At 41.5% G+C, this 65,362-nt stretch overlaps 4 protein-coding genes and 3 non-coding genes across 7 annotated transcripts; 2 read left to right on the plus strand and 5 right to left on the minus strand.

Moving 5' to 3' along the window:
* Window positions 1-14,615: 14,615 nt before the first annotated feature.
* On the minus strand, window positions 14,616-14,805 carry LOC115229668. Its single transcript, XR_003883352.1, has one exon. It is a non-coding gene; the product is annotated as a U2 spliceosomal RNA (small nuclear RNA).
* Window positions 14,806-17,601: 2,796 nt separating this feature from the next.
* On the minus strand, window positions 17,602-17,763 carry LOC115229666. The gene has a single exon (XR_003883350.1). It is a non-coding gene; the product is annotated as a U1 spliceosomal RNA (small nuclear RNA).
* A 4,681-nt stretch (window positions 17,764-22,444) lies between these two features.
* On the minus strand, window positions 22,445-23,239 carry LOC115229662 (Na(+)/H(+) exchange regulatory cofactor NHE-RF3-like). Its single transcript, XM_029799983.1, has one exon. It carries the CDS (start codon window positions 23,237-23,239, stop codon window positions 22,445-22,447), a length of 795 nt encoding a protein of 264 aa, XP_029655843.1.
* Window positions 23,240-28,629: 5,390 nt separating this feature from the next.
* On the plus strand, window positions 28,630-29,241 carry LOC115229664 (M-phase inducer phosphatase 3-like). The gene has a single exon (XM_029799985.2). It carries the CDS (start codon window positions 28,630-28,632, stop codon window positions 29,239-29,241), a length of 612 nt encoding a protein of 203 aa, XP_029655845.1.
* Window positions 29,242-56,236: 26,995 nt separating this feature from the next.
* On the minus strand, window positions 56,237-56,398 carry LOC115229667. The gene has a single exon (XR_003883351.1). It is a non-coding gene; the product is annotated as a U1 spliceosomal RNA (small nuclear RNA).
* A 4,675-nt stretch (window positions 56,399-61,073) lies between these two features.
* LOC115229663 (Na(+)/H(+) exchange regulatory cofactor NHE-RF3-like) lies at window positions 61,074-61,868 on the minus strand. Its single transcript, XM_029799984.1, has one exon. The coding sequence runs from the start codon at window positions 61,866-61,868 to the stop codon at window positions 61,074-61,076; it is 795 nt and encodes a 264-aa protein (XP_029655844.1).
* Window positions 61,869-62,498: 630 nt separating this feature from the next.
* Window positions 62,499-63,905, plus strand: LOC115229665. The gene is made up of 2 exons (XM_029799986.2): window positions 62,499-63,685; window positions 63,717-63,905. The coding sequence occupies exon 1, from the start codon at window positions 62,585-62,587 to the stop codon at window positions 63,536-63,538; it is 954 nt and encodes a 317-aa protein (XP_029655846.1). The 5' UTR covers window positions 62,499-62,584; the 3' UTR covers window positions 63,539-63,685; window positions 63,717-63,905.
* The last annotated feature ends 1,457 nt before the right edge of the window (window positions 63,906-65,362 follow it).

Consider the following 65,362-nt stretch of genomic DNA (forward strand, 5'->3'; position numbering starts at 1 on the left):
TCTCTATTTTCAATTGATGGTTATTTTGTTAAAAAAACTATCTCTATTCCACTCAACTTTCCCTCCTACCCCTTTTATTCCTTTCTTGCTTCTCTTTCTCTTTCTTTTTATCTCATCAATAATTCATTCATCTTTTCTTTTCTCATGTCATTTTGTTTTTCTTGTCAAACATCCAATTCTCGTAAGTGGGGCCGCACGTGCTCTTCTTGCTCTCTGTACTTTCACTTATCCTGCGCCGGTCTTTCTAGGGCCAGTTCCGCTATGATCCTATGTTGGAAGTGCCCAAAATGTCTCGTGCCTAATCTACCCGAGCAGCCTACCTTTCCACCCTCAATTCCCGCTTCCATTCCCACTCCTTTGGTTTTTCTTAAACTCCCATCAGCTTTCCGAAGTCAATCAATCATTCCTGCCAGAATCCCAAAATCAGCCAGACTTACCGTGGCTAAGTTCCTCTCGGTGTTTTAACCTTCGATCGTAATAGTAGGGTCATCATTGGAGACATTTGCGACATCATTTACGACTCCATTGTCCGACTATAAAGGATTTGATTTGTATAAATAAACCATTTCTGCATTTAGTGTATCTTTAGAGTTCATAAAGTTGTTTTCATCGTTCATTTGGCTATCTATAACTAATTAAGTACCACCAAAATTTAATTTAATTGATGTTGCACGTAGCTGTCGAATATTATTTTACACTTTATTATTGCTTCTCATTTTAATTCCCCCTGAAATTGGGAGGAATGTGGTATGAAGAAAACTGACAGACCTTGTTCACACATATGTTGAACCAAACATGGAAATTATTTTGGCAGCAAAATTTCTAAAATTTTTAAACTTTTCACAAAGATGCGTAAATGAAACAAGTATTCCAGCCTCCTAAATCCCAATTCACCCTTTTCACTACTGCTAGAAGATTCAAGGATGGACTGGAACTATTCATTGGAGACAAACCTATTCCCTCTTCGCATACCCAGAAGATCCTTGGCGTATTTTTCGACTCCTTAATGACGTTCTCAAGTCACGTGGAGGAGACTCTAGCTAAAGGTCTTCAGAAGTGGAACGTCTTGAAAGCGCTGTTAAAGAAGAGTCCCTTCCTCCTGAAAGATTGTGTCAGCAAGGTCTACCAACAAGTGATTTCCCCGACGGTGAGTATGCCTGCTCAGCCTGAAGGTTTGCAATTGCTTGTTCAAAAGCGGAACGTTTGAACTCACTCAGAAGGAAGATTATGCTCCACACTGACATCTCAGTTGGCAGCCTTGCTTCCGAGGAGGCAACGCGGAAGAATGATCAGGGTTTCCTACGTTTCTGCAAGGAACTGGGAAATCCATTCAAGGAAAAGGTGGCCCATGCAGAGGAATTTCGGTCGGTTATAAAGAAATGCACTCCAATTGAGTTCCTCTGCAGAAGGAAGAGAAGGCGTTTCCGGGATACGGTTGGGTCATCAGAAGATCATGTAAAGAGAGTACGGCTGTTGTTGGAGGCAGGGATTACCAAATTAGTTAGTTCTAACCTATCTTTCTCGGTGATCTTGGAGTTAATAAATAAATTAGTAAAGATAATGGAGAAACAGTATCAAACGTGCATTTAAGTAGATTAAAAAAATTTGATTAAAAGTTTGAATTTTTTTAAATGAATTAATTCTTATTTTTTGTTGACTCCCATTAAATAAATCAAATTTCATTTATTTTAAAAATGTAAAGCCTCAAATGAATGATGTGTGATTTTTGTAGCACGTAGAAATATAAAAACTAATAAAAAAGAAAATCGAGTAAATTATATTTTCAGATGATTTTTAGATTATATTTATATTTTTGGTAGTTTTTGCGATGGTGGGTTATCCAACCCGGTGGGCTATAAAACCGGTGAGAAAAAATAATAAAAATAATCCATCAAATAAACGATTAGTATTTCCAAAAAGTGGTTAAAATGAATAAAACAATCAGCTATTTTTTGAAGAATGAAAGCGGAGGCAGAGAACGTTTTCCTGTGAGAAAATCGAATAAACAGTTCAAAGTGGACTCTTTATTAGCAGAGTATGGAAAATATCGATACGAACTAAATATTATGATGGAATAATACTCTTCAAAGAAGTTTAGAAACCTTCCACTCAGATAAACTGACTTTTTATGGGAAAAAGTGTCAAAAGAAGACTTTCCAAAATATTTTCCAATTCCTGAGTTCCCAACCCCACCAAAAGGAAGCTCTTTTGCTAAAAAACTTTCTCGAATTAAATAACCCGAAAGCTGCATGAGGCAATCATTAACAACCAATGATCCAGAAGATGTCTTATCTTGAAAGTTCTTCACAACATCGTCGTCAGAAGTGAAAACATACAAAGTTAGCGGATCGTCTCTTAAATAAAGATTCAATAAAAAACCGAGATTTAATAAAATCGATAGCAGTCTGAGCATTCTCTACTTCCAGAATCGGGAGAAGTGGGCCAAAAATCTATTTTTCATTTAAATACGCAACCTCCTCTCTCATCACAGCCGAATCATTCGGTGGATTAACTATAAGAGTAAAGGCAACCTTGAGTGACTCAAAGTCTGATCCCCCTCCTTCAACAATATAAGAACTACAATCTTTGAGGAGGGCGAGAATACGACTTTTTAATTAATATAAAAATACTTGAAATGCCTTTCATTCGCAATCCTACCTGAAGACCTAATTTTGTCTTGTGGAATATTCGGAAAGAACGTATCCATTGTATGTTTAAACTGTTCCACAACTTGTTTCTGAGGATAAGACATAAGACAGACAATAATGGACTGATGACACAACACGTAGTCAGGAGCGACACACGTTTGTCCACAATTCATCAACTTTCCCCATAAAACGCGTTTCACGGTCAAAGGAAGATCGCACTTGTCATCAATGTAGACTGGGCTGCTCATATTAAAACAATGACCGAGCCTCTTCCCACCCAATTCGAGGGTAACAGGTGTAAGATTAGATGCAGCTGCCATGTAGACTAGTCTTCCAATAAAAGTCCCTCCCGTGAAGAAAATGTAATCAAATTTACACTTTAAGAGTTGTTCGCTCATTTGGGAATCCCCCATAACTGTCCGAATACACTTCTTGAAGTAATTTATAACAGAGAACCGAGTCGAGGTTATCGTTTAAAAGACGGCTTAACAATTGTCCCGAATTATCTGAAATTTCCGAAGGTTTGATAAGACAGCAGTTTCCTTAAAGTCACATTTAAAATATGCCAGCAGCAATAGCCCCGATGAGAGGTTTCATGGTAAGGTAGAAAGGGTAGTTAAACGGTCCGATTATAAGGACGACCCCGTAAGGTTGGGGAATAGTGTAGAGAGAATTAAAATAGTTAAGCAGGCTCGGAGAAATCTCAAAAATATTTTTTTAGTTACTTTAGTAGGCTTAGTCCATGAGTCGAGATGTGCTAAGGCATATTTAATTTCTTCAATGACCGGGGCAGTTTCGCAGATTGCCTCGTATTTGGGCTTAACAAGTGAGAAAATAATTTAACCTTTAATAAATCTTGGTATAATGCGTCGGAAATTGAATCCAGGTTATCTTCTATCATCGAAAGTAGCTTCCCAAGTTGATTTTTGCGCCACACCAAAGATTTGCTGACCCCCTCATTGAAAGATTTCCGTAAAGTTTCCAAATCCTTTGAATATTTTAAATAATAAACCTCACACATCTAAATAAACTTATTTATTCAAGTAATGTAAATTATATTAAAAAATCAAATATTTGAATAAAGTATTATTAATAGGGCAATTTTTTTTTAACCTAAAAACTTCGATTTTTTAACCTAAAAATTTTAACTTTTTAACCTAAAAATAACCAAATTTTAACCTATAAAACAAAAATTTTAACCTAACAAATTTTAACTTAAGAATCATTTATTATACAAACATATAACATAATTCTCTATATTTTCAATATTAAAATTCCTGTTATCCCTCATAAAGTTTTTAATTTGAGAGAAGCATCGTTCTATGGAAGAGGATGAAGGCTGACACTTTAAAAGCATACAATATTCTTCAGGAGAAATTGATGAATTTGTCATTCTTATAATTTGACATAAATCATTTTTTTGTAATCGTTCATTCAAATATTTTTCAATTATATCTGATTCGTCGTCAAATTTTAAATTCTTTAGCTCATTGTAAGCTAACTCTATTGAGGAGTGAGAACTTTCAAATTTGCACAATAATTCTGCTATTATTAAACTAGTTTTACCTGGAATTGTCGAATAATTTCTAACAATAGAACTTAAGCTTTTTACTAGAGATTCATCTCTTAGGCTATTTTTTGCAGCCTGAACAATGATTCCATCATCAGGAATTGTTTTGAAAATGTATTAAATCACATGTATTAAATTTTTGCATAATAAAATGCAGCAGTTAGCCAAGTACCCCATCTAGTTAAAACTACATGAGTGGAATTCCAATTTCATTGAATAGTCGTTTTCTCTTGTTATTTTTTGTTATTGCCGCTTGAATTGATGCAATAAGAGAATCAATTTCAGGATAAATAGTCCTGATTTTCATTGAACAATTATGCATCAGATGAGCAACACAAGTTACGTGAAATAACCTTGGATATAAAAGCTTAAGAACTTTTCCAGCTATAATTATATGTTAAATTAAAACCTGCTAGCATATATTTAGCGGAATCTGTTATTAGGAGAAGGAAATTTTGTCTTTCAATTAAAACGCATTTAATCGTATCGTCAACAATTTGAATAATTGTTTCTTTGGTAGAAGTTTTGTCAATTTTTACGAAAGAAATCAAATAAGTTTTATCGGGATTTTTAAGTATCCCCATTAAAACTGCAACAAATTTTTGACTACGAATAGTGACCTCGTCACTTATGGCGAATACAAGTTGATTTCTAAAAAATTATATATTCATAAACCTAAACTTTTCTTGAAATAATACAATATATTCAGTTTTCAATTGTTTAACGCACATTCTTGCTTTGTATTGGGAAGGAAGAGGCAAAGAAGTATTCTTGAATAAATTCTTTAGAGGAGGCATAGTCAATTTATGCAAGGGTATATCGCATTGAATAAATGCTTTAGTGACTTGCATTGACCAGTCATCATGGGTAACTCGTCCAAACAAGGCTGATAGAAATTATTCTCTAAAAATTATATTAATTTGTAAAAACTTAATAAATTGAGTGCTTCTTCGATTCTCGGTGAGAATTCACAAAATGCTTTTTCTCACACCTGACTGTGCATAAGCAAAGTTGACATTGCAACTCGCCATTCTCTCGTAATAAAAACTCCAGCGGATATTCAATAACAATTTTTTTTGCCTTAAAATACATTGTTTTTGCAGTTCTTGGCATACTAAACACCCACGCGCTATTTTAAATAAAGTTAAAATTTTTAACTTTATAAAAAAATTTTCTTTAACTTTTTAACTTTATTTTTTTCTTTAATAAGTAACTATTTCATTTAAAAAATACTTTATTTTTACTTTTAAGCCAAAATACACATTTTCATATATTTTAACTTTTTTAACTTAAATTGCCCTAATTATTAATATAATAGATATCTTTTCGGAAACCTTCTCTTTATTCTGTCTAAATTTCACTAAACTTAATGTAATTTTTCAAAATACGGCATTCTCCAAACAATTAATTTAAGAAACTGTTTAAATCAGAAAGCAACGGAATTGCAGCATTTACTGACAATCCCAGGAAATTGGAGTTGGAAATAACTCCTGTAGAAATTCAATGAGCATGTGCTAAGCTTAAAAACAATAAAAATCCAGGACCAGAACTGCTTAAGTATGGAAGTAGGAATTTACATGTACTCATAGCGGATCTTTTCAACGGAATGCATATAACAAACGACAATCTGTCCCTGGACAAGGAGTACAGGTCTCTGCGCAAAAACCGCACAAAACTAAAGGAAAAAGAGAGAACCTCAGGCAAGTAATGAATAGCATACGGAGGTGCTGGCAATTATTGCTTTACAAAAAATAAAGCCTCGTACATATAACTATTTATATAGCGGTTCGTGAAAGAAGGTCGACTTCTGAGATTATTTGAGCCATAGATGGCGATATTTCACTATTTAAAGTTTCAAAAATGCGACAGGCACATTCGGAATCAATGTGTCAAGAGCTTTTGACTTGATCAATCGTCAGAAATTGATGAATCCCCTTACAGAATTCTTTGACAAATCTTCTACCTGGATGATCCGGATACTCTTATCAGAAATCTATCTATTGGTCAGGTTCTAAGACAGATGCTTTAATTTATTTGAAACAACAACTAGAACACTTCATGGAGATCCGTTATCTTTTAGGCTGTTTGTCATATATCTAGGAGCTGCATTGAGAGACTTAAAACCATACTATGAAAGAAAGATCAGTGTGGTGACTTACGCAGATGACGGGGATTTTATTTCCTCTGACAGTAATGGTCTAGAAAGTATATTGAAGATAATGCTAAAAAATTTTTTGGTATCTCAATGTGCTTTAAATTTCAAAGTTTTATCGTAATAGAATGAACAAAAATTTAAGTGTAAACATATTTAAGGTAAAAAATGCTTCTTATGTTAGTTTGAAAGTTTCAAAACAAATAAAGTTTAAGTTTCTCGTAATTTAAATAGAGAAATGCTGTAAATAAAAAGCCAATATATATTGAGGATTTAAACCGAAAGCCTCACTTTTCTAGTCTCATAAATAGTTTATGAAATGCTTAGATAAATACAAAATCTTTAACAGTAACAAAATTACGTTACAGAACACTTCATTGTTTGGCCAGATTGTCTCATTGTAGAATTAGGCTTATTCCTCATTACTATACTACTTTCAAAGGGTAATGGGACGTAATCTTCACTTGACAGATGACAATTATTTACCATCAAGCATTGAGAAATAACTTAGTCGCCACCTAAATCAAAAGATTACGGGCTCACTGTCAAAATTGAAGTACAGTAATGAAAATAAATGGATTCTAATTCTTGAATATGCGGTCTATCGCTACAATACAACAATTTACTCACTTTTAAATAAGACGACGTTTAGGCGATATTGGGAAATTTTTGGAATAAACCTGTTACCGATGATCGAATGGGTAAAAGGTAAAATATTTTAAGTAATCTTAAGAATCCTTAGTAAAATTCTTTGATTTTGAATATTCTATTAAATCTCCAAGTTAGTTGCAGACTTTTTGACATTTTTTTCCAGTCCGACAGCTTCGAAGAGATTATTTACCTCATTCATCATATTCATCATTGTATCTTCTTTTTGTGAAAATATTTTTAGGTCATCCATGAACAGTAAGTGATTTGTTGTATATGTAATATAACTATGATCTTGGTTATCAATCATCACTTTTGGGTACTTTGCATTCAGAATTCTAAGAGGATCCATTACCAGGGCAAAGATTTGAGGTGACAAGGAATCACCCTGGAGTATGCCTCTTTCCAATTTTACCTCTCCGATGTCATTATGATTCAGAATTAGCTTTATTTTCCACTTCGTTACAAGGTTCTTCACAAAATTCACAGTGCAGCAAGGGAGTCCGGGAGGGTTGAGTGTTAAGTAAAGTGCGAGAACGACCTGGCTCATTCAGTGAATTTCGGTCTACGTGCTCCGCAGAAACTGGCATTCAATGGGCAGTGCGGCGTATTCAAGCACCTATAACAGAAAGTCGTGATCTACCGAATCAAACGCTTTCTTTACATCAATCCAGGTAGAAAACAAATTATTTCCGTTTTGCTTGTGAATGCACCGGTTAAGAATTGCTTCTTCCTTTGCCCCTTGACACATCCGCCGAGTTCCCAATTGATTATTGGCAATCAGATTATATGCCTCAATATAATTTCCCAACTTCCTGAATATGTGGCGGAAAAAACAGTTGAGTGATCAGACTGTGGAGATTGAGAAGAGGATGACTGGAGTAGAAGGCGTAACAGTCCAAGTCTCGAAATGTTTACTTCAAGAGATCGTTAAATATTCGCCAAATTGGAAGGCCCCAGACTGCGATGATGTGTATAATTTCTTCCTAAAAAGTTCATATCGCAGTCAATCTTCAAACAGATGCTTAATATCATAAATGGAGAAACCACTCCTGGAGATTGGTTTTACAGAGGGGTGACACATTTTAAGTTGAACATCCGGTGACCCCAAAAGGCCCTAATGTCGGCTCTCTATAAACTGATGACTAAATGTGTAAATACCAAGCTTGGCGATTTTGTGGGAGCTTTCTGCTTTTTCTCTAAAAATTAACTGGGAACAAGGCAGCTGTGTCAGGCGGCAAGAGTTAAACAAAGTGAATGGCTACAAACTCCATGCTGCATGGATCAACGTTAAAAAAGCATTTAATTCAGTAGATCACGTTTTTCTGATACAGATTTGGGAAAAGTCTTGTCAAGTTTGTTGAGTCGATGGCTACCAGATTAAGAGTAAAACTAAGGCTAAATGGCAAGTACATTCGAGATGTACGCATCGATAGGGGGATAGTTTGTCCCCCATGCTATTTATCTTTTTATTGGACCCCTTGAGCCATTTATTATCTCATAACTTCCCGAAGGTCTCTATGGGGCAAGGAAATCAGTGCACGTTATTTACAACAAATCACCTTCTCTTTATCAATAACTTGAACTTGTCTCGAAAAGTGAAGATGTAATTGTTCGAATGATGGAAGAGGTCAATCGTTATTTCCGTGCAGCTGGACTGGAGAAAAATTTGGAAAAGTCAGCCACGAATACCCCAATGCTACGGAGGATTTTGTGAATGTCAACAACTCTAGTCACTGGCTGGCCAAAGGCAATAACTCACCACAAGGCTTATTCTGTCTCGTGCAAGATATAAATTTATTCTTTGCAGAACATAACTCAATGTGTTTCCACTGCATGAAATGGAAGAAAATCGTCGATCACTGTGCCACTAGATGTGAGAAGATGTTACATGGGGATTATGTCAGGAGGCACGGTGAATTAGGAGATGCTTTCATTTTTGTCGAGAATTTGGACTCAAGAATGATAAAAAAAACTCAAAACACACTCGATGTGGCGACCAAAAGAAGTTTAATTAATTAATATCTTGATTTGTATTAAATTATTAAACATTAGTCATTATTAAAATTAATTTTATTTGGAAAACCTAATGTATTAAATAATTACCAATAATCCTTAATTCTTTTGTTGTTGGTGATTGTTTTGTTTTTCTAATCATATTTTTTATTGATGATTCAATCTTTATTTTTTGTTTAAAATTGATTAAATATATTGTTGATTTACAGAAGTTCTTATAATCTAGGATATTCTGTGATTGAATTGGTTTTATTTTGACAATAATTTAATCTTTTTTTCACCTTCATCATTTATATCTCTTCATTTTTATCATTTAATCTTTTTCCTTTGGTATTTTATTTTCCATGAATATTTGTTTGGATTGAGGTCTGTTGATTGACTTGACCATTCCAAAAACTTTACTTTATACGCCTGATTGGATTTACGCCAAATCAATTGTTTATTATTATTATTTGCAACATACGTAGAATCATATTAGTTATAATTTTACTCGTGCAGCATTAAAAACAATCCTTTGAACCAGCCTCCTCCAACCTCCTCTGTCGTGAGCGAGTTTCCTCAGCTCGTCCAGATCCTCACCACTCCTTAGCCTTTTCTTCACACATTTCAGGTCTCCGTCAAGTGTTTCCGGCAGCGTAACACGTGGACGTCCACGGAAGCTCGATCCCTCTTTCAGGAAATAGCCCTCCATTGCTATGTTAGCTGGGGCAAGCATGTCCATTCGTAGAATATGGCCAAATAACCTCCACCGCATATTAACGATTTCCACACTCAGAGGGCCAGTTCTGCATCTATTGTATAGCGATTCCTGGTTGATTCTTATAGGCCAGTTCAATCCCAGTAGGGATCTAAGTTGCCTGCGGTGAAAAGAATCGAGTCCACGTTGTTCAGTACTAGACATTCCCCAGGTCGCCGAATTATATGTCAGGATTGGTTTGACAAAGGCTTCATACATCCTCAGACGAAGTGACGTACAGAGTCGTCGTTTGCCGATCCACTCTTTCTTTATCTTGTTCATCGTGGCCCAAGCGAGAGCCTTTCTTCTGACAATATCATGGCCGTCCCCAAGTAGAGAACCGAGTTTGTTCGTTTTGCGCCAGGCTTCACTTGAGCTGCTCTCCATCCTCATGATTTCAACGATGTCGGTTTTTCCAACGTTCATTTTAAGGAACCATCTGTTCAGCTCAGCAGGTGCCACTTCAAGGAGTCGAAGTAAGGCCGATTTGTCGTCTGACACGAAGTCGACGTCATCTGCATATACAATTTCGACGATATTGCCAGCATAGAATTTTCGAAGGTCTCGTAGTGCCGTCTCCAGATAGATCACGAATAGCAACGGCGAGAGGGCGTCTCCCTGAGGGGTACCGACGTTGCACGTGAATTCACGGGAAAACGCCGTGCCGACCCGCACCTTGAGCTTTGTGTTCGATAGTAGTACTCTTATCATATTGACAGAGTCAATCAATTGTTTATGGATTCCTTTTTTATTTTTTAGTCGATTAATGACTTAATATTGCATCTTAATTTTTCCCCATTTCAAAAATAATAAATTAATAGTCCTACAAGGAGAATACTAATAATTTATTGGAAAATAAACTAAAAATTGGTCCTCCAGTTTTATTTGTCAGATGACTTGACGCATTTAATAGCGTCATTTGCCAATTTCATTACTTCTTCTTTTGTGGGGTGTTCGGCCGGGTAACTAAAATTATTTTAGATGAAAATTATTTTTTCATGATTTAATGCCTGGCGAGATCCTGAACCAATTGATGATATTTCTTTATAACATGGAGCAAGCATGTCACGATTGATTATTGAAATATAATCGATCATTTCTTTATAACATGGCTTTGTAGCCGTAGGAGTGTTACCCCGAGGGACTATTGTGGGGCGATTTGTATGTAAATACAGATCTGGTGACTCCATTAGAGCGGCCACATTGACCAGATGAATAGCTCTTATATTTGGTTAAGTTTCTAAAAAGAAATGGACACCACAAGAAATGCACCGCTAGCGTGCTTCAATCGAATACAAATCTGCCATGACGGACGACACACACGTCGTCCTGGATTGCAAAAATCTCATCGCTATAAGAAGATAATATGAGATTAACTCACTCTTTAACTTATGGTGTGACCATACTGTCGGTTTTCTTCGTGCCGAATTCCTCTCAATTTCATGGGGAATGAGGTTAAATAAATTAAAGGCCGGCAGAGTTATTCGGCTGTCAACAGCTACGACAATACCTCCTGCATATCTGATGGCCATTGCAGTTGTATGGTTTGAATAATCTCTTCATCAAACATCCGTAATTGGTAATAATGACGGAACGTTTGCAAATATAGTTAAAGTCGGGAGGTCGCGAGCCGAGCGCGCGACCGAGCACTAGACGCGACCAATCAAATTTACTCAATGTCAATCAATGTCAAAATAACTTATTTTATTGATTAGATCAAGGACAATTATTATTTCTGACTGTTATAACTTCTTAAGTCGTTTGGCATGAACTTTCATTACTGATCCATCACTATTTTCCACATTGACAAAATTGTTAGACAATTTCGCAACAATAGTGAATGGATCCCCGTATGGATGTTCAAACCTGGTTAATCTCAAGGAAGGATTTGTCCCATAATCTTTTTGAATGCGAACCTTTTAAGTAATTATAAAATAAATACAATGTCTCCAATGTTTAATTCATATTTAGACACATGCACTCCCATCTTCCTGTTCATTCTCTTATAATATGGAGAATCCAAGTTAACTTTTGGGAAGTTGAATTCGAATTCATCTTTAGTTGAATTTAAAACATTTACTGTTAATTTCGGGAGTGTATTGAAGTTCAGCTGCCTCAACATCAGTATTTCCTAAAACAGTATTGAATCCAGGAATTCCACGATATCTCTCAAAGGGCTAACGCCTGCAAAAAATTTAAGACAAATAATTCACCTGTAGATGAATGAGGTGTTTGATTGTACAAAAACACAGTCTTTCTTATGTGTTTTACCCACTCTTTGGTGTCATCCAAACTCATAATTTTTGAAAGGCTCCTTGTGACCGTCTGATTAAATCGTTCAACAATTCCCTGACTCTGGGGATTGTTTGGTCTTCCATGTATTTGTCGAACACAAAACTCTTCACATACTTTTGTCACATGAGAATTTTTGAATTCTGTTCCGTTGTCTGATTGGAGAAACTTGCAGGGACCAAAATCCATAAAAATATCATTCAGATTATTCGCCACCTCTACTCCACTTTTATTTTTAAGATTCCTTGTAAACGCATATTTCGAATATACGTCTATTACAGACCAAGAAAAATCATTGTTTTCATTTTTAAATCTACAAAATAAGTTAATTTTATACCGTTTAAGATCAATTAAATCTACTTGAAATCTTTCATTAGGTAAATCAGCAACAATATGAGTTGAATCATCATATTGTTTTAGTGGAACTGAAAATTTGCAAATATTGCATTCTTTAACAACTTGGCGAATGATCTCTCTTCTCAATATAAAAAATCTTCGCCTACATAAGGCTTCCAAAGCATTATGTCCGCAATGATTAGCTTCATGAATCTCACGTGCAATTAATTTCATCTCTTCTAAGCTCGTGGAAGCAATTACGAGCTTGTGTAGGCCGTTTACATCTTTAAGATATAGTTTCCCCTCTTTAATTAGGAAATTTTCTGCTTTCTTTTTGAGTCGATACTTCTTATGTTTGGAAAGATCGACCTCCTCATTATTGAGTATAGATCTTAGGAAATTATATTCATCTTGATCTTTTACATTTTTCATAACTCAATCGTGGAAAATTGTTATAATTTTTAGCCTGTGAGGTTTCATATTCTTGAAAATACGTTTGTATGAGGTCGTCATAATATTTATTGAGAGGAAGCTCATATTCATTCGAGAAGCACTGAGTATGCGTAAATTCCTCCTAAAATTGACAAAGGGGATATTTTGCCCAAACTTCTTCATAAAACGTGTATTTTTCTGCCCCTTTTCTCTTTTTAAGATCCTCGGGTTGTTGTAATACAACCTTAAGACGCGATTGAACTTGTCAACCGTCATCTTAGGGTTGTCTTTCAACTCCTCCCACATTCTTGCAAATTCGGTCGGATTGGTGATTCGAAAAGAATTCGACATCCCAATCCACATGAGATAAAGACACTTGTTGTTTAATTTTTCAATAAAAAATTCATACAAAAGAGTTTTCATTTCAAAATACTATTTATATCCGCATAACGCAAAACACGTATTTATATTGTTCGTGGAGACGTAAATTACGGCAATTTTTGCGAATTTACGTATTTTTATTAAAATGGCGTCACGTCCGGTTTGTTTTAAATGTTAACTCGTAATTATTAAATATAAATGAACTGCGAAGACTCCTTTGTGGTTTATAAAATTTGTTGCAACTGTGATGGACAGATGGAATGTGCATCTACACTCCAACAAATGCTAGAGAGGAGCACATTACATAGCGACAACTATTCCCAATGCTATTTGTTTTGTGTCTAGAACTGCTAGGCAGAGTCCTCACTGCTTAATCCGAACAAATGTCGATCGAGCATAATGAAAAGTATTATAGCACTAACCATCTCATATTCATAGTCGATATTAAACTGTTCCCTCAGTCTTTGGGATTCCAGTCCTTTCCTGACATTTAGTCAGCGAGGAGCGCTGGAAGGCATATTCTAGGAAGTCTACAGAACCAGAGAAGAGGAGAAAGAAGGGACAAAAGTTGCATGGAGTGTCACTTCATGTTCACTTCAAAAGCTCGGGATTTAGTCAAACAATTAATTAGCTAATTAGTTTCTTTTCATTAATTGAGTTTTATGGAAGCCATAATAAAATTGTGATATTTATCAACATTTTAATACAAAAGTTTAACAGATTAAAAACTACTCCGTTTAAAGAAATATTTCAAATGGTTTTAAGCACACACCTCCAAAACTTCATTACAGTTTTCAAAACCTCATTTGTTTCTGGCAAAGGTTATATCATAATGAAGAGTTTTTATTAATAATGTGACCAGGTAGGAGGTCCCCTTTCTGCAACTATGTCGTGCCGAATGGACTCACGGATGGGCAACGTTGACAAGACTTGATTCCAGTTGAAAAATTGTTTCCTTTGTTGTGTTTGATTTGACTATATTTTGATGCCGGAACGTGACGATTTATAATATAAAACTAATCTAGCTTCGTTTTGGTTAATAAAATTAAAAAAAAAAAAAACTATATTTTGATTAAATTCAGGAGCATGGACTGCCCTCCCACATTGAAGACTCTCCCATCGTAGAGAGATATGTTCGAACAGCCACAACCTTCGATCAGTCACATTATTCTCAGTCTTCTCAAATCAAACGCATTCGGACAACGCGGAGGGCTGATGGTTCTCATCGACCAATTGCATCACATCACCGAGTTGATTCACCAAGTGTGTCTCAGTCAGGGAGGGACCTTCAAATTCTCATTTCCTTCAATTCCGATTTCATATTCGACCATGTAGGACTCCCAATGCATTGTAGGTCACCCAGCGCTATCAAGTCCAGACTTTCAAATAATAAAAATTCCCAAAAGGGAATGCGCCCAACCCGGAAGTACTGCAATACTGGGAGGACGCGTGGCATGGAGGAAGCAAGCTTCGCAACACACACCAAGGTACAAAAATAAGCATTATATCTTGCCCCGTGTAAGGGCGTCCCAGATATAAAGCTGGAAAGAACAGATACTACACTTTGATCTTAGCCAAAAGGCCGAGAAGCGACAAAAGGGAAGTAATTTTCTTGAGACAATAATTATTCTAAAAAGCAAATACAGGATTCTTTATATTTATGCATAGTAATCATCATTATAATTTTAAAATAAATACATATTCATTATATCTGTCTTACAAGATTATAAGAAAATTTACATTATTTTTATTTTTTATATTGAGCTAGTTTTTTAATTATTTTTGTTGAATTATAAGATATTCTTACTTCGACTTCGGCCTTACTTCGACTCTTGAAGTGGCACCTGCTGAGCTGAACAGATGGTCCTTAAATGAACGTTGGAAAAACCGACATCGTTGAAATCATGAGGATGGAGGCAGCTCAAGTGAAGCCTGGCGCAAAACGAACAAACTCGGTTCTCTACTTGGGGACGGCCATGATATTGTCAGAAGAAAGGCTCTCGCTTGGGCCACGATGACAAGATAAAGAAAGAGTGGATCGGCAACGACGACTCTGTACGTACTTCGTCTGAGGATGTATGAAGCCTTTGTCAAACCAATCCTGACATATAATTCGGCGACCTGGGGAATGTCTAGTATGAACAAATGGACTCGATTCTTTTCACCGCAGGCAACTTAGATCCCTACTGGGTGAACTGGCCTATAAGAATCAACCAGGAATCGCTATACAATAGATGCAGAACTGGCCTCTGAGTGTGGAAATCGTTATATATGCGGTGGAGGTTATTGGCCATATTCTTACGAATGGACAGCTTGCCCCAGCTATAAGATATTCTCTTGGCTGAGTTGGTAGACATCTTCTATGTTGGTATATCTTTATTGTACTCACGATTTGTCAATTCTATGCTTTTTTTAATTACATCTTTCAATATCAGAGGAATTGCCTCAAAGATCAAATTTTATGTAGAGATTTGGAAAGATGCAAAACCAAGCTAGCATGCCTGCAAGAGACGAAGGTATCTGTGGAATGAAATCCCAATTACCGAACTGGAATTCAATGGCAGGAATTAAGCGCAGAGGTGAACGCTGTATTAATAATCACAGAATGGGATATCGAAATTCTTCTGGAAATCTTATAATCCACATTCAACATTTGTAATACCATTTGTAACATGGCTTTTCAGAAGACAACCTGAATAGATTATAGAACAAACGAACAAGAAAAAAACGAAAAATATATAATTAAATTGATTATATTTTGTGCAAACGGTTGCAGAAATAATTATTAGTCGATTCATATTCGTATGAAGGAGCTTTGCTAAACAACAATCATAAGATCAGGAGATTAAATCTAAGAAGACATAACAGAATTTTACATTCACAGGAAAACGCAAAGTTATTTATTTTTTCTTATATATCGAAAGGGTTGAGGAACTAATAAATAATCTTGCATTCATCAGGAAATATCACCAGCGCTAGACTCATCATCATTAATATTCCCATGGATGACTTACCTCAAATAATGTGGAAAAGAACTTCAGAAGTTATAATAATGGGGTTGAAAAAACTACAATGAAAGGAAGGTTTACAAAGGAGCAGACAACTCGACAGAAAAATGAATTTGGTTTATTTTAAAGAGATTTAAGATGGGCACAGTGAAGTCTGACATCTTGTTCATTAATGAGACTAAGCTGAAGGAAGCAATGAAAGTGGAATTTAAGAGCTAAAGTCTATTAATATACCATAAAAAACAAACTCAGTCGCGGGAACAGGAACCTCAGTCTAATACAGAACGATCCTGAAGGTGAGGAACATAAGAATTGTGAAGAAAACTCTCTGTGAACTCATTGTGCTTGAGTTGCACACGACTACTGGCTGGCTGACCATTGATGGAATGTACTCAAAGTCTCAAGGCGTTATTTAAATGTCATTGGGACGTTCTTTGAAGAAAATTCCTTGGCAATCCTAGCCTAGTAATGACTTTCCTTTTGACGATGAGGGGAATGAAGAGCATGGAGTAATGGCGTAGATTAATCTGTCACTCTGGGAGAGTCGTTGTGTTACTCGATTGATCGTTCAGAATTGTTAAGGAATCCAAATGAGAAAGTTAAAGTTCTCTTCTCGTATCCCAGACTGAAATGACACCCATAAGGAGTGCTTTGCATCCAAGTCCCCGCATAAGGTGACTTCATCGACGGATGACAGTCTAAAGAAATTTGGATTCTTTTCAGATCCTTGAAAACTTTTTATAAAGAACCTTGTAATGAAATAAAGAATTAAGTTAACGGTGAACTATAATCGGAGATGTTGAAACTAAATGCAATCATTCAAAATAAAAGAAGTTGATCAATGGCTACGAAATGTGGGACTACATTTTGTCATATAATTTGGTCTCTCTGCCCTATTGCAATTTCCCCGTAGACACTTTCCTGAACAAACTACATACAAATTCCATTTTATCAGGCAGTTTCCTAACTTCCGACTTGGGCGCAACCAAATTTGATTAATCTAAAAGATGAGATGTATCTTAATCACCATTGGATATGCCCCGGTCAATCGATATGCAATTCATGTTAATAAATGGCTCTAAAAACGACCGGTGGGGACGACCTGGCTCTTTCAGTGAATTTCGGTCTACGTGCTCCGCGGAAACTGGCATTCAATGGGCAGTGCGGCGTAGTTGAGCTGACCGTTTAGCTCTCGAATACTTTTTCAGCCATCTAACCTTGCGATTATTGTTAATAGCTTTGATGCCTACTCGTCTTGCTTAATTTACTTAGATTTACTTATTCTATGCTTTGACATGTCACTGATATGAGTTAATCTTTCCAGTTTCCAAATCAAGTCGAGTCGACACAAACAGAAATAAATAGCAAAAAAAAATAGCAAAATTAAAGACGAGATAAAACGCCCTTTAGGACACGAAAAAAATATGCTGTTGGACAGCTCGACTGAGCACATCCACCCCGCCTAATGTTCCAAAGTGCAATGGTCGACTAGACAGAGGCACAACCGCCTAATTGATCACGGCTGAGCACAACCAAGTAAGTGCTACCCATTCTTCGCACGTCTCAATTTAATTAAAGTTTTTATCAAAAATCATGTTTCAGATTTATATGCTTATAATTCTAAAATGTACTTATTCAGCATATTTTAACTAATTAATTTAACATAAAGCAATATTAGAAACAATCCAAATTATTATATTCTTGGAAAAGAGAATTGAAAACTAGGATAATGTATGTTATTTGATGCCTATTAATATCGAGTAGATTTTTTTTTCCGAAGGAGGACAGTTTTCATCCTGGGGCTAATTCTCGTTATCGTTCCCCTGCCCGTGAGGCAACGAGTACTTCTGGCACGACACAGTTGGAAATGGGGATCTCTTACCTTCCGGGCTTAGCGTGGCGTTACGGGGTCCACCATGTCAGTTGGAAATTCCTTCGGATATGGCAACGCTCAGGAGGCACTTAATGCCTTCCGAAAAAGGACTCTTAGCTTCTCAGACCCTGGTACATCGTCGTCTCAGGCCGATCTTGCGGGAAGGATTGAACCTTTCAGAAGGATCTCCCTCGTTTGGATCGGCGATCACGGGATTAACTATAATTAACTGGCTTGCCCGTATTGGTCTTTAAATAATAATAATAATCTGTCTTACTTAGGATGGTCTACAGCAGCGGTTCTCAAATGCGGCCCCCAGGATTTTTTTTGCGGCCCGTCTAGAGTAACTAACTTTTTTAATTTTTTAATAATGTTAAAATTTAATTATTCATTCTTAAGGTTAAACATATCCATAATTGGTGATTTCATTAATCAATTTGAAGCACGTTTTGGGGTACATTTATATAAATTTAATTTTTAGAATTTTAAAGAATTCCTTCCTTTAATGAAAATATTCGTAACTCCATTCAGCGTGGAAATTAAGGATGCGCCTGCAAAGTTTTAACATACATGCGAATCAATATTTAGTAAAATGGAAAATATAAAAATATATAAAATATTTTTTGTGCGGCCCGCGAAGCTAATCTTATTTATCGATTTGGCCCTTGAGCTAAAAAGGTTGAGAACCCCTGGTCTACAGTAATTGATTTTTGATATAAAACTATAATTTGTACCTATGATGACTAACGATGGTCTACTTATGATAATGATGACCTATAATCGTACTGAAACTATTACGTTCGAGCATTTTTAATTATTGCTCTTTTAATAATTTAAACATTTTACTTTCTAAAAACCAAGTTAATGCTAAGTTACTAATTGTTGTTAATTATCTTTTTAAGGCTTTAAAATGCGCCTTCATAACATCACTATCTTTAACAAAAATTGTTAGAAAATTTGGCAACAGTCCCCGTAGGCATGGTTAAACCTTTCCAGACACAGTTTTTGGACGACGAATTTCTACAAATCCGAGTCTTCCGTGACCTTCTTTTTTTGACCTAACCCAGTACAGACCGACGTGGAATTGGAATTGGACGTTCTGCATTAGTTCATAGTCGTTCTGTAAACGAACCCTTTAACCTTCAATGTTAAATTAATATTTCAATCGATGCACTTTTATCTTTATTCAGTCATTTATAATAAGGAGAATTTAAGTGCATTACAGTATTTTTCTCAATAGTTTTGTAACTCGGAATTCCTCTAACACTTGCAAAAAAATAAAAGCAAAAATCTACCAGTAGATGAGTGAGGCGTTTGATTGTCTAAAAAACAGTCTTTCGAATCTGTTTTATCCACTCTTTCTTGAAATTCGAAGCTCTTCAGCTAATAAAGTATCCAGTGTAATTTACAGGTTTTATAAGAAACTAAAAGTCAATGACTCGAGGTTGGATGACAATTATTCTCGGATTATTTCGCAACTTTGTTCGATAAATTTATTACCCAAAAGACGATTTTTTGATTAAAGTCTATTGTTCATAGTTATGAAAATTATTAGTGTGTTGCTAAATAGACTGATGAATACAAAATTCAGTAATTTACTCATTTTTCAGTTCCGCAATCAACGACTATAACTAGTTTCTTGTCTTCTCCAATATTTGAGAGAGGGCTGATGAAGGATAATGTCTTCGAATTCTCCCATCGATAGTCACATTGGACTCTTCCAACTAAGGAACTGCATATCAATCCTAAAGTTAACCTAGATAACGGCCAAGTGACATCAAGCAACCGATTTGCAGCAAGACCTCCGCACTCTGGAGATCTGCTTTGATACACAGGAATGAAGACAAGCTACTCTACCAATTTTCCTTAAAGGGATCGGTCTGGCCACCCCATCTGACTCATCGCGGATATTTCTGTTCTTTCTCAATACAATGAACTGATTGCTTTGCCGTTTGGAGAAAACTGGGACTCCTCATTCCATCTGTCAATTTTAATAAACATGACTAATCCATGCCAAAGCATACAAAAAATTAAATGAACGCAGGACCAAGGAAAACTGGCCATCTTAAGAATGAATAGTCAGTCTTGAGCCCTGTGAAACAACGGGCTGCCTGTTGAACCACGAATCAATGAAATTTGCTTACGTTTTGGTCTACCCGTTTCGGCTATGCAGCGGCTTACGGAGCTATGAGATTGGCTAGCACTCCTCCTCATGTCTCAACGTGATTGGACGCTTCACAAACTGAGAAAGACATGCCTCACCCCAATGATGTGAGGACCAAAGTTTGTCTTTGTAACCATTAGAGAAACCCATACTCCTCTACAACTCGGGAGCATCGGCTTGACATGACAGGATTACAAAAAATTACAAAAAATGGACTCTTTTTACAGAAATCAGGTATGACTAATCTTGTCATAAAGCATGTTGTCGCCCGCAACGCGGCTCGGAATATCGAGAAATGGAGAAAGTTGTTAAAATAACTGCATACGCTTTGACTTTGTGCAGCGCCAATAATAATTCCAGAACATTCTGGATCCCCGATTTCTATAAAGATCCTGCAGTGTGTTTTGCAAAATTTTGAAAAACTAAACAAGTATCAACTCACCAACTCCTTTTCCGAAAGTCTTAAAATACAAATTATCTGGGATGTACTAAAAATGCCATGTGTCAATATCATCGACACTGCATATTCATTTATTGCATAAAATAAGTCCGCCGACTTTGTGTTAGAAAGCATATTTTTTTAACATTATTTAGTCCATAATTGAATAAATTACTCCTGCACATACAAGCACACACAGATAACGTACTCCCTCTAAAGTTTAATAAGGATCTAACATTCTATTAAATTTATTGGCGTTGTAAAAAGTGTTAAAAGATTAATCGATGGGAGGGCCAGCGGCCTGACGGATCGCCAAACTGTTTCCCCGCACATTTGTTGCTGACTTTTGGATTTATCTCCAAGCCAACAAATATTTGTGAATAACTTATTCCCTGAATCAAACCATCTTTCTCATTCTCCACATATTTGTATTTCTTTATCTCCTTCCTCCAATATTCTGGGTTTAGATTTAGTCCATTGCTGACTGTCACGTGACAATCCCCGCAAGAAAACAAAGATCTAAATATTTTTGACAGCGATTGCTCTTATTCTACAACTGGAGGACTTGTTCTCACGAAAACAATTTTCCAGGTCTAGTTGGAGCTCTGCACTAACCCGCCTTCGTTTTGTGGATGTGGTGTCTGGTAAGAGCATCCAACCAATAGGAAGCCGGATGTTAGTGGCAATAGTGGTTAATGATAATCCCCGTCAAACCAATCAGTGATCAAAGGTCTTAACGTCAAACTAGTGAATGAAAGGTCGCCTATTGATAAGGCTGCGTGATCACGACTATTGATTGTACTATTGCACCTGCAAAAAATGAGTCCTTGAATGGTTTGATGCGTGTCAAAAATAGTTCGGTCGCGGTCGGCTCCTGTCGACTTATAAGTCATAGCCGTCAAGTTGTGGCACGAAATGTCGAATCAGAACAACTCGCAGGTTGGTATTGCTATGCTTTGAAATGTCACTGATATGAGTTAATCTTTCCAGTTTCCAAATCAAGTCGAGTCGAGCAAGTATGGCACGTGAGTAACCCCTTAGATTGCACGGAACGGAGGCTTCCCCTGAATGTGAAAATGTGTGGCCTTATTATTGCAGTGAGCAACACTCGGAAACCTCGAAAGAAGCGAGGAATGTTTCCGAAGGACGTCATCCTCAAGCTGAGGACGTGGCTGTGTGCGCACATGGAGGTGAGTATTGGCTGCCACGGTCGTAGCATCCCTACCCGACGGAGGACGAGAAGCGCGAGTTGTCTGAGCAAACAAAGCTGACAATTCTGCAAGTGAACAATTGGTATTGTGCCCCACTCAACTCAGGTTCATCAACGCCCGACGACGGGAGTTGCCTCGAATGGTGAAGGGGGCAGTCCCCCCAACCTATCCTGTCTACCCTGCCCCCAGTCGTCCTGCCGAATCATTCGAGTACCATCAGTTCGTGGTCCCCCCAGTGCTTCCCTCGATACCCCATCCGTACTTCCTGGGGTACCCTGAACCCCCTAGTCAATGGGATTGTTATGACTCTTTTTTATATCGATAATATTAGTGTTAGTACTACATCCGAGATATAGTCTTGACTAGACTTTTAATATTCCCCCCACCCGCCTCACGACTGCGCTGTCTCGCCTCGATTTGGTCCCTGAGTGGGATGATGTCGTCGGGAATGGTGTGGAGGAGGAAGGGGGTGTGAGGGCGTGGGATGTGAGGGGGGGAAGTGGGTGTCTCGAGGGGGACTAGAGAGTGAGTCAGTTAATCAACCAAAGTTGGTGACATGTTCGACGCACTCACTCGAAATAGTCAATTTCCTGTCAAAGAAGTACTGATAGGCACACTCGTCCACCACCAGCAGACTCACACTCCCTTCCCTCCCTTTTATCAGCTCGACCACCTCCTCGTGCTCCATCTTCTCCACATTCACGTCGTTCACCTGCACCACAATGTCCCCCTCCCGCACACCCGCGTCAGCCGCCGGAGAATTGGCAATGACGTTGGCGATGAGGTGCTTGTCCTCGTTCATCACCAATGTGAACCCGAAAGTGCCACCCTCCTTCGCCCTCACTTCGCAATCTCGGGCTGAATACTCGGGGACTCCTTCCAATATCTCCTCCCGCTCTTCCACTATTACTTCTTCATTCTCCTTCACTATTCCATCATCCAAACACTCTGATTCGGGCACTCTCACTCCCTCGGGAACACCCTCAGGCACTCGTTCTAATCCCTCCTCACATTGTTGCACTACTACTTCCTCGGATGTCCCCTCACCCTCGGGCACTCTCTCCAGCACTCCTCCACCTTCTCTTCGCAATATTTTTAGGCGCAGCTTCTTTTTGGATTTTTTGATTTTGGAGAGGGCTTTTTTGTAGGACAACTTGTTGATGTCATATTTATCAATCATCAGCACTTTGTCCCCTTCCTGCAGTCCTGACATTTCCGCCGGACTTTGAGGGACGATGTTCGAGATGCGTTGACTCTTTGTTTCCTCGTCCTCAATCAGCCCAAACCCGAACCCCTCCTTGCACGCATCCAAGTTGAGTAAAATCTCCGTCATTGGTTGCTACCCGACAATGTTCGCTCAGAATGTATTTTATTGTATTCCGGCACACCGCCCAACATGTTTGTTTGTAGTTACACAAATATAATTAATAATTATCCTTATTCCGACGCACCTTCTGACTCCCACTAATCGGGTTCGTGGATTGTGCGTCTCCTTGGAAGCAAACAAGTCTTCTTTTCAGTCAACACTCTCTTCTTTATGCCAGTTGACTACATTTCCGGCTATAGTGAATTTTTAGGGCATTGGAGAACGGAATAGCTGTTTATTAGAATTTTGATATTTGGTCTCGTTCCATTATGTAAATATTAGGGTACTTGGTGTCCAGAGAGCATACTTTGTTGTGGAGAGAACCAGGTTGGAGTGGATCCTCTGCATAGAAGAAAGGGGAGTCTGAACAAAACAGGAATAACAATAAAATAGATTGAATATTAGTTAATAATAAATGAGGACTGATTAGCATTATTCTTGGTACGGGAAATAACACAAATAAATTGCGGTCGAGACGCAGTGGAGGATGTCTAGTGGATCGGGTCAACGAAGACAAGCCTGCAAGAAGAGAATGTCAGTGGCGATAGGAAGTGAGATGTACCCGGAAAGTAATAAGAAATGTAAATGTAGGCGACGTGGAGCAAGTGGATGGAGTGGGTAGGAAGGTGAAGTGTGTGTGGAGAGTGTAGTCATTCGCGTACAGGTCGTGGAGGAGTGAGGAGATGAGACTGGACATGTCCAACTACAAGACAGTGCTGCACAACCCGACACTGAGTTACATATTTTTGGGATATGTGCTGAGAAGAGGGAGGGCGAGTGAATTGGTAAATGGTGTGCTCACTCAGCTATTCGCACTCCTCGTGGACTGTTTCACCCATTTCCAGCCTGCACACTTTCCCTACGGACTGCCCGTGCTGGCCTACCAGATCTACTCACTCTTCCTCCACGAGCACTCCCCCCTCCACATCCTCCACAGTGAGGGGGTGGCCAGGGCACTCGACGAAGGACACCTCGAAGGCCTGTTCGACACTCCATTCGAGGACAACCTCCACTCCCTCACTCCCCAGTTGGCCATGTTCTTCCAGGAGGGTAATCACCCACTCACCTCAGATAGTGACACGTGGGACAAGTATCGGGGCACTGAGTTGACGGATGTCCAGGGACTGTTGGGCAGGTGGTGTGAGGGGGAGGGCGGAGTGGCCGTGGCCATGCACACTCTGTTCATGCTCAAGAAGGTGGGCAGGGTGGGACAGTCAGTGGGACAGTCCAAGGCCCAGTCACTGCGACCCAAACACCCGAAGTACTCGACCCTGTTGAGGAAGGGGCGGAGGACAAGTCACACGATGGTGGAGGTGGAGGTGAGTAAGGCGGTGTACTGCGGAGTGTGTGGGCGACTGATATGGGGGAATGTGCCGCAGGCGTGGGAGTGTTTGAGTGAGTGTGTGTGTGAGTGTGCAGACTGTGGAGTGTTGGTGGGGCAGAGGTGTGGGGGGCAGAAGTGCAGTTTGGGAGGGCAGTGTGGGAGACGGAAGGGGAGTGGAGTGCGTGTGGAGAGTGACTCCGACTTGGAGTACCGGGAGAACTGCCCTCGCTGGAGAGTGTGTTGGGGAGTGAGGAGTACAAGGCACTCAACTCGACCTCCCGGAAAGTGGAGAACGTGCTGAACGGTGTGTAGTGTGTATTATGTGGAGAGTTGACTCACACGGAACGGTCTCACGTGCGGACTCTAAAAGTGCTGCATGTCGTGTTCTACCGTCGACTGCAGGAGTGGGACGACCAAGTGGCTCAGTTCATATTCGCCGGACTGCCCGAACTAGTCCGAGTGCACTGTTGTCTTGTCCTCTCATTCACAGCCGCCGCCGCCCAGGAATTGAGACGAAGGAATCCAGTGGAGGACACACTCCCCAAACTGGCAGGACTGTCCACTCATCCTTAGTTCGCCCAGGTTCTCACTCCCAGTCTACAATTTTGTTGCCACCAGAAAGAGGTGCTGAATATGCTGGCCAAACGACTCATTTCCGACCAACACTTTGCGGCCATAATATCTGTCAGCCTGCTTTCCCACCACTGTTAGGAGGCCGAACAGAGCAGGCTATGTCGGGGACTCAAACTGAAGGATTTGCTGGTGGCCCAAATGCAGAGACTGACCAAATATCCCCTCTTTATCGACCAACTCATCAAACACTCCAAAGGGCTAACAACCATCAAGCCACTGGCCACACAACTCCTCTCCAAGATGAGCGAGCAGACCGAGAGGGCCGAGAACAAACACTTTCTCAGCCAACTCACTGTCGAGGTCAGACAGGAAGGCATCCCCACTCCCTTCCAAGTTGGTCTCCCTTTCCACTCTAGACGTGGCACGTCCTCGACAAAACACTCCTTCACAAGGGCACAGTCCGCCTTAAGCTTAGCAAAAAGAGTTACGAATGTCTCCTCCTCCTTTTCGACACCCATTTGGTCGTCCTCTTCAAAGCAGACAACTCTCGCCACGTCCTCCGAACATTTTCTGACAAGTCCGCCCTCAGTCCACACCCCATCTCCCCCGTCATCCCACTCTCACAATACCTCGTCGTCCGCATTTTCGCCGCCGGTCATTCTCATCATTCATTCTTAGATAAAAAGTGCTTCCTCGTCCTACACCAACACAAACTACAACTCCTCACTTTCCACACTCCCTCCACTCTACTCGCCAACAAATGGGTCGCCCTCATCACTCCCGCTCTCCTCGCCGCCCGCCAGGCCACCCAGGATGTCACTACTGCTCCTTCCAAGGATGCTACTCACGATACTACAATCACTACTGGGGATGATACCGCATTGACTCACGATACTACAATCACTACTGAGGATGCTACTGATATCACTCACGATACTCCACTCACTACTGGGGATGCCCCGATCACTCCATCTGGGGATGCCACTACTGAGGATGCTACTGATATCATGCACGATACCCCATTCACTATTGAGGAACCCACTCCCTCCCAGGATACCCCAATCACTACTGAGGATGCACAACTCACTCTCTCCCAGGATGAACCCTCCCAGGATACCCCAATCACTACTGAGGATGCCCAACTCTCGCAGGATGAACTGACAGGGTCACAGGATATGACTCCTCAGGATGATGAGCTGGGTGGCACACTCACGCGACTGAGGAAAATAAACTCATTAGTGGAGAGGTCGGCAGTGCTGATGGCGACGACTGTGTGTCACCCACTCAAAGATGTGGTGTGCCGACTGAACGACCTCCTCCAAGACATCCAGTCCAACAACCCCGATAACTCCCCACATCTGGTGGTCTCCCTCGACCAACTCACCAACCTTGTGGGGGCTGTCGAGGTGTTGACTGTCAAGGATAATTCCAGTGAGGACGATAACAATTAGTTATTTACAAGCATTGTGTTGAACAACTCCTAATTAGTCAATGAAACATGTCGATTGATCGTCGGGCGCGCAAGTTATAGATTGAATTGCCGATAATTGATGTTAGCAATGAGCGTTACTGGCAAACTGACTGTCGCTGCCATGATCCTGGCCGCCCTGTCCATCCTCACTGCGGGCATATTCTTCATGTTGGACAAGTCGAGTGTGGCCACTGGTTGTCCCTTCTTGTCATGTGGCAGGACTGTACTCCAACCTCACCTCCGACCTCCAATTCGCCTACCAGACTCCACTCACGCCCATTTCGTGGATAAACAACCAGTGGAACGCAGTGATAATCTGGCTGGCCTTCTTCCTCATCTACGGCCTCTCCACCACATTCCGGCGAATCCACGACACGACGGACTTGAAGGAGCGGGCGAGTTATTTGTACAAGCACCCCTGCAGAGGAGTGGTTCCCTATGGGGTGTACTCCTCCATTGCAGTCGTGTGTGCTCTGTCCGTGGTATATCTCTTCCTCTGGGACATGCTCTATTTCCGTGCCTCCGCCGCACTCACACTCCTCTCCGCAGTCCTCGCCCACATTGCCTATTTCCACATGGCCTCCCACACATTCCACGTCCAGACCGTCCTCTTCCACTGTGCCAAGGCACTCGATGTGTGGCTCCTCAGGATTCTCGGCCTCAACGGGCTTGCCTTGCTGTCCGCCTGGCTGACTTTTCTCGCACTCCTCAACCTGTCGGTGGCCATGGTGTATGGAGGAGGCTCCCTCTCCCCCCACTCCGCCGGGGAGGTGTGCGGCGGCATTTATTTGGCTTGCATTGTGGCCACTCTCCTGGCCGACCTGTTCTTCCTTGAAAAGTACACTCGCTATGCCCTCGTCCACTACATTTCCCACATGGTCTCCGGGTGTGGACTCGTTCTCTTCAGACCACATGTCTACGGGGACTTTCCACTCAGCACTCAACTCGGCATCGCCATCCTCGGGGTCGCCGGCACTGCCTTCGTCGTCAAACTCGCCTTTGCGGTGGTCAGACATTTCTCACACCCTCTCCCCACTCCCAACAAACACTTTCTCGACATGTTCTAACATTTGATTTGTTGTGCCCTTCCCTTCTATAATAGTATAGTACGTGCAACAACTGTGTTTATACTACTGTCTTATCGGCTTATCGGGTAAGAGGATTGTCTCCTCTGTCGAAATAGTACATTGCACTGATAGAGGACAATCAATTGGATGACGAAGTTTGATCGACCTACACGCATATTCTGATTGCTCATAAGCGGAGTGGGACAGCCACACAATGAGTGGAGGACAAATATGTAGAATTTGCCACATGGAGGACAGTGGGCTGATTCGTGTGTGTGAGTGCAAGGGGTCATTGGGGTACGTCCACTCGGGTTGCCTGGAGGCGTGGGTGAGCATATCGATGAAGAAGGAGTGCGAGTTGTGCAAATACCAATTCAAAGTAAAGAAGGGAAGCATTCCCCTGCACAGAGTAATAAGCACTCCTAGTTGTAGTGGCAGTGTCTCGAACTGAGTCGGAATGAGCAGAAGCGTATCGCGGCATCGGTGACCATCCACGTGATCGGACTCATTTCCCTTTGTTGGGCGGAAGCAATAATAATCCAGTACTTTGTGGAGGAGAGGGGCAAAGTGGACGCGTCGTGGACATTTTATGCCAAAATAACCCTGGGAGTGATGGGGATCGTGGGGGGACTCATCTTTTGCGGGATCGAGTGTTCCAAATACTGGGGACTACTCAAGCGCCTCCACCAACGGAATCGAAGGGTGACGGTCGAGGAGTATGTGTAACAATAATATTATTTAATCGATGTGAACGGCGCTGTTATCAATATATAATTCGAGTTCCGCTCATTGCACTATTCATTCCTCTATGAAGAGGGGCAAGACAGGACGTCTATTCACCGACATAACCAACGTGGACATCCCCAGTTCCCCCTCAGTCAAGTCGGCAGTCCGCATTCCCAGGCGGAAGAGAGGGGATCGGATGGCCACAGTGATCAGGGGTTCCCCTCCCAAACTATCCATCAACCACAATTTCCTTACGCAGAGGACACTGCTGGACTACTTTGGTGTGCACAAGAACGTGGTGTCCCACTCTGTCGACAAACAACAGTCATTCTGTCGGAGTGTGGTGGACAAGTTGATTGGGGACTCGGGGAAGGGCGTGTTGAATGGAGGATACGACGTCTATGGCCGACTCAAGACACTTTCCACGCACACCATGGCAGGACTGGCCTCCATTCACAATCACATGGACTGCCATATCTCCATTTTCGACTGTCGGTCAATGCCCGAGTTTGTGGGCGGCCACATCATTAATGCTATCCATGTCACTGACTCTACCTCACTCCTCTCCCTCTTCGAACATTTCCAGACCCTCCACTCCTCCTCTCCCCGCAGATTCTATCTTTTTGTATTCTACTGCGAATACTCCTCTCTTCGGGCACCCGTCCTCGCTAGGAAGTTCCTGGCCCTATCCCAGGGTCACTATGTCTTCCTCGACAACGTGTATTTGCTTGATGGGGGATACAAACTCTTTTATGAATACTACAAAGGTCTCTGCGACCCTCCCCGCTACGTCACCAACACTTCCTGATTACGTGACTTACCACATTTTTAATATTCTATTAGTCTTGTTTCCGCTATCGAATTGCCCATTATGCGGATTGCTTTACTCATAAACTGATCGATATTTGATCAATATTATGTTCATTAAGGTCGACTATAATCCTTCTAATGTGATTAATACTGCGGGTTGCCGCTCTGTTCCCCAATGACTACACGAAGGACTAAGAATATTCAAGTCACGTTGAAGAGTCTCATGTGTGAGAGGACTGTCTAAGTGTGTGATTGATTGGCCAATTAACAGAGAATGGGCACGTCGATGAACAATTAAATCAGCAGGGGAACTCAGCAACCGCCCTAGCAATGCACATAACAAAGACCTGCCATAACAGGTTATTATCATCACTGTCTCATTCATCAGAAACGTGTGCAGCCTCTATTCTGCCTTTAGTTTGCAAGGATTGTAAATAACTTGCGCGTGTTTTTGTGGTTACGGCCGTCTTTTATCACTAGATTGAAGGATACCTCATCAATTGCTAGATACGTTTTCTTCAGAGTAAATGAATGCATGTACGCAGATATCCTCTCGATGCATTCGCAGAACGAGTCACTTTCATGTTCACTAGGAATTTTGTTTCAATAATGTGTTGCCGCATTAAAGCTGTCTCACAAGATTTTTTTGCATTGTTCAAAGCTGTAATCAATGATGTTGCGATTTTACACATTCTTTACGTCTCAATAAATTTTTGAGTTTGTTTTTAATTACATATTCTTTCAAAACTTCGGGAATCGTTGGCAAGCCCTCGACTCAACTCCTCACTAACATTAATATCAAATATTTTCCAAAAAAAATTATCGCAAGAAGACAAACTGACTTTTTCAGCGAATCTGTGTTGCTGTGCTTTGCGGAAAATGTCATTCAATATGCAGCGGGGTGTTGTTGAGCTGCCCCATCGGCTCTCGGCTATCCTTTCAGCCACTTACCCTAGCTAGCATCTAACTTTGCTCCTTTTATCATTTTAACAATGTAAATTTAAAGGCCAAATGTTTTGTCCCGAAATTACAAATTATTTAATCCGTACTGATTAACAGATATTACGCAGATGATGTTATCATCTCAGCATGACAATTACGTGTTTTTTAAAGAATAGAATGATTATTTTTATGAGCAGTAATTTAATTTACTTTGGCATTTCCTTAAACCGCCAAATAACTAACTTTATTTTTTGATGTTTCGTCTAAAATCACTATGTTTCGTCTAAAAATAACTACTTATTCCTTGAATTGAGGTGTAATAGATATTACGCCGATTACATGAAAATTATGTGTTTTAAGAATAGAATGATTATTATTTATAGCAGTAATTTAATTTACTTGGCATTGTTTTACACTCTTAAATAATTAACTTTATTTTTTGATGTATTGCTGGCCGGAATCGTCAGATAATTTTTCTCACGTTGTTGTCTTCTCACTTTCGGTTATTATTTAAGATTTTTTTAGTTTCCCTTCTTTAATCACTGCTTTTTTTTGAGTTAAATTCTTAATTAAATATAGTAGAGGAGACTATTTTGTGCTCAAACACTATTTATGAAACTTACCTAAAAACTAAAAAATTTATAGAGAATTTTTATGATGATGTGTTTAAAAGTATAGACATCATATCTTGGGAAACTTATATGATTCCATGTAGCTTCACTACATCATGTTATTTTTTTTGCTGTGCCCATATAAACGAATTTCTTGTTTACTTCGAAATCATCAGTGATGGCACTGAGTAAATATAGAACTTGCGATGAAACCGTTGAATAATTAACTACAGGTGCAAAAGCAAATCATCCTTCATCGATTAACAGCAGATATAACGACGGCTCTTTTGTATATGAAATATCCCAGAATACATTTGTGGTCATTGATGAAAAATCGCATTTTAGATAATTGATGAATTCTGCACAATAAATAATTAAGAACTGAGTCTAAAACTTGGGTGCCACAAGTGTTATGTTTTAGAGTTTTATAAAAAAACATGCAAGGAGAGGAGTAATAAATGTATATTGGTGAAGACAAGAGAAGGCGACTGGGAAAACGAGATGACTATTCGTCGAACAACACATTTTTATTAGTGAATGTTACATCATGCTGGCCTCTGCTGCGACTGTCGCGATTTGCTGTGCCAGGTCATCCAGCAGTCCGTCCCCGCCTGCCCTCGCATTACTAACACTACCGAAAAGCAGGCTTTGTATCTTTCCACAATATACCACATAACCGAGAATGGATATCCTTATTATGTCATGACGTGGGGTCCTCACAAGCCTTATATCGTTCATGTTCAGTTTGTGTAGGAGAGCTAACTAATACCAGACCACATACATATCAGTCCCGACAGTCGGTTCTCCTTGTATTTGACGACGCCACAACTCTCATATGGACCATATTCGATAATCGCTGTTCGACTCATTGCTAGGCAATAATGACTGCAATTTAATCACAAAAAATGCCACATTCCTTAGAAATAATATTACACGACCAACCAACTGAGTTCATCAAGCGTGCCTTAACGTGACTTCATAAACAATAAACAAATTCTGCCGCCATATGTACTCGGTACAGACACCTATGAGGCGATCCCCAGAAGACGAAAGTAGGTGTTGTAAACGCATTTCCCCAGCGGGGAAGGCCGATGATTGTTGATTAATTAAAAAAAAACAAAAAGTCATGTCCTCAAATGCTTGTAGATTGATTCTCTGATTAACAATTTCCCTTCACTTTGCCACATTGATTGTCTTAAAATGTACTCGCACAGCAAATTAATTTTTTTTAAATTCCTGAAACCAGGAAAGTCAGAAAAGAAAAGTCACAAAATCCAATTGTGCATGCGCTTCTTTCATCATTTTAAAGTATGTAGGGGAATCTTTATACTTCGTGTTGTTTGCTTTGTCGGAAGTATCGACATACTCATCTTTTGCTTCCACTGAAAAGATGGGTGTAAATTTAATGTACAGTCTATGAATGGCCATGTGATAAAACTCACTTAAATATTAAAAAACAACAAAAGAGGGTTGTGTATTTTCACTTCCCTGTCTCGGTGATTGACGACACATTGATTGTCTTAAAATGTACTCCACAGCAAATTAATTTTTGAATATTCCTGAAACCGGAAAAGTCAACAAATAAAAACCACCAAATATTTGTTTCTCTTTCGTGTCTGGGTGATTGACGACATATAATTGAGGTCACTATCGCAGAATTCTTATCTCAAAAATACAATAAAAATGTAAATGAATTGACAATATCGGGCCTGAGGAAAAGAAGCTGCTGCAATACCGAAATTTGTTTTTCAATAACGGAAAAAATAAATTCAGCCACTCTAACTCATCCGAAAGAACCGTTAATCACCTTGCCAGCAGGTGTGGGCGAATCCGGCTCCTGTTTGAGACGTCATAATTAAATGGTCAAATGCCTTCATCTGTATCCATGTCTCCAATATGGAATTAAGACGTCAAAAAATTAAGACCCATTCAGTCCAATTTGTAACCACCAACGAATTTGAGGAAATCCAAGTTGACACAACCCTTTTGACGGATAATGCTATCCCGAATTACATGCCCGAAATGTTTGTTCACGAAAAATCTAACAACAAAATAGAAGTGGGGATTAATTCACAAAATTGTCTCAAGCAGTTTGAAGTGAAAAGGTCACACAAATACGACTTGCTGCCAAATGAACTGGGCGCAATCCATTGGGCATGAGTAAAAATCGCAAAATTCTTTAAGAACTATCTGTAAGTGCACGGAATAAAGGACGGGGTGAAGGAATATATCTAGACACTGGTTTCGCGGAAGACCCTAGAGAGCATGCTAGCCGAGACAAGGTATATTTATCGAAGAAATGGGAAGATTATAAATGATTCGGAGCATGAAAGCGCGAATAGTGGGTTTCTGGACGGTTCTTCCATAAAAAGAAAAATTTTCCGGGATTACTACTGGACGACAAATCCATACGATTCGGTATCTGCTTGTACATCTGCCAGCAACACCCGTACCAGTGCAGGTCCAAAATTTCGTCGAACGCCTTGCAAGCCTTGTCGTGAGTTGTCTGAGCAAACAAAGCTACTTCCTGGGGTACCCTGAACCCCATAGTCAGTGGAATTATTATGACTCGAATTATTATGAGTGGAATTATCGATAATATTAGTGTTAGTACTACATCCGAGATATAGTCTTGACTAGACTTTTAATATTGCCTCCACCCGCCTCACGACTGCGCTGTCTCGCCTCGATTTGGTCCCTGAGTGTGATGATGTCGTCGGGAATGGTGTGGAGGAGGAAGGGGGTGTGAGGGCGTGGGATGTGAGGGGGGGAAGTGGGTGTCTCGAGGGGGACTAGAGAGTGAGTCAGTTAATCAACCAAAGTTGGTGACATGTTCGACGCACTCACTCGAAATAGTCAATTTCCTGTCAAAGAAGTACTGATAGGCACACTCGTCCACCACCAGCAGACTCACACTCCCTTCCCTCCCTTTTATCAGCTTAAAAAGAATCTACACCTTTTTGGTATCGAATATCCGAACTAGGATGTCAAATATCCGAACTGAGATGTCAGACGTCATTATTGTGGTTTCTAATATCCGAACTGAGATGTCAAAGGTCATTACTGTGGTTTCTAATATCCGAACTGAGATGTCAAAGGTCATTACTGCGGTTTCTAATATCCGAACTGAGATGTCAAAGGTCATTACTGCGGTTTCTAATATCCGAACCGAGATGTCAAACGTCATTATTGTGTTTTCTAATATCCGAACCGAGATGTCAAACGTCATTATTGTGTTTTCTAATATCCGAACATGAGTGATTTATTAATCAATCTACTAAGTAAAGTCAACAAACTAATAAATTCTCCCAGCGAGACGGAGGGAACAGCTGTTGCCACGCATGACAGCCAGCAGGATCCTCTGAATGAGGAAAGTAAATTCCCTAGGGTCCTTGGACCGCGAAGAACAAAGATGTCCCAGTTTCTTTAGGAAGTGAGGGTCCCGGAGCCAAAGACGCCGGAAGTCTCGACAACGATTGGCCAAAACCAAAAGTCATCCATCAAAGACTGATATTTCCGGCACTTCGAAAGCTCAGCCTTATTAGCACGAGACCCAGCAAGAGAGGCCGATTCGTTGATGAAAGACTTTGAGAAGGTATCCACACAAGTGGAATCCCAGACCAAAGGTCTCCCAGAATAAAACGAGAACAACGTAGAGCCGTCCGGCCTTTTCCCGTCACCACGGTCGAGACCCTTAGGCTCAAGGACAGAAGGGTAGCCGGCCTTTTCGAGTGAGTCGAGAATGATTCTGTTAATCGCCGAATGGCGTGGAATACGACCCGCGCTTTTCTTGCAGGAGAGGGCATAGATCCGCACCGGCAGGGGTGGGGACTACAGATCGGAAGTCCGAGGCGGAGGCAAATGCCAAAACGGAGGGCGTCGGAGTCAAGACAGGTGTCCAAATGGGTCGAAGGAAGGCAGTTAAGCCAAGAGCCAGAATGCGGTTGGCGGCTGGCACGGTAACAAGCCAGTCTGTGCTGGTTCAGGAGAGCCTCCAACGAGTCCGCATGATGCTTACTAAGAATTTTATCCCATTCACGTTGGAGGGACCTGTCAGAAGGAACTCAAGCCCTTTTTCCTTCCAAAGCAAAAGTGCAGAATTAATATCAGAGTCCGAACTGTTATGTCAAATGTCCGTTCCTATATTTTCTGCACAATAGTGAAAAAATAATATTTATTAATGAAATCAATGTTAAGTTGCTAAATATTGTCATCGGGGATTAAATCGTTCATCTCGATAATACTTGGAAAATGTTTCTGCACATGATTGCATGTTAGTGAGCAAATTCTTGGTGTTATTGCAGAAATACAAGTGTCTATGCAATTTTCTAAAATTCGTAGCCTGGTTTCTTTTTGGGTGAGTCCATTTTCTGAAATTAAAAAATCAGTGGTCGCCATTTTTCTTTTTAGTTCACTCTTAAGCACGCTCCAGCATTCCTCTATTGGATTTAATGGCGCACTGTAAGGTCCCAATCTTATAATTTCAATATCTCGAAATTCTTCTCCAATCATTTTCTCTAACTGTGAATGTACCGGTGCGTTGTCTATCACAATACAAATTTCTGAATATTTTTCATTTGTACTTCTGATCATATCTCTGAACCATTGCTGGCAATCCTCTTTTTTAAAATGTCCGCGTCTTCGTTCCCAATATATTAATTTGTTCTCATTAATGGCTCCAATTATGTGAATATTTTGTCCCTTGTTTGCTGGAGTCTTTAAAATGCATCTTTTCCCTTTTAACGAACGTCCCTTCGAAAATCAACATTAATAAATTATACTTGAGTTCTTCTTAAAAATAAGTTTACATTAGTTTCGTCCATATAAATTATATTTTTGTCTCGACTTTTTCTATTTATTATTTTTTCGACATATTCTTTCCTTTTCGTCTTGTTTGCTTCTGAATTCATTAAATTGGTTTCAGTTATAACCTTGCCTTTACCAATATAAAAATACTTTTTTAACTGTATATAATTTTCCATGTAAATATTTAGCAGCTGTCGAATAATGGATAGAAATTCCAGTTTCATTAAGTAGTCTCGCACAAATTTCGCTTAGAGTGATGACAGGATTTTCCTCAACATAGTTTATCATTCTCGATATTTCATTGTCTGTGATTTTTGACCATCTGAATCCTCCACGTTTTTTATTAGGTTGTGAAGCATTTCGTATCCATTTATAAGCTGTATTTCGCTTAATCCATTCGATTCCGATTCCTGCCACAATATGCATCTGCATCTTCATTTTCATAAGCAGATATAATTCTCATTTTGGCTTCCAAATTTGTTTTATTATATGTTTTACTAACACGAGAAGAAGTATTCATAGTTTTAGCAAAAGTATTCATTTCGAACGAACAAAAATCCATTTATATTTTTTAGATACGTAATTTTGACCTTTGACATCTCAGTTCGGATATTAGAAACCACAGTAATGACCTTTGACATCTCAGTTCGGATATTAGAAACCACAGTAATGACCTTTGACATCTTAGTTCGGATATTAGAAACCACAGTAATGACCTTTGACATCTCAGTTCGGATATTAGAAACCACAGTAATGACCTTTGACATCTCAGTTCGGATATTAGAAACCACAGTAATGACCTTTGACATCTCAGTTCGGATATTAGAAACCACAGTAATGACTTTGACATCTCAGTTCGGATATTAGAACACCACAGTAATGACCTTTGACATCTCAGTTCGGATATTAGAAACCACAGTAATGACGTTTGACATCTCAGTTCTGATATTTGATACCAAAGGTGTAGTTTCTATTCCCGGCGAAAGGAAAGAAATCAAGAACCTCAACGATACGATTACTAAGAAACTCAAAGCATTCCAAAGAAGATGGGAAAAGCAAATCAAAGGGCTTGGAAAAGGAAAATCTGCCCAACGCATGTGGAATGCTCTCAAAAAGTTCGACTCTATTGGAAACTCATGTAATTCGACTTAAAATCAATATCCAGATTATTTCCAGACAGACAATTAGTTTTCAACTGTCGAAGAGTGTCAATTTCAAAATAAACTCAATTGATGAAAATTCAAGTTATTACAAAGGTTCATTGAATGTCCTTTTAACCATTCAATAAAATTCCTTTGAGTCACCATTTTCGATAATCCGCGTGTATAAAAAAAGTATTAAAAAATATAAATGAGAAAATCTGAAAACAATAAATAAAATTGACTTGAAGGAATAAAATCAGAATAAATTTAAAAAATGATGAAATTTAAAATTGTATATTCACAAAATTAAAGTTCACAATTATTCTTTCAAAATCAACATACATAAACCAGCAAAGAAAAAACAATAACAAACTAAACAACCATGTGTACCAGCTTAATTAATAAGTTTAATTTATTAGGCTTACCATTAAAAATAGGCTAATTAGAAAATTCTAAACAAATATAAATTTTACTTATACAAATAAAACATCACCAAAATTTTGGTGCAATATTATATTTTTGATGTCAGACTGAATTTGGAGTTTTTATCGGATGTCTTATCTCTGTCGTAAATTAAATCCCACCCGAATAAAGAGTACATCTTGAATAGTCTACCACTGGATAAGCTATCTATTTGTCTCTCTTCCAAGGACTCGAAAAGATAACAAACAGAATAGAGGACAATTGATATTTCTGGGAGTGCCAAATGTTGTTTCAAAACTTCTTATCATCTAACTATTCTGACCCAGTTCTAAGACTCCTCGGACTATTTGTAGCAGCTTATTGTTATTTTGTGAATGGGCAAAGGTGACCTGATAATTGATATGAGAGGAGTGTGACGGGAGACTATGAGTGAGAAGGGGAATATTTGGAGGACGTGAGAGGAGGGCAACTAAATGTCGGCAGAAGTTGTGTGAGGACGATGACACACCCATTGAGTGATGACTCGAACACACCCGTGGTTGACACATCCCAACCTCGTTGACAGTGGCAAATGCAGTTGGAATAAAAATACTCGCCACTGAGTGACCCTTTTCACACTTATTACCCGCGTATGTCAGTCTCACCATCAACGAGGGGTAACACTGGATATCCGGAAGTACACACCACCACTCTCCTCTTCCCCCCGAGGGCAGAACGTGGGACACACACTCATTGAGGAAAAGGAGAGAGTTCTACATTACTGGAGGGATTTCTATCACACCTTCACAATCCTCACATTCCACCCTCTCCACATCCTTTCCCGTATCCACGAGGTCTAGTCACTGTCTGAGAAAATATATTGTACTCGAGAGCGTCCCTGCAGAGTAATATCTCGACTCGATTGAGGGTAGTGAACAGAACTGAGTCCCTGCCCTTCAATGACTTCACCACCACTACTTCTTGGCTGTTCCTCTTCATGTGAATCAGAGCACTTTTAATATCAATCATGTCCATGCTTGGTGTCCGCAAACACATATCCTCCACGACCAGTTGGGTGAGTTGGAGGGGATTGACCTCGAGGGAATACTAGTGTTGATTGGTAAGGAGTATTTTATTCTCATTATACTTCACCTTTAGTTCATCAAGATTTATTTGATGGCAATGAAATAATACTGGATATGTATTGTACTAACAGCACAGTTAGAATCATTATTATTCAGCGTTGAATTTCACCTCATTTCTGTGTAATTAGTTTAAGTATTTGTGCATTTTTATTTAGTTCTTACAAATTGGGTTACTTCAAATTTGATCTCTCTAATCTGACCAACTCTAGCAGAAGTGGCATTGAAGACGCACTGATTATGCCAAGTCCATTATTTAATAATTTGTGATTTAGGATTTGTGAATATTCATGTTCCGTGACTCATGTTTAATTTATTCATCAATTGATTGCTTCCCCAATAAAAATTGACACACATCAATAAACTGAATTATAAAACAAACAACTCGCTTTTTTTAACAATATATCTGGTCGCTATAAAGGATTTAGAGAGTGCGTCACAGTGTTTAAATTATGGTCTGGCTGAGTATTCCATGTCTTCACCATTTGACTACAACTCTGATTTTTGTGCATTGTGACGTCGTTGGCCAATTGTTCGCTGTTTAAAGGGGAGGGTATTTGAAGTTTAATAAAAATATCGAGGGAATTGTTTCGGAAAGTTTAAGGATTACTCAGACATTGTTTCCAGCAGGAGAAGTATCACATTTAAATGAACAAAGACTGACATGACAAAAAAGAATAGTCGATTATTCAGCAGTTTTCGAGTGCCTGAATGGCAACCAACACATCTTGCGGGAGTAAATTAAATTCCACCAGAAGAGAAAAGAGACCTTCGACCACCACTCATTAATTGTAGGAATATATTTAAAATATTGGCCTGTATAATTGATGTGTTAATAAAGGAACTGGACCAATTAATAGAATGGAATCGTCGTTGATTGGGCAACTAAACAAAATACGATATTATGGGGAGTCCTTGGCACACGAGAAGGACGAAATCAGGAGACTGTTTGCCCAAGTGAGTTATTTGTGGCAAATTAAATGCACTTGTGCGGTCATGTCGTAGGTCGAACAGGCCACCACCAAAGTGCAAGTCCAGAAATATATTTTGAAGAACAAGAAAATAATGGCAAAGTGGGGAATGATTTGGTGGAGTTGGTGGGAAACGATCTTTGGAATTGCGCGAAAGTGGAAGGACTGGCCCCCCCGTTTGCAGAACAGGACGTGGACACTTTCATTTCCTTATTCCTCCACTTGCAAGGCAATGTTGACTACGTTCTCGACTTGGCGAGGAACATTAGTCGGGATGAAAGAACAGCCTTCTGGAGAGTACCCCTCCTCATCCATTCAGATCTTGGCTACCTCCATTCACGGACATGGGAGTGACCTGCTGTGGGCTGTCAGGTTGTGCGAAAAGGCCTTTAGCGTGGGGATATTCGAGGACAGCCCTGCGATGGGGGACGGGAATGACCAATTCGTCACATTTATGGAAATGCTGGGGCTCTGTAGATGAGTGGGTTGACATGCAGGCACTGAGGACATGACCTGTTTCTACAAAGCAGCACTCGACTCGTTCTTCTGTGCCGTGTCGATGGAGACGTGCCTCTTTCACGACTTTGGTTCATTTCTGCCCCCCACAAGGACATTCCCCCCACTTCTGAGGTGAGTCACGACTACATTGGCAGCAAAACACAAACTTTGGAGAGAATTGTGAATTGCTTCAATTGCTTGGTGGGTGACGTGAACGTGGACCTTCTTCCTCCTCCGATTCACAGTTTGATCCGATGCCTGCGTCGTGTGGACAGTCGGAGGCCTCTGTTCTTGCGACTGTGGGGACTGTTCCTCAAGCCGACGATGACTCGTCCCCCCCCTCTGTTCCCTCCCCTCCCTGACACCACCAACCTACGAGTAGTCGTGTCCGTGTTGGACGACTTTGTTGTCTTGTCCTCCTCCCAGCTGCGTTCCAAGTATGGACACATTGGGAATATTGACTTGGTAAGCAGTCCTCCCCATTCCTGAATATGCTCGACCACCTGGAGGCCCGCCTTGATGGGTGGGCAATGGGGCAGGCCGAGTGTCCCCGCCTATTCGTCATCTGCCAGTCAGACTTGATGCAACTGGTAGTGTGCCTGATTATGGCAGATTAGGTGGGTGAGGGATTGTCCACAACATTCCCCCATCCCATTCCCCTCACACACTCCCCACAAATCCACGTCTTCAAACGTGCACAAACAGAGGAATTAAAGTCGATGGAGCAAGTGAACAGTGAGTGTAGTCCGGATGAATTATTGCTCCATTTCTGTGAGAAGAGACGGGCGGAGAAAGTGCCGAGAGTGTGTAGTGGGGATGTGTCGAGGAGGGCATTGGAGGTGGGTGTGATTGGGGCGTGGCTGGGAGAAGACAGTCAGCAGATGACAGAACTGTGGGAGACACTCGCACTACTCCAATCGCCAGAGTATGTTGAGTAACATGTCCCAGTCCTCGCTTGGTTGGGCGACTGGAGGACATTTGCAGAGGATATGAACAGTACGGCAAGTATTTGTGGGAGACCAAGCAGGAGAGCATAAGAAAGCTGAACAGTCTGCTCAACTCAGTGCGGATGAACGGAATGTATGTGCATGTGAGTAATGACAGAGAGGACAAACACTGCGACACGAATATAATCACGCTTATCTACCACACCTACTTCACTCGAAAGGCCCATCTCTTCCACGGGTTGTCCCCTGACTTGACAATAATCCGATCGAATGTCGACAAGTTCAAAGGACTGACCAGCATGTTGAGGAGTTGAGTGTTCCACTTATCATTCAGGCGACTTGCAGCCACTCGCCGATAACCAGGCCGAGAGGATAGTCTTTGGCCATGTCTACAACATGTTCCCTCCCAACACGGACGAGTCCACTCGTCAACACATTAAAAGTCTTCCTCATCACGTCATCCTCGCTCCCGAGTTGAGGCACTTGGCCCACTGTCCTTGGTTTATGGCTGAGAGGGAGTTATTGCGTATTAATTCGTCCAAAGTAATCATCCCACCCTACCTAGACCCCCCGAGACAAAATTAAGTGTGTGGTGCAAATGACGCGAGTAATCACTGCCATTCTGGCTACCCACAACACACCCACTTGTGCCGACATGCTCTTCCCCGCCATTATATACGTCATTTGCAAGGCCAACCCACCACACTTGCTCCACAACTTGCACTTTGTCCGCTCATTCGGAGACCTCACTGGGGAGAACAACTACTGCTGGACTCAGTTCTGCATGGCTGTGACCTACATCACAGAGAACTTGACTAATGAAGAGTTGTTTTAATAAATGTCACATGAAGTAGTCGGGGAGGTGGGTGTGGTTGGCGGAGAGGGGTGAGTGAGTGAACTGTACATGAGGGAGGGAGTGTGTAGGTGTGTGTCCAACTTCATGAAGGCAGCCATGTTGCCAGAGCGGTAGGAGTAATTGGGGGCGGAGAAGAGAGTGAGGACACCAATTGTATCCCTGTGAGATGGGGAGAACAGTCATGGCGAGTTGGTGAGCGCGGGCAATGAAGTGATTGTGGTGGACGAACAGAGTGGTGATGTCGGGACATGCCCCTGGGAGAGGGGAGGGGGAGTCGTCGGGGTCAGAGAATGTAAGTCACCCTGGAGTGAGTGGAGAGTATACTTCGTGGGGGATGGATTCGGTCGAGAGTGCGAATGTGGTCAATCGAGTCGATGGAGGGAGACAGTGCACGGCAAACACTCGGTCGTCGATGACAGGGGGAGGTAGTCGAACACGTCAGTCTCCACACTTGCACGTACTTTTGCGCACACTCGTCGTATAAACCTGCGTTATTTGCCGACATTCCCCCGCAGTAGGCTCACCTTCCCCGGGTACCTCCATTCACCACTCACACTACCTTCAGTGCTAACAACAGGCACACTGTCTCCACCGAGTCATGTCCACGTAGTCACCCAAAAACAGGTACTTTTCCTCACCACTCCTCTCCAACATTTCCAACAAGTCGTACAATGTGCACGTCACCACACACTGTCAGTGGAGTACTCACCTGTTCCACGTTTAGTTCCCCTGACAATACCTCCTTGCTCTACCACTCACTCACATCACTCACCATGTAACATTCGCACTTCACACACTCCCAACACCTCGCACTTCCGCAGTCGGCTCACCCACTTGACACATCACTTACTTTTTATTATTATTCTTACTTTTTATTAATCACCAAAGCTGAAATAAACAGTTTGAACCAATTTCATCTGAATGATGCCAACTTTTTGGCCATAAGACTGGGCAGTCTCATTGCGGTGGAAAGTTCTTTTGTCCGATCTGAAGGGACATTCCGTGAAAGACTCAGAACCACCCACCTACCCCATCAGACTTAGCAGAAATAAACAAAAAATTGCAAAGTGGAGAGAATCTCGACGCACTACAAACAACATGTCACTGTCCTACGCAGACTACATTATTATTGCTTCTAAACACGCAGACGACATATCAGCTTATTTCAACATCCAGCAACAACTATATTCCGTCGAGAATTGGCTCATTGAGAACAGGCTACACACTTTATTATCTTCTGATAGAAGACAATCAAATCTACACACGAAGTTATCTCTCTTTGGTTCTGACCTTCCGTTATGCAAAACCCGACTATCCTCGGACTTACCTTTGATTTAACTACGTCTTTAAAAAGACATGTCTCAAACATTACTGGTACCCAGAAGCTACTCGTCAAACGAATTCATAAACAATACATACGACCAGTATTAAGTTACGCTAGTCCACGGTGGCCACCCTGCTTATCTACAAGCTCGACAATGACACTTGAATCAGTACAAAACAAGGTCATGCGCACTATATCTGGGTATCTGAAATACTCCAATCGATCACCTACATTGTGAAACATACATTTTACCAATTGATAAACATCTAAATATGAGAGGAGCACAATTCCTATTTGCATCGCGAAATTCCTATAATCCTTGTTGTGCTCTAAATGTGCTAAACGGAAATGGTCGTTCACTAAAGAATACGCGGCGACTCTATATTCCCAGGCCTTGCTAAAATTGATGGTCTGCACAGATGTTCACATCCAATTAAAAACATTCACAATTCAATCTCAACGTAATCTAATGTGAGGTCGAGGCTACACAACAACACGGAAACGCAAAGGACAAAGAACAAGGAAAACTAAATTAGCTTACGATTAATTAAAAACTATTAAATTGGATAATTCGTAGTTGGATAATTGAATATAAATATAATCAAGTTGTCAGATATAGTTGAATAGATTGTTTATCGCGCATTCCATGTTTGTAGTATTAATACATTAGTAGAATGGAAGGAGAAGGTAGAGGAATGTGAAGAGTTTAGAAATCGTGAGTCTATACTCTTACCGATGGGAAGGACAGTTGGCGGTGGTGGTGGCCCGTGAAGGGAAGGGGGCAGGGACGGACAGTTCGGTGTACCACGTGGGGAGTGGGGAACATGCAGGAATAGTGGTGAAGAAGCCGATAATGGGTGAGGGGAGTGGAGTGAAGAAGGGGAGGCTGCAAATCCCGATAGTGTGTGAAGTGTCGGACAAGACAAAGACGTGGGCTGTATGGGTGTGAGTGAATGTTGGCAGGAAGTGCGCCGACTGGAGTTCACTTTCCGGGAGGACTACGGGGAAGAAGCGTGCAAGACGGCAGCTCTGGACTTTCACCACGACCTGCTGCACCCGGACATATTCCAGCGAGGTAAGTGTGAGTGTGATGGCAGACTATTGCGGATTCATCATCACCATGGTCAAAATACTGCAGCACAGATACCCCGAGATACTGCAAGTGTCCTGCTCATTCCAAACTCCCTCTGCTGTCCTCAAACACCTCCAAAAGTGTTACCCCAAGAAGGAGTCGGTGGACTCGATGGTGGGGGAGTTGATGGTGGGTCGTGAGGAGGTGATGGGCTGCCTCGCCTACTTGATTGACCACCAGTTGGTGGAGTGTGTGGGGGAGGAGTACGTCCTGAGGGTGGACTTGGCCCCACTCCTCCAACTGTTGGAGGACATTCACCCCAGAGGATTGTCCGCCCAAGACATATTCCATCAACTGTCGATGGGAGAGGAGGTGTTGAAGTGTGGGGTGGGGGAGGGGTATATTGTCGAGAAGGGAGGACAGTACTACATACGCAGATTGGAGGACCAGGAAATACAACTCGTGTTGGAGGCAGTGCAGCAGGCACACCCGAGGGGGATCACTCCCACTCAAATCATGGACTATTCACACCTCCCGGAGATTGTCGTCCTCTCCTCCCTCCACCTCCTGGAGGAGAAGGGAGATGTCGTCAACAGTGAGGACATGTACAACCTCGCCCATTCCTTCACTGAGCAGGACTACGAGCTTGTCCGGTCAGCACTGCTGGAGAAGGGGACATACCACCCGGAGACCATCGCCAAGTACTGTGCATGCTGATTGCAGTGCCACCAACATTCCAGTGACCTCGGTGGCCGCCATCCTGTCGTCGATGGCCATGTGTGGAGACATTGTGTGTTCAGAGGGGATATACAGGAGGAGAGCAGTGACGGAGAGGGGGAGGGAGAGAGTGCTGTCCGCCCTTTCATGCAAGAGTGGAGTGTGTCTGAAGGAATTGTGCACGTATGTGAGTGTGTGAGTGGTAGGGCACTGGAAGAGGGGGAGTTCTACACTCAATTGACAGTGGACAGTCTGGTGGCCGACAACCTGGTAGTCAGGCGGGGGACGGACTACTACATGGACAGTCGATGCAGTGACGCGGACATTGCCACAGTCCTCCGAGCATTGGAGAGTGTGTCCCCCCGCGGACTGTCCCCCACCCAGATCGACTGCGGACTGGCACAAGTGGTGGTGAATAAGGCACTCGCCCACCTGACTGCCCGGGGGTTTGTCAAGACTTGTGAGGACAAGTACTATTCGCGGAACTTTGAGGGTGTGGAGTGTGATGAGTGGTAGAGGACTGTCAGGAGATTATCCGTGTTCTCAGGACGTGTGGGGGGGCCACTCTCACTGAAATTGCGGACAAAGTGGGGATCCAGTCAGAGGTGTTGGTCAAGGACATTCTCCGTCACTTGGAAGGGGAGTCGGTCGAGTTGGTGGGCAAGCTGTACTACTACGGGGGGCAGGACCTGAGAAGAGTGCTGTCTTTGCTGGCCGACTGCTACCCGAAGGGAATGTCTGCCACTGAGTTGGGAGTGCCCCTGGACACGTTGGGGCGTCTGAGGGACCAAGTGTACTGTGAGGACGACGTGTACTACTACCAACCTTGTCTGTCCACGCAGGACTACGAACAAGTGTTGCGAGTGCTGGAGGCCGCCTACCCGAACAGTGCCACTCTCCTCTCCGTCTGCACGGATACCAAATTGAGTGAGGCACACGTACTGCACATTCTCCACACACTCATCGACCGGCAGCAAGTGGCCCAAGTGGACACGCACGTCTTCAGGCGGGCATCCTCCATTGCAGGTGCTCTCTCACTATATGTGTAGACAAGTACGTCACGAAGGGAGATGTGCAGGGCGACCCCACCATTGCCATCTTCACCGCCCACTACGTCTGCAAGGTGGCCATCGACGTTCTCATGACGGACATCTCCACATACCTCAAGTACAAGTTGGGAGGGGAGTCCTCCGTCTACACCCTCGGCCGCATTGGCCACCACCGAGTTGTGTCCACCAAGTTCTCCCACGGATACTCACAAGCCTCCGCCATCTCCATCGGCAATGCCACCACTCGCCTCCTCGGCACTTTCCCCCACATTCAACACGTCTTCATTCTCGGCTTGGGTGGCGCTGTCACCTCCTCGCATGTCCGCTTGGGCGACGTCGTCGTCTCACACCCCGCCCACGACAACTCACTCTACTACATGGCCACCAACTTTGCCACTCAACACGACCACTCTGTGTCCTACACTGTCAAACGATGGGCTTCCCTCAATCCTGTATCCTACTCTCACTATTCCAGACACTCCATCAACTCGCTGCAAGTCTACACACTCCTCACTTTGAGGACTACATCACTCACGGACAGGCCCTTCTCTCTGATACCTCATACGACTTCCATCGCCCTCCTCCTTTCACCGACCCATTCTACCGACGAACACATCCACTTCCTCGCCCTCGCATTTGTCTCGGCACTGTCGGGGCAGGTCGATATCTCCACACCGATGACCATTTGAAGGCACAGTTCGTCGAAAAGACGGGCGTGATTGCCTTCGATGACGAATATGACCAAGTCACCGAGTCCATTCACGGCAATTGTGTCGACAGTTTTCTCTTCATTCGCGGAATATCCGACTATGTCGACGGCACTCACAACGAGATGTGGCAGCCATATGCAGCACTCGCCGCCGCCGCTGTCCTTCGCTACATTCTCGAGAATCTTTAGTCTAATTTATTTAATGTTCTTTCCTTTGTGTCTCACTAACAGTTTCTCATCATATTTGGCAGACCACTTTGCTTAATTGGTTAATCATTTTCATGCCACATATCCATTAATTATATTGGATTTGGCAGGTTATGATTGATCGGTAGAGTGCCAACATATCTTATTAATTGATGATCGATAAGATATTATTTAGGCCCCAGATCTACTTTTTTACAAAGATTTAACATCCTTCCTGCAGATTTTATGGTAGTTTCCTATTCAGAATGAAAATTCATTCAATTATAGCTGTGTAATTTGTTCAGATTTGAAATCATAATGAAAACAAAGTCTACAAAAAATACCAAAATCGCAATCGTCAATAAAATAGACGTAGTGACAAAATCTCCGTGCTAGTTTATTCCTTAAAATGTATGATCTGCATGGAGCAGTCAATAGTTACTATTATAAGCAAGGTCTGCTTCCCTTCCAAAGATAAAGCTTGCATATTTAATGGATGAGGCATACTCCTCTGCCAATTAATCAAACATATATTATAAAGTCACATATTGTTTATTTTATCCCTCAAAATGTTCAGTTCATGAGGGGGAATCTGTTTCAACAGCAACAATATTGCAGAGAGCGTGGACGAATACTGGAAATGACACACACACCCATCACCTCCTCACTACTTCTCGTCTCCCTCACGACCGACTCCACGAAAGGCTCGTTCTCGATCACCAACGGGTCAATGTTCGACTGAGCCCTCAAAACACTGACATGTGACACTACTTTGGTGGGTCTACAGACAGTGCTGTTTCCTCAGTGGCAGTCAAATCATTCAAACACAGTTCAATTTGGTTAAGCGTGAGGGACTCGGTCGAGTCAGTGGATGGGATGAGTGGTGGGTCGGGAATGACTGCATAGGACAGGCCTGCCGAGTTGGCCAGTGTCTTCTCGATGGGGGTGATGGCTAGCAATGTGGTGGAGAATTACTTATATCGTCCAGTCGAACCAGGGAAGGGAGATTGCGGATCACAGTGGCCCGATACAGCCTTTCCTCAGCACAGGGGTTGCCTTGAGTGAGCAGAGGAATATACCCAGGAGGGACAACTTCTCGAGATTGGGGAGTCCTCGGAGGTGACGAATTTGAGTGAGGTCGGATATTGAATTATTGCGGAGGAATATTTCCCTGAGGTTGGGATATGTGGCCAACTGGGCTATACTGCTTATTCTATTACAACTATCAATTGAGGATTAGTAGGCGTGCCTGAGGGATATCACTCGTAGGTCAGGACTGAGTTGTGTGGGCACTTGCTCGAATCCGTAGCCCCTGCGCCATCAAGTCAATATATAACCAGTAGTTAACGTGCATGTATTATTAATAAACAAAATATGATTAATAAATATTCATAATGGGAGTGATTGCTTTCATGTTGCCGATTAGTACTTTTGATATGCCGCACGGAGGAGACCCCTCGGGCGGAAATAAGGGTAGAAATAAGTAGAGTAATCATCCTGCTTCAAGTCAGGGAACCCCTTCGATAGAATGACCACTCCCTCCACGGTTGGTGGAGTGCATCCACTTCCAATTAATATCTATGAATTAAATGTGCTTTGGTCGTAATATTCTTAAAATGTATTCGAGATCCATTCTATTAAAAAATCTTGGACTTTCCATTTCATGCATTATGAGTGCCCAGGTAGAGAAGTTTTACACTGAGACTGGTTTTACGAATAATTTTATCTTTAAAAAGTAGGAATTTGTTTATCAAATAATCATACGTTGTTTAGTCTTTTAATTGCGAAAAGTGCTTTTCTTCGCAGTATGCCCTCTGTATTTCCTAATAGAGTGCCAAGTTTGTTTGTATGTCTCCATTTTTCTTCGTTTTGTTGTTTGCATCGCCTACTATTTATATTCTATTTTTAGCGTTAATTTTTATAAATGTTTTTCCAAATGTGTTGCCCAATTTATCCTTAATACCTCCTAATTGGTGGTCTGTTGTCGTGATCTATTACTCCTGGCGTCTCGTAGCGATTCCTCCAGATATGTGATGAACAAAATCGGGAGAGGGCGTTTCTTGGAGGGTGTCCTTGTTTGTTCCAAATACTCCGTATTTCTGTTTTCCCAACTAAATAAATCTTGCTCGGACGGGGTGTTAATATTTTTATCATCTTGACTCAGCTAATTGAGTCAAATGTGTTAGATAGGTCGATTCTCATTACTTTGTACTCTTCTTTATATTTTTGATATGATTCACAGATCCATTTGTGACTCTAAACGGCATTGGAATTCACTTTGGCTAGCTTTAATATATTTATGTAGTGAGTTTATTATTCTTTGCAGGGCAATTAGCGATAAGATTTTGCGCAGTGAGTTGAATAGTATGATTGGTCTTAAGCGGTTTAGCCTTTCTCTTTCCTTTCCCGTTTTATTTAGGATGTTCCTCTAAATAAACAAAATTACGATTTGACAAATGATGTTTTGCTTGATTACAAAAAATCTCCTTCTGCAAAGTGCATTCAGAGCATTATGCCCATAATGGTCTGTTTCATGGATTCCTTGAGCAATGATTTTCATTTCTTCTGTACTTGTTAAAGCTACAATAAGTTTTTGGAGTCGATTAGTATATCGCAGATATAGCTTTTTGTCAATAAAAATGCAATTTTCAGCTTTCTTTTTTTAGTCGGAACTTTTTAATTATCGAATTATCCACGTCTTGCGCTTCAAGGATGATTTTCAGTAAGTTGTACATCTTCAACAAACATCCGGGTGTGTGACATTAGGATAACGTAATTATTTTAGTGCCACCAAAGTGTCTCTTTTAGTGCTAACCCCAATTATAGTGTCAATAAGGTGAACTAAGTTCACTGATCAAACACAATGAAGGCAGAAGTACGTATATATTTGAGTCTTCACTTGCGCCAGGCACACAATTTTTTAAGATCATGAGAGAAGAAAAAAGTTAATTATTTTTAATTAATTCCGAGTTAGAAAGTCTATGAATTACTTTTGTCTCATATTTTCTTTTTATTGACGTGTAGTTGAATAAGACTAGAAAGGGAGACATCCCAACCGGAGATCCATTCCATACGAGTCCGTATGTGATGAGATGTCCATTTTTTAAAATTAATTGGGAATAATAGATATGAAAGAAATACCTAAATCACTTATTATTCAGCAAAATGACGAATTTTATTTTATTAAGTCGCGAGCGCTGATATTGATCGAGCCCTGAAAGTGAACCATAAATCTCAATTTTCGTCAAAAATAAAAATAATCTATTACATCAAAGTTAACTAAAGTCAATTATTAACAATTAACAAATGCTAATTAACCCTTGCTGTCAATCTCTTTGTTGTCTTTGCGGCTCTCGTACTGAAAGCCCTGATGAACTTTTCAGCGGTGGAGTAGATGGCTTGAGGCCTGGTCATCTAAAAGACCTAACATCTCCCATTACCGCTGAAGCTAGACGAAGATTATTACGCTTTACTGTCCTTAAAAAAAACAACGGTGTGAGACCTATCGCCGTAGGAAATATTTTTCGGAGGCCCTCTGCTAAGATACTTTGTAATGCTATTGTTCCCTGTTTTTTTACAAAGTTTTTACCATCGCAAATTGCTGCAAGAAGACTGTTCATTTGATTCGGGAATTAATGGAATTTCTCGAGCCGTTTATCATAGTTAAACTGGACGTTTCGAACGCCTTCAATTCTATCAGACGTAATCACTTACTAAAGTGTTACCGCGAAATGGTTCCTTTCGCATGCCCTCTCGTGCATCTGTCATAGACAACCCAAGAATCCTTATGTTCCACGATGTTCCTATTTTCTCGTCGACCGGGGCCACCAGGGTAATCCCCTGGGCCCCGTGCTTTTCGTCTTGGACGTTAATTGTATCGCTTACTTTGTTCTAACCCCTATTAACAATTTGTATTTAAATGACGCAACTATTTTTTGGTCCTCCCGATGCTGTTTTTGACAACCTCCGCCCTATTCTTCTGTTTAATCACGGAGTTAAGAATCTTGCTTAGAAGATCTATTACCATAACAAATAGTAGGGACGATAATGAATCTCTCTGCAAATTTCCGTATTCCTTATTTAAGGAGTGATAAATAAATACTCATTCTTTCGTGGCCTGAAACCAGCACCTCTCTTTTTCTCAGTGGAAAAGGAGCTTCATTTATTTATTAAGATTCAATATAATTTTTTTGATTTAAACCAAATCACCAATTACGAAATTTCTTTTTCGAATGTTTATAGATTAGATATAAACAGGAAGTAATTCCAAAGTATTTAATTGGAATCGATTAACTATGGTCAACTAAATTATCTAATTAAGTCCAGATCGTCAGTGATTTCCCTCCCTTCCTTGAAAGAAAAGTTTTCCACAAACTTCCTTTGCTTTTCCATTATTGTGTCAAGGTTTTTGTTCAGCTGTGTTTCTTCTCAGCATTGCACCTCTGACTTGATTGGCGACAAAGGCGTCTTTTTTGTCGTTTACCTTAATTCCTTGTTTATGTTCAGTGAGCATACTCTCCTGCGTCCTCTTTAGCACAAACAATAGGAGGTAATTAAAACTAATTTAATTTGAGTTTATCGATTTCTAGTTTAAAATTAATATATAAACGCATTTTAGAAACAACTTAGGATATGTTCTAAAATAAATTACTTTTTGAGGCGAGACATTGAATGACAGTGAAAAGATGGACAGAGTGAGGATGGATTGGACGATCTTTAAAACAGAAATACACAATATTAAAATATTTACCAAACAATTTTCAAAATTCATACATAACTTTATACATAAAAAACATAAAAACAATTTTCAAAATTCACACATAACTTTATACATAAAAAACATAAACATAAAAACAATTTTCAATTTAACATCGGCAATATAATGCCTTCCTCTAATGAAAATTAATTCAGGGATCAAAATTATGGAAAAATCTATCCCTTTGTCATTATAATGAGAAGTCGTCAGATAAAACTTCACGAAACGTTGGGAACATGTAGTAGAACATGCATTAAATATGGAATCTTTCCTCCTCTTAAAAGCCGTACGAAATAGTTGTTTATAACTAAATAAACAAAATAAATTGTCCCACTCGTGTGTTTACTTTTCTATTTATGAACTTAATTGAGATTAATCGGTTCATGGATATTTAAGCGGAATAGCCCTTATTAATAAACCACTAATTTAATGAAAACAGAAAAAGAAGAAAAGTTAATGTCGACCCAACTCCTTATCAACCTAGGAGGATGAGTGAGTGAGGAATACAAATTCACTGAGTTGTTTCATGTCGATAAACTGGAACAGGGTCGACGGAAATAGATTCGAATAACCTGCGCATATCATCGTCGCCCAATGTTTGAATCTGTCCGAATTCTTGAGAAGATAAACAATTCTGTTCCTCATATCAAAGCCATGCTGCATCTGCATCTGAAAACGGTGGCGAGGGTCCATTTGGAGAGAATACTGAGCTGAGGAATGAGAAGAAGGACACACCCATATGCCGTGGCATGTCCATTCGGGGAGGGGGACGGTGGTCATAGCTAAACCGCTGGATGACATCGGGGGGCATCATGCGGGGAGGGGCGACGACAGGGGAGACAGTCTAGAGTAAAGAGGGAGATTACAGTGGTGTCTGGTTTGGGGGCAGTGGGGGGTGGTCTGTCGGCTCGGTACTTGAAGAAGTCGACGTACAACTTTTTGCCCTTTTTGGCGAACTTGTCAGTTCCGTGGAGTTGAGTGACGGCGTTGATGGCACTTTGGTGGTCGCGGAAGTTGATGTAGCCGAATCCGCGGTGGACTCCGTTGTCCTTCTCGAACTGGGATGAGTGGAAGAGGGCACCTTGAAGTTGCGCAACTGGCCGAAAGCAGTGAAAAGGGCGACCAACTGTTCGTCGGGGGTATCGCGGTCAAAGTTCTTGACGTACAAATGGTGGTGGAGGCGGGGTCCTTTTGGAGACTGCGGAGGTGGAGGTCGCGGACAGTTTGTTGAAGTGTGGAGTGACGCGGAGAGTGAACCCGGCGACCTCTTGGCCGTTAAGTTGTGCGACGGCCTAGGGTGGTGAGGAGGACTGACGTTCTGGGCGGAGGCCTCGTGGGTGAAGGCGACGAATGCATAGTGGTCGAACACCTGAATGTGGGAAGGGAGGCTACCCTCGTGCTCTGGATGTCTCCATAGGGGGAAAAGTGTTGGCGGAGAGTGCTGTCGTCCCACTCCCGGAAGCCCACCACCTTCACATTCAGATTGCGGTGTCTGTTTTCCCGTTTGGTGAATGGCTGACAACTCCTGGGAGTGAGGAATGAAGGGCACAGTTTGCAGTCCCCGATTCGGTGGTTGTCCATCGTCAGACAGGCCAACTTGGCGTCCTTTTCTGCCTCGAACTGGACATAGCCGTACCCCAACGACTCCCCCTCTTTGTTGTGCGTTATCTACCACTCACTCTACACTCTTACTTTGAACGACACGATCGGCCCGAACAGAGAAAACAGTTCTCCGAACGAACTCGACTCCAAGTACTTCGGCAGTCCTTTCACGAACACGTTTCCCGCATTCCAGTCCTCCATTTTACTGTACGGACGTGCCCACATCACTCGGATCGGCATCCCGTTTATTTTGTGGTGGTTGTACCGCCCTATTGCCATGTCCCCCCGCCTCCGTGCTGTTGTAGATCGCAAATGCGTATTTCGTGTTGTGCTTCTTCTTTGAATACCTCACCTTCACTTCCACAAATCCATCGATCATCTTTAGTCTACTTTCCAGCTCATTTGATGACACATTTATGTCTATATCCCCTATGTACAACGTGTACGACTGACGAGGCACAGCCATGCTACACACGCCTATTCTATTTTTTTAAATTATTGCATAATTATATTCTATTTATTTATTACTATTCCCTCTTTCATTCACTATAATTTATATTGTACAAAAAACATACGCTAGGAAAGTCACTAGGCTGGCCTATTATTATTTATTATACAGTACAATTGGGCTGCCTCGAGTGTGATTGCATTGCATATGTCATAACTTGAGAAATTATGTCATTTTAGTCACAATTTTCCTGGAAGCATTTCGCCAATTTTCCTTCCGATATTAAGCTTTGCGGTTTACTCAAATGTGCGATTATCATGACTGCGAAATAGTGTTTATCCATCACACTCTGTTGTAGTCTATACATGCAAATCATTATAACATGAGCGTGACAGTAGTGACTAAAGTGTTGGAATATCGATCAAACAAGTATAATTCTTCGTGGCAATTGGTTTAATTTGTTGGCCCGATCTTTGGTCGGGAAAAAACAATCTTTTCCTTTAAAGGAGCAAAGTCGTTTGTTTGAGGTGCGCTAGCTGACAACACGTTTGTGGATTATTTTCTAGAATTTCCTAATTTTTTTATTTATGTTCCAATCAACATTGAGACCGGTGCCTTGTCAGTAGTTTTGCCAATCCAGATCTTTTGGAGCACAGATCTTTAAGAAAACAAATGGTTGTTCTATAAATTTTATTTTCGTTTCCTGAGGTAATTGTAGATTATCATTTTCTCGAGATACGTCAATATTTCTAAATATGGCCAATTCTATACTGTCTATTTTCAAGATTTGGTTTATTGTTCAAACATCGTACACCGTTAGAAAACAATTGTCATTAAATGCACTGTTCAAAGAAGACTGTGCATACAAATAAAACTAAGAGAAAAATGAACAATAAATATAAAGAACCTCATTTGAAACAGACTTCGAGGCGGGATAGAACGTTTGATAATAAACCTCTCAGGATTTTAGACAATTACGGCTGCAAAAATTAAAAATTGATAATCTTATTTTTTGTAAATTGTTTGAAAGTAAAAAAATTGCAACTACTTTTAACTGTACAAATCTTGAACCATAATGGATAATTAAAGAATTTTGAACAAAACAAGAACTCAAATTAGAAATCCTCACGTGCGAAAAAAATTAATGCACTCGGAATGGAATGCAATTCTTTTTAAAAGTTTTTTTGAAAAAAATGATGAATATGGAAAACTCTTTTTTGTAGTAATTCTTCTAAAAAAGTTGATTCTTTATTAATAGGGAGGTTTTAAAAATCCTTATGTTACAGAAATTTTAATTCAGAGGATGTCTTTCATGAAAATAAATGCTACTCAAATATCAAATTACTTTTGTATTAAAAATACAACACCAACTCTTCAACCGCTAGAAAAAAGAAAAATAAAAAGACGACTATCAAATAAGTTGTAAAATTTTATGGATACGGAAATCACGATAATTGGCAAGAATGTGCTACCAATAAAGAAATTTTAATTCTAAAGATGGATCTAATTACTTTATTATAATATGTCGCGAACTACGATGCCGATCATAAATAATGTTCGTTTTTAATTAAATGTCAAACCATGTAGGTCACGCCGGAGTCTCCTTGAAGAGGAGTATCTTGCCTATGAGAAGTGTGTTAGGAAATTTGAAATACCATCCCCCTTTTGGACGTTGATTAAGAATTCGAGACAAGGAAGAAATAAAAGGAGACGCACTGACACCGGGATCACTTAATTAGACGATTACTATTCCTTTGTTCCCGGGGTTAAATAATAATAATGTAGGTCACGCTGTCAACTATGTAGGTCACCTTGGTCGCCAGCGTGGGGCGCGACATAATATATAGTCATACTAAAGCTCCTAACAACATATAGTTAATCAGGTATAGAAATGGACCTATGAATGTAGAAAAGCGTGAATAATCGGACACCACAACACAATTGAATTGTTATTAAAAGACAAAATATAAAATGAGCAGACTATCACTTCTTGGACTGAAATGACCAAACACGTCCAACCTTACAAGAATATTCAAAACAAATTAGTGGAAGGAACCCCGTGAAATGACACCCATAAGGAGTGCTTGCATCCAAGTCCCCGCATAAGGTGACTTCATCGACGGATGACAGTCTAAAGAAATTTGGATTCTTTTCAGATCCTTGAAAACTTTTTATAAAGAACCTTGTAATGAAATAAAGAATTAAGTTAACGGTGAACTATAATCGGAGATGTGAAACTAAATGCAATCATTCAAAATAAAAGAAGTTGATCAATGGCTACGAAATGTGGGACTACATTTTGTCATATAATTGGTCTCTCTGCCCTATTGCAATTTCCCCGTAGACACTTTCCTGAACAAACTACATACAAATTCCATTTTATCAGGCAGTTTCCTAACTTCCGACTTGGGCGCAACCAAATTTGATTAATCTAAAAGATGAGATGTATCTTAATCACCATTGGATATGCCCCGGTCAATCGATATGCAATTCATGTTAATAAATGGCTCTAAAAACGACCGGTGGGGACGACCTGGCTCTTTCAGTGAATTTCGGTCTACGTGCTCCGCGGAAACTGGCATTCAATGGGCAGTGCGGCGTAGTTGAGCTGACCGTTTAGCTCTCGAATACTTTTTCAGCCATCTAACCTTGCGATTATTGTTAATAGCTTTGATGCCTACTCGTCTTGCTTAATTTACTTAGATTTACTTATTCTATGCTTTGACATGTCACTGATATGAGTTAATCTTTCCAGTTTCCAAATCAAGTCGAGTCGACACAAACAGAAATAAATAGCAAAAAAAAATAGCAAAATTAAAGACGAGATAAAACGCCCTTTAGGACACGAAAAAAATATGCTGTTGGACAGCTCGACTGAGCACATCCACCCCGCCTAATGTTCCAAAGTGCAATGGTCGACTAGACAGAGGCACAACCGCCTAATTGATCACGGCTGAGCACAACCAAGTAAGTGCTACCCATTCTTCGCACGTCTCAATTTAATTAAAGTTTTTATCAAAAATCATGTTTCAGATTTATATGCTTATAATTCTAAAATGTACTTATTCAGCATATTTTAACTAATTAATTAACATAAAGCAATATTAGAAACAATCCAAATTATTATATTCTTGGAAAAGAGAATTGAAAACTAGGATAATGTATGTTATTTGATGCCTATTAATATCGAGTAGATTTTTTTTTCCGAAGGAGGACAGTTTTCATCCTGGGGCTAATTCTCGTTATCGTTCCCCTGCCCGTGAGGCAACGAGTACTTCTGGCACGACACAGTTGGAAATGGGGATCTCTTACCTTCCGGGCTTAGCGTGGCGTTACGGGGTCCACCATGTCAGTTGGAAATTCCTTCGGATATGGCAACGCTCAGGAGGCACTTAATGCCTTCCGAAAAAGGACTCTTAGCTTCTCAGACCCTGGTACATCGTCGTCTCAGGCCGATCTTGCGGGAAGGATTGAACCTTTCAGAAGGATCTCCCTCGTGGATCGGCGATCACGGGATTAACTATAATTAACTGGCTTGCCCGTATTGGTCTTTAAATAATAATAATAATCTGTCTAACTTAGGATGGTCTACAGCAGCGGTTCTCAAATGCGGCCCCCAGGATTTTTTTTGCGGCCCGTCTAGAGTAACTAACTTTTTTAATTTTTTAATAATGTTAAAATTTAATTATTCATTCTTAAGGTTAAAATATCCATAATTGGTGATTTCATTAATCAATTTGAAGCACGTTTGGGGTACATTTATATAAATTTAATTTTTAGAATTTTAAAGAATTCCTTCCTTTAATGAAAATATTCGTAACTCCATTCAGCGTGGAAATTAAGGATGCGCCTGCAAAGTTTTAACATACATGCGAATCAATATTTAGTAAAATGGAAAATATAAAAATATATAAAATATTTTTTGTGCGGCCCGCGAAGCTAATCTTATTTATCGATTTGGCCCTTGAGCTAAAAAGGTTGAGAACCCCTGGTCTACAGTAATTGATTTTTGATATAAAACTATAATTTGTACCTATGATGACTAACGATGGTCTACTTATGATAATGATGACCTATAATCGTACTGAAACTATTACGTTCGAGCATTTTTAATTATTGCTCTTTTAATAATTTAAACATTTTACTTTCTAAAAACCAAGTTAATGCTAAGTTACTAATTGTTGTTAATTATCTTTTTAAGGCTTTAAAATGCGCCTTCATAACATCACTATCTTTAACAAAAATTGTTAGAAAATTTGGCAACAGTCCCCGTAGGCATGGTTAAACTTTTCCAGACACAGTTTTTGGACGACGAATTTCTACAAATCCGAGTCTTCCGTGACCTTCTTTTTTTGACCTAACCCAGTACAGACCGACGTGGAATTGGAATTGGACGTTCTGCATTAGTTCATAGTCGTTCTGTAAACGAACCCTTTAACCTTCAATGTTAAATTAATATTTCAATCGATGCACTTTTATCTTTATTCAGTCATTTATAATAAGGAGAATTTAAGTGCATTACAGTATTTTTCTCAATAGTTTTGTAACTCGGAATTCCTCTAACACTTGCAAAAAAATAAAAGCAAAAATCTACCAGTAGATGAGTGAGGCGTTTGATTGTCTAAAAAACAGTCTTTCGAATCTGTTTTATCCACTCTTTCTTGAAATTCGAAGCCGAATGTGCTCTTCAACTAGTAAAGTATACAGTGTAATTTACAGGTTTTATAAGGAACTAAAAGTCAATGACTCGAGGTTGGATGACAATTATTCTCGGATTATTTCGCAACTTTGTTCGATAAATTTATTACCCAAAAGACGATTTTTTGATTAAAGTCTATTGTTCATAGTCATGAAAATTATTAGTGTGTTGCTAAATAGACTGATGAATACAAAATTCAGTAATTTACTCATTTTTCAGTTCCGCAATCAACGACTATAACTAGTTTCTTGTCTTCTCCAATATTTGAGAGAGGGCTGATGAAGGATAATGTCTTCGAATTCTCCCATCGATAGTCACATTGGACTCTTCCAACTAAGGAACTGCATATCAATCCTAAAGTTAACCTAGATAACGGCCAAGTGACATCAAGCAACCGATTTGCAGCAAGACCTCCGCACTCTGGAGATCTGCTTTGATACACAGGAATGAAGACAAGCTACTCTACCAATTTTCCTTAAAGGGATCGGTCTGGCCACCCCATCTGACTCATCGCGGATATTTCTGTTCTTTCTCAATACAATGAACTGATTGCTTTGCCGTTTGGAGAAAACTGGGACTCCTCATTCCATCTGTCAATTTTAATAAACATGACTAATCCATGCCAAAGCATACAAAAAATTAAGTGAACGCAGGACCAAGGAAAACTGGCCATCTTAAGAATGAATAGTCAGTCTTGAGCCCTGTGAAACAACGGGCTGCCTGTTGAACCACGAATCAATGAAATTTGCTTACGTTTTGGTCTACCCGTTTCGGCTATGCAGCGGCTTACGGAGCTATGAGATTGGCTAGCACTCCTCCTCATGTCTTAACGTGATTGGACGCTTCACAAACTGAGAAAGACATGCCTCACCCCAATGATGTGAGGACCAAAGTTTGTCTTTGTAACCATTGGAGAAACCCATACTCCTCTACAACTCGGGAGCATCGGCTTGACATGACAGGATTACAAAAAATGGACTCTTTTTACAGAGATCAGGTATGACTAATCTTGTCATAAAGCATGTTGTCGCCCGCAACGCGGCTCGGAATATCGAGAAATGGAGAAAGTTGTTAAAATAACTGCATACGCTTTGACTTTGTGCAGCGCCAATAATAATTCCAGAACATTCTGGATCCCGATTTCTATAAAGATCCTGCAGTGTGTTTTGCAAAATTTTGAAAAACTAAACAAGTATCAACTCACCAACTCCTTTTCCGAAAGTCTTAAAATACAAATTATCTGGGATGTACTAAAAATGCCATGTGTCAATATCGTCGACACTGCATATTCATTTATTGCATAAGATAAGTCCGCCGACTTTGTGTTAGAAAGCATATTTTTTTAACATTATTTAGTCCATAATTGAATAAATTACTCCTGCACATACAAGCACACACAGATAACGTACTCCCTCTAAAGTTTAATAAGGATCTAACATTCTATTAAATTTATTGGCGTTGTAAAAAGTGTTAAAAGATTAATCGATGGGAGGGCCAGCGGCCTGACGGATCGCCAAACTGTTTCCCCGCACATTTGTTGCTGACTTTTTGGATTTATCTCCAAGCCAACAAATATTTGTGAATAACTTATTCCCTGAATCAAACCATCTTTCTCATTCTCCACATATTTGTATTTCTTTATCTCCTTCCTCCAATATTCTGGGTTTAGATTTAGTCCATTGCTGACTGTCACGTGACAATCCCCGCAAGAAAACAAAGATCTAAATATTTTTGACAGCGATTGCTCTTATTCTACAACTGGAGGACTTGTTCTCACGAAAACAATTTTCCAGGTCTAGTTGGAGCTCTGCACTAACCCGCCTTCGTTTTGTGGATGTGGTGTCTGGTAAGAGCATCCAACCAATAGGAAGCCGGATGTTAGTGGCAATAGTGGTTAATGATAATCCCCGTCAAACCAATCAGTGATCAAAGGTCTTAACGTCAAACTAGTGAATGAAAGGTCGCCTATTGATAAGGCTGCGTGATCACGACTATTGATTGTACTATTGCACCTGCAAAAAATGAGTCCTTGAATGGTTTGATGCGTGTCAAAAATAGTTCGGTCGCGGTCGGCTCCTGTCGACTTATAAGTCATAGCCGTCAAGTTGTGGCACGAAATGTCGAATCAGAACAACTCGCAGGTTGGTATTGCTATGCTTTGAAATGTCACTGATATGAGTTAATCTTTCCAGTTTCCAAATCAAGTCGAGTCGAGCAAGTATGGCACGTGAGTAACCCCTTAGATTGCACGGAACGGAGGCTTCCCCTGAATGTGAAAATGTGTGGCCTTATTATTGCAGTGAGCAACACTCGGAAACCTCGAAAGAAGCGAGGAATGTTTCCGAAGGACGTCATCCTCAAGCTGAGGACGTGGCTGTGTGCGCACATGGAGGTGAGTATTGGCTGCCACGGTCGTAGCATCCCTACCCGACGGAGGACGAGAAGCGCGAGTTGTCTGAGCAAACAAAGCTCACAATTCTGCAAGTGAACAATTGGTATTGTGCCCCACTCAACTCAGGTTCATCAACGCCCGACGACGGGAGTTGCCTCGAATGGTGAAGGGGGCAGTCCCCCCAACCTATCCTGTCTACCCTGCCCCCAGTCGTCCTGCCGAATCATTCGAGTACCATCAGTTCGTGGTCCCCTCAGTGCTTCCCTCGATACCCCATCCGTACTTCCTGGGGTACCCTGAACCCCCTAGTCAGTGGAATTGTTATGACTCGTTTTTATATCGATAATATTAGTGTTAGTACTACATTCGAGATATAGTCTTGACTAGAATTTTAATATTCCCCCCACCCGCCTCACGACTGCCCTGTCTCGCCTCGATTTGGTCCCTGAGTGGGATGATGTCGTCGGGAATGGTGTGGAGGAGGAAGGGGGTGTGAGGGCGTGGGATGTGAGGGGGGGAAGTGGGTGTCTCGAGGGGGACTAGAGAGTGAGTCAGTTAATCAACCAAAGTTGGTGACATGTTCGACGCACTCACTCGAAATAGTCAATTTCCTGTCAAAGAAGTACTGATAGGCACACTCGTCCACCACCAGCAGACTCACACTCCCTTCCCTCCCTTTTATCAGCTCGACCACCTCCTCGTGCTCCATCTTCTCCACATTCACGTCGTTCACCTGCACCACAATGTCCCCCTCCCGCACACCCGCGTCAGCCGCCGGAGAATTGGCAATGACGTTGGCGATGAGGTGCTTGTCCTCGTTCATCACCAATGTGAACCCGAAAGTGCCACCCTCCTTCGCCCTCACTTCGCAATCTCGGGCTGAATACTCGGGGACTCCTTCCAATATCTCCTCCCGCTCTTCCACTATTACTTCTTCATTCTCCTTCACTATTCCATCATCCAAACACTCTGATTCGGGCACTCTCACTCCCTCGGGAACACCCTCAGGCACTCGTTCTAATCCCTCCTCACATTGTTGCACTACTACTTCCTCGGATGTCCCCTCACCCTCGGGCACTCTCTCCAGCACTCCTCCACCTTCTCTTCGCAATATTTTTAGGCGCAGCTTCTTTTTGGATTTTTTGATTTTGGAGAGGGCTTTTTTGTAGGACAACTTGTTGATGTCATATTTATCAATCATCAGCACTTTGTCCCCTTCCTGCAGTCCTGACATTTCCGCCGGACTTTGAGGGACGATGTTCGAGATGCGTTGACTCTTTGTTTCCTCGTCCTCAATCAGCCCAAACCCGAACCCCTCCTTGCACGCATCCAAGTTGAGTAAAATCTCCGTCATTGGTTGCTACCCGACAATGTTCGCTCAGAATGTATTTTATTGTATTCCGGCACACCGCCCAACATGTTTGTTTGTAGTTACACAAATATAATTAATAATTATCCTTATTCCGACACACCTTCTGACTCCCACTAATCGGGTTCGTGGATTGTGCGTCTCCTTGGAAGCAAACAAGTCTTCTTTTCAGTCAACACTCTCTTCTTTATGCCAGTTGACTACATTTCCGGCTATAGTGAATTTTTAGGGCATTGGAGAACGGAATAGCTGTTTATTAGAATTTTGATATTTGGTCTCGTTCCATTATGTAAATATTAGGGTACTTGGTGTCCAGAGAGCATACTTTGTTGTGGAGAGAACCAGGTTGGAGTGGATCCTCTGCATAGAAGAAAGGGGAGTCTGAACAAAACAGGAATAACAATAAAATAGATTGAATATTAGTTAATAATAAATGAGGACTGATTAGCATTATTCTTGGTACGGGAAATAACACAAATAAATTGCGGTCGAGACGCAGTGGAGGATGTCTAGTGGATCGGGTCAACGAAGACAAGCCTGCAAGAAGAGAATGTCAGTGGCGATAGGAAGTGAGATGTACCCGGAAAGTAATAAGAAATGTAAATGTAGGCGACGTGGAGCAAGTGGATGGAGTGGGTAGGAAGGTGAAGTGTGTGTGGAGAGTGTAGTCATTCGCGTACAGGTCGTGGAGGAGTGAGGAGATGAGACTGGACATGTCCAACTACAAGACAGTGCTGCACAACCCGACACTGAGTTACATATTTTTGGGATATGTGCTGAGAAGAGGGAGGGCGAGTGAATTGGTAAATGGTGTGCTCACTCAGCTATTCGCACTCCTCGTGGACTGTTTCACCCATTTCCAGCCTGCACACTTTCCCTACGGACTGCCCGTGCTGGCCTACCAGATCTACTCACTCTTCCTCCACGAGCACTCCCCCCTCCACATCCTCCACAGTGAGGGGGTGGCCAGGGCACTCGACGAAGGACACCTCGAAGGCCTGTTCGACACTCCATTCGAGGACAACCTCCACTCCCTCACTCCCCAGTTGGCCATGTTCTTCCAGGAGGGTAATCACCCACTCACCTCAGATAGTGACACGTGGGACAAGTATCGGGGCACTGAGTTGACGGATGTCCAGGGACTGTTGGGCAGGTGGTGTGAGGGGGAGGGCGGAGTGGCCGTGGCCATGCACACTCTGTTCATGCTCAAGAAGGTGGGCAGGGTGGGACAGTCAGTGGGACAGTCCAAGGCCCAGTCACTGCGACCCAAACACCCGAAGTACTCGACCCTGTTGAGGAAGGGGCGGAGGACAAGTCACACGATGGTGGAGGTGGAGGTGAGTAAGGCGGTGTACTGCGGAGTGTGTGGGCGACTGATATGGGGGAATGTGCCGCAGGCGTGGGAGTGTTTGAGTGAGTGTGTGTGTGAGTGTGCAGACTGTGGAGTGTTGGTGGGGCAGAGGTGTGGGGGGCAGAAGTGCAGTTTGGGAGGGCAGTGTGGGAGACGGAAGGGGAGTGGAGTGCGTGTGGAGAGTGACTCCGACTTGGAGTACCCGGGAGAACTGCCCTCGCTGGAGAGTGTGTTGGGGAGTGAGGAGTACAAGGCACTCAACTCGACCTCCCGGAAAGTGGAGAACGTGCTGAACGGTGTGTAGTGTGTATTATGTGGAGAGTTGACTCACACGGAACGGTCTCACGTGCGGACTCTAAAAGTGCTGCATGTCGTGTTCTACCGTCGACTGCAGGAGTGGGACGACCAAGTGGCTCAGTTCATATTCGCCGGACTGCCCGAACTAGTCCGAGTGCACTGTTGTCTTGTCCTCTCATTCACAGCCGCCGCCGCCCAGGAATTGAGACGAAGGAATCCAGTGGAGGACACACTCCCCAAACTGGCAGGACTGTCCACTCATCCTTAGTTCGCCCAGGTTCTCACTCCCAGTCTACAATTTTGTTGCCACCAGAAAGAGGTGCTGAATATGCTGGCCAAACGACTCATTTCCGACCAACACTTTGCGGCCATAATATCTGTCAGCCTGCTTTCCCACCACTGTTAGGAGGCCGAACAGAGCAGGCTATGTCGGGGACTCAAACTGAAGGATTTGCTGGTGGCCCAAATGCAGAGACTGACCAAATATCCCCTCTTTATCGACCAACTCATCAAACACTCCAAAGGGCTAACAACCATCAAGCCACTGGCCACACAACTCCTCTCCAAGATGAGCGAGCAGACCGAGAGGGCCGAGAACAAACACTTTCTCAGCCAACTCACTGTCGAGGTCAGACAGGAAGGATCACTCATCCCCACTCCCTTCCAAGTTGGTCTCCCTTTCCACTCTAGACGTGGCACGTCCTCGACAAAACACTCCTTCACAAGGGCACAGTCCGCCTTAAGCTTAGCAAAAAGAGTTACGAATGTCTCCTCCTCCTTTTCGACACCCATTTGGTCGTCCTCTTCAAAGCAGACAACTCTCGCCACGTCCTCCGAACATTTTCTGACAAGTCCGCCCTCAGTCCACACCCCATCTCCCCCGTCATCCCACTCTCACAATACCTCGTCGTCCGCATTTTCGCCGCCGGTCATTCTCATCATTCATTCTTAGATAAAAAGTGCTTCCTCGTCCTACACCAACACAAACTACAACTCCTCACTTTCCACACTCCCTCCACTCTACTCGCCAACAAATGGGTCGCCCTCATCACTCCCGCTCTCCTCGCCGCCCGCCAGGCCACCCAGGATGTCACTACTGCTCCTTCCAAGGATGCTACTCACGATACTACAATCACTACTGGGGATGATACCGCATTGACTCACGATACTACAATCACTACTGAGGATGCTACTGATATCACTCACGATACTCCACTCACTACTGGGGATGCCCCGATCACTCCATCTGGGGATGCCACTACTGAGGATGCTACTGATATCATGCACGATACCCCATTCACTATTGAGGAACCCACTCCCTCCCAGGATACCCCAATCACTACTGAGGAAGCACAACTCACTCTCTCCCAGGATGAACCCTCCCAGGATACCCCAATCACTACTGAGGATGCCCAACTCTCGCAGGATGAACTGACAGGGTCACAGGATATGACTCCTCAGGATGATGAGCTGGGTGGCACACTCACGCGACTGAGGAAAATAAACTCATTAGTGGAGAGGTCGGCAGTGCTGATGGCGACGACTGTGTGTCACCCACTCAAAGATGTGGTGTGCCGACTGAACGACCTCCTCCAAGACATCCAGTCCAACAACCCCGATAACTCCCCACACCTGGTGGTCTCCCTCGACCAACTCACCAACCTTGTGGGGGCTGTCGAGGTGTTGACTGTCAAGGATAATTCCAGTGAGGACGATAACAATTAGTTATTTACAAGCATTGTGTTGAACAACTCCTAATTAGTCAATGAAACATGTCGATTGATCGTCGGGCGCGCAAGTTATAGATTGAATTGCCGATAATTGATGTGAG

This window comes from Octopus sinensis, unplaced genomic scaffold, assembly GCF_006345805.1.
Source record: "Octopus sinensis unplaced genomic scaffold, ASM634580v1 Contig13460, whole genome shotgun sequence".
NCBI classification, from domain to species: domain Eukaryota; kingdom Metazoa; phylum Mollusca; class Cephalopoda; order Octopoda; family Octopodidae; genus Octopus; species Octopus sinensis.

What these genes read in the sequence shown, in the direction of transcription:
- LOC115229662 (XM_029799983.1), bottom strand. Translation starts at nt 23,239, where the DNA reads ATGACGGAGATTTTACTCAACTTGGATGCGTGCAAGGAGGGGTTCGGG.
- LOC115229664 (XM_029799985.2), top strand. Translation starts at nt 28,630, where the DNA reads ATGGCCACAGTGATCAGGGGTTCCCCTCCCAAACTATCCATCAACCAC.
- LOC115229663 (XM_029799984.1), bottom strand. Translation starts at nt 61,868, where the DNA reads ATGACGGAGATTTTACTCAACTTGGATGCGTGCAAGGAGGGGTTCGGG.
- LOC115229665 (XM_029799986.2), top strand. Translation starts at nt 62,585, where the DNA reads ATGAGACTGGACATGTCCAACTACAAGACAGTGCTGCACAACCCGACA.